We start from the raw sequence: 69,898 nt of genomic DNA on the forward strand, positions 1-69,898 counted from the left end.
CGAAGGAGAATACAGTTACGCTCTCCAAGAAATAGTTAATAGCCGATGGCAACAGGCTGGGCATTAGAAAATGTTTGTAAAGTATCGCATTGTTTGGGAGGGTTATCGTTCGGAAGACTCCTGGAAACCATACAAAATTCTGCAAGGAAGTGCCGACGAGGCCATGAAAGAATTTCATCAAAAATACCCGCAAAAACCTCGGAAAATACGGTGAAACTCTAGGGATCCTCAAAACACGGCTTAAGTAGCTCTGTATCCCAGAAGAAATCCAGGAACAAAAACCAACTCTCCTGTACCAGGTTTTCATCGGTCTGACAGAGTTCGGATACAATTTTTTCCTGAAAACAATGCAAGAAACGATAGAAAACCGAAGCGTGAGGAAACCCGCGTAAAAAAGACAAGGGAAAAAGAGAGATTCTTGCTAACATCGAAATCTCCACTAATGGAACGGAAGGTTCTACGACAAGAGTGGAGAATATGTCATTTTCTTTGTTTTTAAAAGGCATTTCATGTTAGAGTTTTCTTTCTCTGATGGAGATAGAAACACACATGTAGTTTGTACGTAATCACCAATAGAGCTACTGTTTTTCTTCTGTGCCAAATACTAATATTCCAGTAACACTACAGTGGAGTCAAAACGAGTCTACCACAGTGGGGAGCAATGTAACAGGGCCACTATGAGGCTGTTACAAAAGAAGCTATTCCATCAGTTGAGCCACCGACCTTAAGTAACAGCAGCTTGTTCTTCATCGACGTGTGAAGATAAGAGCAGTTGGGCTTGTACCTTTATTCGTATAGATGACAGGGATCTCAATAAGTAAGAAGTCTTACAAGTCAAAAATAGGGGGCTGAGCAAGCTTGGAACTGATGTACAAAGATTGCTGATAGTACAGGGAACCCAGGACGGGAGTTCCCTACCTATGCAGTCGAATCTTTGAGGTTTTATATCTCTGCAACCGACGCTCAAAGATCATGCTTTAGCACTACAGACATGATTCTGGTGGTGTCCCGGAGTTAATGGAAAATCTAATTCCAAAAACACGTTTTAATCCCCAACACTAACCTCCGCAGTGTCAAACTGCCGGAATTCTCCTGTTTTTCTCCAGAGTATCTTTGGGGAGTGGGAGTGCGACTCAACCCACTAAAGCAAAACTTCGGTTTACAAACACCCAAATCAGTTCTAATAAAGTTAGAATAAACAATTATTATCTGGTCGGCTGTTTCCAATAGTTCTTAAGATTCCGACCACAGCTTTCATCAAATTGCATGATTTGACTCGGACAGAAGTTCATCCAAGGTGTCGTAGTTACTCTCCTCTCCCCTGATAGAAAATAGTTGCTGTACCACTGACTATCAATAGGCAGACTGTCAGTCGGAAAAAGAACTTGAGCAAATGCGCCGTATTCCTATAAGGGACTCGGTGTTGCCGCAGGTTGGCCTCTCATCATCAACGGATCTTTAATAGAGAGAAGACCCCTTAAAGTTATAATTTTCTAGACTTGAGAACGTTCAAACATACAAACTCCCTTTTTTCTTTCTGAACGAGTATCATCAAAACTCGCTCTCTTTATTTACACTATTCGAAAGCAAATCACGGTTGTGCCTCATCGTAGTACCTCAGTCACATGTTTTTATCGATCGTCACTAACATGGTCGCATATGCTTCCACCATATTGGGTCTGTCTGTTCGATAGGTCATGACGTCTCTAAAGTTGTCAGACAATCTTTCCGCCAATTCGTCAATCTTGACCCCTTTATTGTAATGCAAGTGAGACATGTTTCTGATAAACTGCGAGTAGTAGGTGGCAAAGTCTCCTTTGCCTTGCCTCAGGGGGACGAGTTGGCGGTGGATGGTACTTTGGGTATTTAGGTCTCTAAATGAGCCTTTCATGTGGGCGACAAAGAAGGTGACGGAGGAAAAGAAGTCAGCAGGATTGGCGTTAACAAGTTGTATTACCTGATCAAGAGCTCTTCCCTCCAAACAGCTGACCGCATGGATAACCTTTGCTGTCCCATTGCGGAACCGATTATGGTTGACTTCGTGCTTCATTCGGAGTCGGGTAACGAATCCGGAGATTTTGGTCCGGATGCCATCAAACTTTTCGGGGAAAGTTTCAGACCCAAAGGTGGAGACAGTGGTTGGTGCAGTAGCAGCGAAAATGGGGATAGGAACATTGGGGGCGGAGGTGGTGTGGTCAACATTGAGGTCAAGGTTGACCTGTATTACTTGCTCTTCCAGGTAGCCAATGGTTTTGTGGACGGCGGAGAGCAGTGTACGAGCACTATCCCTCTCGTGTCGGATGCTTTAAAAGATAGTAGGGAGGTGGTCAAACAGGGCAGCAGTATTCTATTCGTATTGATTGTTAAACTACTCGATTTTGTTAGATGAGACCCATGTAGGTCGGTTGAGGGTGGACATGGCGTATGGTGCGGATTACGACGCAACGTAATCCTAGTGAGTTGGGTAGCGAGTATTCCGCAGGGTACGGGACATGGTCATAGGGGCTGGTAGGTTAATCAGCGAGAGGGGTTGGAGAAACTTACAGTAGTTTAGGTCTAGCGGTGGGAAGGTCGGAGAAGTGAGATGGCCTCCTTATAAAGGAAGAGAAAGTAGTACTTGAATAGCAATAGGCAGCGTAGATTACCTAAGCCTTGCGTACCAAAAGAAAGAGAAGAAAAGAGAGGGAAAAAGAATAGAATCGAGGGCAAAGCCCCTTAATATACATAAAGAAAGCTTAGCAATCATAAATCTCAAGTAACTCATACCCTTAAAATCGACGGAAACTTCTAGAAATCCATAGAAGTTTTCTGATCAATTCGACCCTTTGTAACCTACTATATTATTCAATCGATCTATGAAATCGGACAAGGTTTTAGGATCTGAATTGGGTTACACTGAGAACGTTCAAGCAATTGAGTGCTATACTGATCGCCACTCAGCTCAAATATGACATTCTCAATCAAACGCATTCATAATCCTAACACTAAAGGCTTGGGGGAATTTGGGCGCATACTGTTAATAGGTAGGTGAGGTGGAACAGATGTTATCTTGCAGACATCGTCAAATTCCTACCCTTTTACAAAATACAAAATATCAGGATACATGTTATGAAGACTGTTATCAATTAAAACAATGAGTTTTAGAGATAAGTGCTGAATATTGTTCACTCTCAAGTTCAGAATATGATCATACATTGTATATATTTCCGAATGGATTGGAAAGCCGCAACCTCGTGTTTTGGGAGAAGATATTTTGCAAACCATAGTGCAGTATTCAATCTATTCAATATTGATCCAGAACATGGTATACCAATCAAGCCATCAAATACATTGAGTATCAATTTCAGTATTTTACTGTGCCAATAAATATTCATAGCTTTCAAACCTTCATGAACGATTGTAACAAATGAGAATTTGAATTTCTGATACACTCGCTGTTCTGATACATACTCATCAAAGGATTGTAAATAATACAAAAGGTTTTGTTTGTCAATAACTGTTAAATTTGCTGTTCTGATAAGAATGTATCTAATACGTACTGGAATATAATTCTTCTGAGATTGCTACAATCTGATTGGTTGACAGCGACAGGGGTGTTTTGTAAGCACGACACATCAAATTCGTGTGTTTGGTGCAGTTACCCTGCCCGATTTTGTTCTGTTACCCTGCCTATTTTGAGATGGTTACTCTACCCGATTAGTGCGGTTGCCCTGCCTGCTCTGAGCCGTTACCCTACCTTTTTTGTGCGTAACCCTACATTTTTTGTGCGTTACCCTACCTTTTTTGGGCGTTACCCTGCCTGCTCAGGGCCGTTACCCTGCACATTTTCCTGCCAAGCCCAAACCCTAACCCTGACCTTACCTATGAGACCAGCCCAACCAACGGAACCCTTTATGATTAAATAATAAATATAGCTATTTAGTAGTCAAATATGAGCAGAATAGGCGAGAGAGACGAACAGTAGTTGGCGGGGAGTGCGAAGAGGGAGAGGGAAGACCAGTAAGAGCGGAAGAGGAGGTGCCAGTGTGGTGGAGGAATAGTGAAGGGAGCTGGAATATATCAGAGCTGGCACTGGAGCTGGCATTGGAGCTGGCACAGGTGCTGGCATCGAGGCGAACGCCGGAGTAGTCACTCGAGCGGTCACCGGAGCGGACACAAGAGCGGGAAGACGAGCAGGAACATGAGCGGGAACAGGGGTGGGCACAAGAGCGGGCACAGGAGTGAGGGTTAGAGCTGGCACCGGAGCTGGCACCAGAGCGGGTACTGGAGCGGGTACCGGAGCTGCCACCGGAGCGGCATCAGAGCTGGTACTGGAGCTGGAAGCGAAGCGGGCACTGGAGCTTGCAGAGAAGCGGGCACTGGAGCTTGCAGAGAAGCGGGCACTGGAGCTGGCATGTATCTGAGCTGGCACTGGAGCCGGCATCTAATGGAGCTGGCACTGGAGTGGGCATTAGAGATGGCATTCGGGCGGCTCCGGCTAGAGCTGGAATATATTTGAGTCGAGACCGAAGCTGACACTGGGGCTGACCTTGATTTTAGCTCGCACCGGAGTGGGCATTAGAGCTGGCACTGGACCTGGCATTGAAAATCGGAAATTGATCTCCAGAACAAGATTTAGGCATTTATGTGACATGGCCGGGAAAACAGAACATGAGACGGAAACACAAAATTAACTAATTACTGGAGGTGCCTAGATACTACACATAGGTGGGAGAGAAGGGGACCTCAGGGTCGCGAGGTGGCGTACCTTTAGTAAGTATGAACCAATTATTAATGATATCAGCCAAGTTCACTGCTAATTACTGATTCGAATATTTTCCTGACAGGTATCGACTCCTATTTAGTATTCAACCATGATACAGAAAGTTTTTCTTATCGGTATGCACTTTACTTGCCATTCCGATTTGTATGCATACGTATCAAGCGATTGCCAAAAATTCTCACAAATCTTGTTTAGTATTCCTGATTTACATTCTGTCACAACAAGTGTGCATACAAATCGAATCATAGCAAACCATACCAACAAATCTCAATTTCAAACTGTGATGCAGTTTCTGTTTCGATTGATATTATACCTCTCAAGCTATCACAAACAGTAGTAACCAATTTCACCATTAGTGTTTGCTTTACATATTGTCCTAGTAGATATGCATATCTATCCAGCGATTCAATATTGCTCAGTAGTGTCTAGAACAATAATCCTATATAACCCGAAGACTGGTAATTGCAACCTTCATGGTTACGTATCGGAATTAGAATGTAGGACAGAATACTGAAGTGACACTTTTCTATCTATTTTTCTTCAGGTCGTTGTTATTCTATTGGTACAAAATTCAATTTTTGGTCAAAATGTAACAAATCAATGTGTATTTGGTGGTGGTTAAAACCTGGATGTGGGTAGTTAGGGTTACGAGCGTTCAAATCTGAATTGGTTACATGTACAAAATACAATGTTCGGTCAAAATGAAATACAGTGTATTTGGTGGTGGTTAAAACCTGGATATGGGTAGTTAGGGTTACGAGCGTTCAAATCTGAATTGGTTACATGTACAAAATACAATGTTCGGTCAAAATGAAATACAGTGTATTTGGTGGTGGTTAAAACCTGGATATGGGTAGTTAGGGTTACGAGCGTTCAAATCTGAATTGGTTACATGTACAAAATACAATGTTCGGTCAAAATGAAATACAATGTGTATTTGGTGGTGGTTAAAACCTGGATATGGGTAGTTAGGGTTACGAGCGTTCAAATCTGAATTGGTTACGTGTACAACATACAATCCTCGGTCAAAATGAAACACTTGAATGTGTATTTGGTGGTGGTTGGAACCTGGATGTGGGTAGTTAGGGTTACGAGCGTTGAAGTGGGATTTTGGTTAGGGTTAGAGAATACAGTTTTCGGTCAAAATGAAATGCATGAATCTGTATTACGAGGTGGTTTAAACCTGGCTGTTGGTGGTTATGGTTACGAGCGTTGAAAGTTGGTTTGCTCACGTGTACAAAATACAATGTTCGGTCAAAATGAAACGAATGTGTATTTGGTGGTGGTTGGAACCTGGATGTGGGTAGTTAGGGTTACGAGCGTTGAAGTGGGATTTTGGTTAGGGTTAGATAATACGGTTTTCGGTCAAAATGAAATGCATGAATCTGTATTACGAGGTGGTTTAAACCTGGCTGTTGGTGGTTAGGGTTAGGAGCATTGAAAGTTGGTTTGGTTACGTGCACAAAATACAATCTTCGGTCAAAATGAAATACTTGAATGTGTATTTGGTGGTGGTTGGAACCTGAATATGGGTAGGTAGGTTTATGAGCGTTCAAATCTGAATTGGTTACATGTACAAAATACAATGCTCGGTCAAAATGAAATACAATGTGTATTTTGTGGTGGTTGAAACCTGGATGTGGGTAGTTAGGGTTACGAGCGTTGAAGTGGGATTTTGGTTAGGGTTAGAGAATACGGTTTTCGGTCAAAATGAAATGCATGAATCTGTATTACGAGGTGGTTTAAACCTGGCTGTTGGTGGTTATGGTTACGAGCATTGAAAGTTGGTTTGGTTACGTGCACAAAATACAATCCTCGGTCAAAATGAAATACTTGAATGTGTATTTGGTGGTGGTTGGAACCTGAATATGGGTAGTTAGGGTTATGAGCGTTCAAATCTGAATTGGTTACATGTACAAAATACAATGTTCGGTCAAAATGAAATACTATTTGTATTTTGTGGTGGTTGGAACCTGAATATGGGTAGTTAGGGTTATGAGCGTTCAAATCTGAATTGGTTACATGTACAAAATACAATGCTCGGTCAAAATGAAATACAGTGTATTTTGTGGTGGTTGAAACCTGGATGTGGGTAGTTAGGGTTACGAGCGTTGAAGTGGGATTTTGGTTAGGGTTAGAGAATACGGTTTTCGGTCAAAATGAAATGCATGAATCTGTATTACGAGGTGCTTTAAACCTGGCTGTTGGCGGTTATGGTTACGAGCGTTGAAGTGGGATTTTGGTTAGGGTTAGAGAATAAGGTTTTCGGTCAAAATGAAATGCATGAATCTGTATTACGAGGTGGTTTAAACCTGGCTGTTGGCGGTTAGGGTTACGAGCGTTGAAAGTTGGTTTGCTTACGTGTACAAAATACAATGTTCGGTCAAAATGAAACACGAATGTGTATTTGGTGGTGGTTGGAACCTGGATGTGGGTAGTTAGGGTTATGAGCGTTCAAATCTGAATTGGTTACATGTACAAAATACAATGTTCGGTCAAAATGAAATACAATGTGTATTTGGTGGTGGTCGAAACCTGGATGTGGGTAGTTAGGGTTAGGAGCATTGAAAGTTGGTTTGCTTACGTGTACAAAATACAATGTTCGGTCAAAATGAAACACGAATGTGTATTTGGTGGTGGTTGGAACCTGGATGTGGGTAGTTAGGGTTATGAGCGTTCAAATCTGAATTGGTTACATGTACAAAATACAATGTTCGGTCAAAATGAAATACAATGTGTATTTGGTGGTGGTCGAAACCTGAATGTGGGTAGTTAGGGTTAGGAGCGTTGAAAGTTGGTTTGCTTACGTGTACAAAATACAATGTTCGGTCAAAATGAAACACTTGAATGTGTACTTGGTGGTGGTTGGAACCTGGATGTGGGTAGTTAGGGTTATGAGCGTTCAAATCTGAATTGATTACATGTACAAAATACAATGTTCGGTCAAAATGAAATGCATGAATCTGTATTACGAGGTGGTGTAAACTTGGCTGTTGACGGTTAGGGTTACGAGCGTTGAAAGTTAGTTTGGTTATGTGTACAAAGTACAATCTTCGGTCAAAATGAAATACATGAATCTGTATTACGAGGTGGTTTAAACCTGGCTGTTGGCGGTTAGGGTTACGAGCGTTGAAAGTTGGTTTGCTTACATGTACAAAATACAATGTTCGGTCAAAATGAAATGCAGTGTATTTTGTGGTGGTTGAAACCTGGATGTGGGTAGTTAGGGTTACGAGCGTTGAAGTGGGATTTTGGTTAGGGTTAGATAATACGGTTTTCGGTCAAAATGAAATGCATGAATCTGTATTACGAGGTGGTGTAAACTTGGCTGTTGACGGTTAGGGTTACGAGCGTTGAAAGTTGGTTTGGTTAAGTGTACAAAGTACAATCTTCGGTTAAAATGAAATACATGAATCTGTATTACGAGGTGGTTTAAACCTGGCTGTTGGTGGTTAGGGTTACGAGCGTTGAAAGTTGGTTTGCTTACATGTACAAAATACAATGTTCGGTCAAAATGAAATACTTGAACGTGTATTTGGTGGTGGTTGGAACCTGAATATGGGTAGTTAGGGTTATGAGCGTTCAAATCTGAATTGGTTACATGTACAAAATACAATGCTCGGTCAAAATGAAATACAATGTGTATTTTGTTGTGGTTGGAACCTGAATATGGGTAGTTAGGGTTATGAGCGTTCAAATCTGAATTGGTTACATGTACAAAATACAATGCTCGGTCAAAATGAAATACAGTGTATTTTGTGGTGGTTGAAACCTGGATGTGGGTAGTTAGGGTTACGAGCGTTGAAGTGGGATTTTGGTTAGGGTTAGAGAATACGGTTTTCAGTCAAAATGAAATGCATGAATCTGTATTACGAGGTGGTTTAAACCTGCCTGTTGGCGGTTAGGGTTACGAACGCTGCCATCTGGTTCGGTTGGGTGTGCAAAATAGAATTTTCGGCAGAAATGAAATACATAAATCTGTATTTGGTGGTGGTTTGTACCTGGCTGTTGGCGGTTAGGGTTACGAGCGTCGAAGTGGTATTCGCCCAATGCGGTAACCCGGGGTTCAGAATCCGAAATTCGTGTATTTCATCGAACCACAAGATGGGAACACGGCATGATTCAGTTTTGAACGCCATCATGATTGTAGGATAGAGAATGCACGCTCGGTACGGTGCAGTTGTCGATTGTTGTGAGTGTCGGTGATGGAGTGAACCAGGACGGGTTGCCAAGACTCACAGTGAGTTACCCTACTCAACTGCCCCCAACCACCACCTCCGCCCCTGCAATCACGACCACGACCCCCTGTATGTGCATACCTGATTATGGGAATCGACTCGAGTCTTCCCATTCAACTCATAGCAACAGAGCCCAGAATTGTGGGGCGACGGTTCCCGGGCAACCTAAAAATCCTGTCCAACATTGCACTACTAGAGTTTGCCTCGTAACCCTAGTTAACCCTAGCTAACCCTAGTTTGGCTCGTAACCCTAGCTAACCCTAGCTAACCCTAGCTTAGCCCATCACCCTAGTTAACCCTAGCTTACCCTACACCTAGGTAACCCGAGCTAATACTCAACAGCCGACAACCACCACCTCCGACACGGCAATCACAATTACGATCTCCTGTACGTGCATACCTGATAATGGGAATAGTCTCGGGTCGTCCTGTTCAACCCATAACTATCGAGCTGGGAACTGTGCGGCGACGGTTCTTAGACAACCTTAAAATCCTGTCCGAGATTACTCCACCAAATTCATCTTTATTCAATACTGATTATAATCAATTATTAACAGCTCGTGCTCGCAAACTGTTATACTTATAGCAAATAAGTACTCTAAATTCTCTCCGGTCATCGTCACATATTTTGAACCTAAAAGGGTAGCTTTTAGGAGAATAACAAAGGCTTTTAAAGCAGTGAGATTAATGTTATCCCTGACTCTAAAACGTAGGACTTAGGTTAAAGCTTGACTATATAGAAAGTTTTTAGTGTATATTAGGTAGGTCTGAACCTTATGGAAATGCTTGCAGTTGGCAAGGAGCTTAAAGCCTACTTGAATAGTAAATAGCTCAGTTGATTTAGCAAATTTTCACACCAAGGTTTATGGAAGAATACTGTTACGAATCTTATGTCGATATAGTCTTACCATTGCAAAAGGGATCATTTATTCAAGGGAATAATCATCAGGAGTTTCTGGGAGGTTCTTGGGTATTAGCCATCGGTTGTCTTTCTTTTACTTATAAAGGGTCTCTTACCCCTCACTATCTATCTATAACGTGGGTCTATGGACGAGAGACTATAGTGACAAGGAATACAACCGAGGTAAGAACTTAGTAGACGATATTCGTAACTATGGACTATGGGGCAGCTCTGTTTTATCTAGTAATCAAACTGAACCCTATGACGTAGCGTAGAACAAGAATAATATTCGTGGAGTAGAATACAGAAGAAGAAGAAGAAGAAACTTATATTGCTTTGAAGTACAAGACTTATCGCACGCCAAACCAACCGCCTAAAATGAAACCGAACAGAAAAACAGAAAGCAAAAAAACAGAAAAGAAAAAGAAGGAACACGAACAAACAAGAACAAAACGAACACAAACAAAAGCAAGGAAATTCCATAACAACACGCAACCAGAAAACCCAACGGCAAGGAGAAATAACGTATCTCAGTGGACTCGGGCGCTGGATCCATCAAAAAACACAAATAAAAAGAAAACAAAAATAAAAGGTAAGAAGAAACTACTCTTCCTAATCCTGTCCCTAATCATTTTCTTCCGTCCCCTCTTCCAGGTCCGCCTCCGCCTCCACCGACTCGTACCATTTCAAGAGTTGAGATTTCTTTGCAAATTGTAGGATGAGGTCCGTTTTCAGGTTTGTAAACATCCAGTTTTCCCAGGTCATCGCTCCGGGGATTTTCTCTATCAGGGGGGCGCGGATTCGAGCCCACGCTAGGCATTCCATGAGTGTATGTTTCGCTGAGTTTTCCATACCACACTGGCATGGTTCGGGGTCTATATGTGCTGTATGTTTATCTATTTAGGTGGTTTCGCATCGGATTCGGAATACTTTCTTTGCTTCTGTAAGGGTGAGTTCCGCAATCTTGGGAGGGGGCCGGAGTTCCCCCCGATGGTGGTAGTTAGGTATTGGTTGTATATTCCATTCTTCTAACAGATGATCGTGTAACAGTTTGTTTTGGTTCCACTTCTCTCTCATGTTTCCGGGGGTTTGGTGTGGGAGTAAGAGGGAGGCGATTCAGTACAGGCCTGTCCCTTTGATATTTGCTTCTCTGTATGGGAGGAGCTCGATCAGGGATTCATTGTTGGGGTGGGTTGCGTCGGTGCAGAGTATTCTAGTTCCGTACTTTCTTGAGCGATAAGTCAGGAGGTGTTCTAGGGGGGGTAGGCCTGCTTCTCTGAGGAGTTTAGCACTCTTGGTCCATCGTGGTAGGCCGGTGATGACCCGGGCAGCTTCATTGTATAGTGGTTCGAGGGATCTTATAATGTGGTCTGCGCCAGTCCACCAAGCCTCAGATCCGTAGAGCAGACTTGGAAGGAAGCCTTGTGTTACTAGGTAGTGGATCGTCTTAACTGTTATGCCTGGCAGGCGGGCAGTGTTTCGGATTTGGTAGAGGGATTTCAGGCCTTTTGCAATCGCTGCTTCGATATGGGGCCGGAAGGAGAGGGTCGGATCTATCCAGACTCCTATATATTTCAGCCTCTCATTGGGGTATATAGTGGTGTTGTTGATTTTGACTGGAAGTCGAGGTTGTTGTACAGATGATGTGGTGGGGCGGAAGAAGATCAGGTCAGATTTATCCGGGTCGTATTTAATTTGGAGTGGCTCAGCTTTTATTAGTCTTTCTCTCATTCGTTCCTCCATTCTTTTGATTATGAAACCTGGTGTTTTGGATATTTGCACCAGCACATCATCATCGATGTATGTAGTATCCATCTCTTTCGGGCTGCTTGTTGGGTCCAGGATTACTCCGGCATAGATCATAAATAGTACCGGGGACATGGGGCTACCTTGCGACACTCCAGATTCATAGGGCTGTGGTTCTTCTAGCTCATAATTAAATTGGAACTGTAGTTTTCTGCCGGTGTTGAATTCCTTGCACCATTCTGTTAGGTAGGTGGGGAATTTTTGCTGGTGCATGATTTCTGTGAGGAGTAGGTGGTCTATACAGTTAAATGCTCCTTGGATGTCGTTGGTTAGGATCGCTGGTCTGTCCCGCCGGGCGACTCCGGTGCTGTTTTTCAGTAGTAGGTTTTGTTGTGTTGGTGTTAGGGTACTTAGGAGGGCCTTGATTGCTGAGATGGTTGGTCTTCCTCCGAATTGATTTGCTGGGAGTGTGCCTAGGATCTCTCGGGAGGTGCAGAGTCTTTGGGCCACTATTTTCTCCAGGATTTTGCTGAAGCATTGTAGAAGGGAGATGGGCCGGTAGGCTTTTGCTTCGTGATAGTTTGCTTTGCCGGGTTTGGGGATCGGGATGCATTTTGCTATTTTCCATTCCGCTGGGTGTACTCAGTGCCGAAGCATGGCGGAGAACATGTCTTGGATTAGAGTTGTGTTTGCTCTGACTATCGCTTTGATAAATGTATAGGGGATGCCATCCGGGCCGGTCGCCGAGTGCGTTGGGCAAGAGTCGATTGCTTTTTTAAGTTCCTCGGGGGTGCCTGTGTCGAAAGTGTTGCTAAGGTCAAAAGAGGGGGGTCTAATGTTTAGAGGGGGATGGTCGGGGGACGTCCGTTTTGAGGGGAAGAGTTGAGCTCTTAGAGCTTGACACTTGCCCGCAAACGTTTCTTCACCTTGTATGGTTGGTATGATTGTGTCTCTTCTCCTTCCTGCATTTAGGATTTTCCAGACCTCACTACCTTTCGCTTCGTTCATCGTCTTTTCCCGCTGGTCCGCTTTTGCTTTCCGGATCATGACTGTCCATTCTCTGCATGTCTTCCGGTGCTCCTCCAAATGGTTGGGTTTCTTTGTACTTCTCGCCTTCCTTTCCGCCGAGTTTACCTTTGCCTTCATTTGTTTCATTTCGTCTGTCCACCAGGAGTTGGCTCTTACACCCTCCTTCGAGAGTGGCGTTACTATATTGATTGTTGACTTTACCAGTTCTAGGAAGAATTCGACCGTTTGTTCCGTGTGTTCCTTGGTTTCCCATGCCTCTGCAGGGAGGGAAAGATTTGATATTTGGTTATTCAATAGCTTCCAGTCTGTTTGTCGCCACATTCGTCTTGATACAAATGGTGGTTTTTCCAAGTGTAAATGGACAGAGGTTCTACCGTGGTCTGAGGCCGCTCCGTAGGGTTCAGTGCTCCATCGTAGGTTGTGGTCAAGTGTTGGGCCTTTTACAAATGTGAGGTCGATGATTGTAGGCCTTTTCCCTCTGTCTATGGGGAAATGCGTGTAGACTCCTGGTTCATTCAGGAGGGTCAGTTTCTGTCGGGTTATCCATTGTTTTAGCCGTGCACCGTTGGCGCGGTCTGCTCGGATGTTGTTTCTGTATTCATGTGAGGTTACTCCGTACCACATTTGATGGTGGCAGTTGAAGTCCCCCATTACAAGGCAGTTGTCGAGAGTTTGGATTGTTTTTGCTATTTGGGCGAAGGGGCTACTTCGGCCTGGGGAGTATATGTTTAGGATTTGGGTTCTCTTGTTCTGGATTTCTACCGTAATCGATACTATGAAATTGGCATATGTATAGTGGTGTTTTGATTTAAGGTTGGTGTGTTTTCGGACGTATGTTGCTCATTTTGTGTTGGTGTTGCTGGCTGTAAAAAGATAGAAGAGGTTTGATTCTGGTGGGTATCCCTCTGCTGAGGTCCATGGTTCTTGTAATAATAGGAAAAATATACTAGGGTCTGTTTCCGCTTCCTCCACCGCCGCCTTGGTGGTTAGTTCGCTCCGTGCACAGTTAAGTTGGTGTGCGAGCGCGGTGGTTCGGGGCCTAGGCATTATTCGTCATGTGTTGATCCTCTTCGGGAACGGGTGTGGCTCCGACCGGGGCGGTAGCTGGTACTTGGATTATCGGAAGTAACTCTTGGGCGGGTGCGGCAGGTGGGCCTTGGGCGGGTGGGGCATTTTCCTTTCCTTTGTTGAGGAATCGGCGTTTGACTCTTTCGGGGCATGCTGGGTCGGAGGCCTTATGGATTCCTTTGCAGTTCAGACATCTGATTGGGGTGTGGGTGCATTTATATCCTCCTTGGTATTCATTGCATGGGTGGAAGCTGGTGGAGTGATCTCCGGCGCAATGGCCGTATTTTCCACTGTTCTTGCATTTTTCATGGCGGTGGACGTATTCGAGGCATTTCGCACACTGGGTGTCTGGGAAGGTTGGGAGGAAGGCCTCGATATGGCAGCTTCTGTTAAAAAGGGATAGGAATTTGATTCCTAATGTTTCCATCGTAATTTGTGCTGGGAGCGCGATGACCATTGATGAGTGGGTTTTCTCCATTCGAATCTCTGCTCTGGAGATCCAGCGGGGAACCTTGGCAAGTTGGAAGTTCTCTCCATAATTGCTTCTGATTTCGGATGCTACCAGTTGTCCTGCCTCGATGCCCTCCCCGATCGTTGTGGGGATTCCGTGGAGAAGGAACTTTGACCATTTGGAGTTTGCGCGAATGTTGGCGACCGGTACTTGTAGGGTGAGGAGGGCCTCCTCGATTTCTTTGGCATATTCCATTGCCTTTGTTGCTGGGGTAATGAATTTTGTTTCCAGGACGAAGTTATCCTTGGCTGTTCTTCTTGCTGAGATGAAGTGGCAGGATTCGTCCTGAATTCTTGCATTGACAAGGGTCCTGATCTCGGAGGGGTTGACGTCGGATGAGGCAGTGGTTTCAACAATGATCTCTCTGTTGATTTTGGTGTACTCTGGTTTGAAGAGGGGGTCCGCTTTTGGCTTTGCCGGCTTCTTTCTTCTTTCGACAACCTGGAATTTTCCTTGGGCAGGACCGGCTGCCGATGCCACGGCGGCCCAGGTACCTGCTTTCCATCCACGAGGTGGGGCTTGTGGTGGTGCTTGGGGGGGTGGGGGTGGGGGGACCTGAGGAGCTGCCTGTGGTGCTGCTGTTTGGGGAGCCGTTGGAGGGGCCGTTCTCTGTCTTTGTTGCGGTTGCGGTTGTTGTGGTTGTTGTTGCTGTTGTTGTTGTTGCTGCGGTTGGTGCTTGTTGAGGAGGAAATGGATCGCCGAGTGCATATTGGTGATCATCATTGTCTGTGCCTCGATTTGATGTTTCAGTGATTCCACTGTTCTCCGGAGTGTAATCGATTGCTCTTCTAGGACTTCAATCCTATCGGAGGGTGGGCAGATCCGGCTGGTTTCATGTCTAATGGCATAGGTGATATAGTTTAGGTCTGTCTGGGTGTAAGTAGTATGGGGGATAGTGCTGGGATAGAGATAGTCAATTCTCGGTTGGTAGGGGTCGTTGTAGTCGGATTCTGTTGCAAAGGTTGTGGAAAATTCCTGTTCCTGTGCCTCGGGTGGGGTTGGGTCGGGATTTTGGGTGTTCCTGTTCTGTGGGGGGGCTGTCCCTTGTGGGCTAGATTGGGTGAAAAAGGACTGGAGTGAAGCTTGCTGCGACATGACTGAATGTCCGGTTCTTCCAGCGGCATAGGTTGATCTTTCGGATAAGTTTCTTTTCCTTCCTTTCGGGAGGTCAAGATTGGAGAATTCTTCGCTAGAAGCCAGTTTTCTTAGGGTTTCTTTCGCTTGGAACAAACAAATGCGACCGTTCGGTCGGGGACGAGGAGGCTCAGCCTGGTATGGTATACCAGGGTAAACCAAAGTAATGAGAAATAAAAGGTAGAGCAAGTAAAGTATACGATAATAAAATGTTTTTCGAAGCGAGATTTATTGTCAGGAAGTTTTGCGAGCCAGAGGCGAGCCGGTAGAATACAGAGAGAGAGAGAGAATCTTATATTGCTTAGAAGCCGAAGCTTATCGCACACCTAACTACCCGACTACAACCTCCACCGACTAACCCAAAGACGAAACAAAGTACAAAAACTAACTCCCGCAGCTACGAGAACTACGTACATGATAAGAAAAACAGCGCACGAAGAGAGCGCGAATAACAAGTAGTACAGGTAAGCAGAATCTAAGCGACAACAAAGAAACCTCCCCGTGGTAAGAATGAACCCCAAACTTCTCCGTCAACTACATTAGCGAGCACAATCCTAAACATGGTGTTCAACCGAAACGGTATCATTACCAACGTCCCCGGTGTCATATCTGTGGACAAACCTTAATAGGACTGGGAAACCACGTGCACGAAGGCAGGAAAGGCCAACCGCAACAGCGTCAGGGGTGAAAGCGAGGGGGGGTGGGTCGAATATGGGCCCTCGAGCATCTGCTTGTCGGGCAGCGAAGGAGTAAGGAGTGGTGACTATAGTGGGGAGGGTGTACGGCGTGGAAGCAGGCCATTATGGTAACCTTCCTGAAGTCAAGTAAGTGTTTGTGGTCGCATTCGAGAGTGCCGACCGTAGTGTTGAGGGGTGGTCTCGGAGACCGGTTGAGTTTGGGGGTGAGGGGAGCGGGCCGCCTCGGTTAAGGTATGTATGGTCGCAATCGAAAGTGCCGACCGTAATAAGGGGTGGTCTCGGAGACAGGTTGGGTTGGGGTGAGGGGAGCGGGCCGCCTCGGTTAAGGATGGGTTGCCTGGTTGAGGCCGAAAGAGAGGGGTAAGGTTAAAGCTTGCAGGAGCTCGCGCTTGAAGGGAGGGGCTACTTTCATGGATCGACTAGTAGATATACGGGGTTATGAAGAGTCGGATCAGTCAGAAAGGTTCTATTGGGTTCTACCAGGTTCTGTTGATCGTTAATGTATGAGTTATGTTGTATTTATCATCGCTGAGATTTCCTTGGGTATATCAAGGGGGTTTGTTTGTATTTCTCGTTCTTTTTCTTCTTCTTCTTCCTTTACGCAACGTCTTCTGTATCTACGCTGTCTATTGCTATACAATATTATCGTCCTCTTCTTTCTTTAAGAAGACCACTGCCTCGCTTCCTCCTTGTCTCGTCGAACCTTACCAACGCTAGAGTCCCGTAGTACCCTTATTGTGAGTTCCCATACCGCCCCCTATTACACTCTTCGTACCCTGCGGAATACTCGCTACTCCCCGCCTTGAGAAAAACTAATCCCACTGCTAGTAGAATTGGACCTATGGTCTTTTGAGAAGTAGTAATCAGTCAAAATATTATAGCTTCTCTTTTAACATCTTGTGGTTGTACAAAGTACTAGTATTGCATGCTTTATCGCGTCTCAAACTGTCTCAGAATGTGCCGAATTTGTTGCTTTGGTACCAGTAACCTCTCTAGAAAATCAAGTCAGGATTGGGTATATGGCTTATAAAGGATTCAAACCTTCCTATCTTCCTGCATAAGTACTCCTTATCTTCCTATTCATATATCAACATCTTCCTCAAAACCTAATACTTTATATATGCTTCGACACCAACTACTTACTTGAATCCAAATATGAATATATTTTTACCTAGCTCTGGATTTTAACTCCTATACCGACACTACTACATACTCCTAAACAAAACCAAACAGATATCAAAATAGCAGCAAATCGATTCTAAAATTGAGATCAAATAAAAAGCTGAACTTTTGCATGAGGGTGCACCGAAGAGAATTCACATATTTTTGTTCTTTCATAAATGCAGCTCTGTAGTCACTGGAGTATGTGTAGGCAATCAGGTTTGAATAAATATTTGGGCAGGCAGTTACAGAAAAAAAAGTAGGAACCGGAGTGGATACGGAAGTATGCAGGTCGCTAACAAAGGTTTATACAAAATTGGGTAGAAGGATAAAAAATATAACAATGGTACGGAAACGTTGTCATATGTAATATATCAATTTTCAGTTAAATCTCATTCTAGAAGCAAAGGCTGCTAATGAAACCTGTCAACCGGGCTAATGATGATAGCGTAAACATCAGGAAAAAATGTGTTTCGATAGGACGAGTAGGTCAGCCTATATATACAAATTATTATTCCGCGCCTATAACCTTGTTTGTTGCTAACAAAACCTCGTCCCGCTACTGCTAAAATTTGGAAAGTCCTCCTTTAGTAACTCGTGAGCATCCGAAATATTACCTTTCATATTTTAACGAATAGTTGGCGTCCAAAATATGATATCTCATCTTTTGATACCTGATCACCTCCGAAAATATAATAAATCGTCGCGCATCTGGCAAAGTTCTAGCAATAGTCCCGACCTTGCTAGCAAACTCCCAAATTACATCATATATGAGCCGTTATCAACATTCCAAGGATTCTTGCTTACTTACACACCTGATTATCTGACTGTCTTATTCTCGACATCTACATCCACACCTACCTCGTACCTACTTCGATACCTACCTACTACCTGAATGAAACTTAACTCCTACTAGCAGTGATATCTAACTTCTAACAGCAGCGATGCCTGAATATGTATATACTTACCTTTTGATTTTGATGAGTGTACTGACACCGCTACATACTGCTAAAAATCCCAAATTCTCAATAATTTCACCAAATTGTCGCCCAAATCTACACCTAAATCGGTGTATGACGATGCAACAAGTCAACATCAAATAAGCTCCTAATCGGTAAGAGGGTTAGCAGGCAGCTGCAGAGGTATATAGGGAGTCAATGTGGTGTAGAGCCGTCCGATAGGCTTCGAGCGGTTTTACGCAAGGTGGCAGGTAAGCAGTATGGGAGTGGGTAGAGTACAACCGATTATTTATTTCGAGTTAGGTGGACAGATAGATGAAATATTGTGACAGTCAATTGAAAATCTTCTCGTGACCCATATACTGTTTGCCGAGTGATCTAATACTACCAGCAAAACACTGCTAGCGAAACCCGTTAACCGGGTACAATATAGTAGTAAGGAGACGGAATGAGGCTCCGAAAGATGACTATGCATCCTATCCTGTCGCCACGGTTATTTCTCGCAAAGAGGTGCACTGGCTCCAATTCCGTATAGCCCGGGGTCAGGATACAAGCAAGTAAAAGTCTAGGGATATATGGGGCATCTAGAGAATTTGAGGGATTTCGGGCACCCAAGTGCCCCAAAAAGATATGCAGTTTTTTCCTGATCAAAACGATACCGAACAATGATACCTACTAAAATCACGAGTTGTTTATTAAACTGCTGCAAAGTAGTCAGATGAAAAAGTTAGAGAATCATGTCAGCTGAATCTAGGTATAAATGTAACATATGCGTGGAATTTGATGCATGTCGGTTGTGTGAGAAGTAGTAGTAATGTAACGAAGTCTAAAGAGGCGGGGTTCTCGGGAGGATTTTGGGTTAGGTACCCAGGCTAGAATTGACTCGGGTAAGTTCTTGGACTTGGACGCAGGATCGGGCTGAATACCGATCGAAACAAAGTATATTACTAACAAACAGAATAAAGATTTTGCGTAAAGAAGGAAGAAAGAGAAGTACACGGAGTAAGGACGAATCCCCGAACATAACCCCCAAAGAGAAACCTGATGACTAACCCCAGTAACCATATCTAAAGAAATCTCATAAAAACATAGTAAAATCCTATAACCGAGCCCGATCTTTCTTCCCACAATACTAACCCGAAGCGTTCAGCACTTCCTGTATCTTCCGTACACCTTCCTTTCTGATCCAACATAACCAATATCATCCCGATCCTTCAACCAATGACACGATTCCGGAGACTTCCCGATGGCAAGGCAGGTGAGGGCGGTTGGGCCGTGATACGGAGCCATTTCAACTGTCTGTTGTATGAGTACAAACACAGCCCGGTTACATGCTGAGAGTAGTTGTTAGAAGCCAGTTGTATAGTAACATTCAAGTACCAGCAGTGTGGTTAGCAACCAGCTGTCAGAGTAACCAAATTCTGAGCCCTAGGAAGAGGATCTATTTCTGGGAATAACGACTGACGAGTCTATGCCTCGCCAATAATTAGAAGGCCAGTCAGAGTGAAGTTTTGAGTGCTCAGGAATCCTATGCATCCTCTGAGCATTGTAAGTCCACCTGTAGTGGCAAGGACTATGACTGAGCAGTCTACAGTATACGAAGTTTCTACAACAATGATTAAACTCACACACAAGCGGCAGCTTATTCATACAGGCCCAGTTTTGTGACAACGAAGGCTGCAGATATTACAAAGGGTTTGACTAATGGTAGTTGCCTTCGGAACCAGAAGCACTCGCTGACGCTTGTATAGAAAAGAATTAGCGATGGTATTGTTTCACTTACATCAGGAGGTATCGCCGGAGCTTAATAAGGAAGTAGGAGTAGAGAACGGAGTTCTTTGGAGTATAAGTACCCGTTGCCATTCGCGCTCAGCTATCGGATTTCCTCAGTCTTCTTCAGAGGTTTCAAGTATTTTACTCGGTAGTCAAGTCCTTAAAGATAATTAAGTTCTAGCGATAGTATCTTTGAATAATCTGTACCTGATTTCTATCTTGTACGGCTACATATATTCTATTGAATTCTAGCGATAAATAGAAAGTCTGCCCCAGTTACAACTAATATATATCATTACCAAAAGCGATCTTACCTTTATATTTTATATACGGTTATACAAGTACTTGTGAACCACACAAAAGTTTGGTTTCGAAACCAAAGCTTGTAAATACAAAACTTAGCAGTATTTGACAAAAGTTCAACTCGTTTCAATTGTGCCGGTTAATGTTCCCATATGTACAATGTATCAAGATCATTCATTGGAAATTGATTTATGTCAAAAATAGTTTGTGCTTTTAGATTCTGAAAGACGTAACAAATTCAGTTTTGTTAACTCTGACAAAATAAATTCACAAAATCAAACTTTGTCAAATATGAATCACTATTACTTTATAGAAAAACCAAAGAATATTCCGAATCAATAAAATACAAACAGGATAAATAACACATTTCGATCTGCTGAACGTATTCTATACAAAATACACTAATATCAAATCAAGTATTTTATTGATGAAATACAGCTTTCTTTGTTTGTATAAATTTGGAATTATGATAGAATGGTAGCTAAATAACACAATAAAATTTGGTTAACATAATGAAATACAGAAATATTTTATCAATCCCAAACATTTCAACTATAATTGTATTAGTCTCACACAAATCAAAATGGTTAAAGGTAAACCTACATATCCGGATTTGTGAAATATCCCAAAACTCACAAAATAGTGTAATTCTGAATTGCAGATTTCAATCCCGTAATTTGCAGTGTATCCTTGGTACCAAAATCGATAAAAACTGGGATCGGAAAATTCTGCATTGGTAGTTGTTTTGGTTCTCCTGTTTGATAATCTCCTTTCCTTCCTGACCCCTCTAAAGCTTTCCCAAAAGTCTTCCACTCAGTTACTGGTATTTGTCTGACTGAATACCAAATTCTTTGTCTTCTTTCCGGACCCGCTCTATGGTTTGAGGTGTAAATTCTTTGATAGAATCTGGTTTTAACTGGATGTGGCAAAACCCAATTATATTCTAGGAATTGGTGACAGTGTCTTGTTGCCCATGCTTTGGCTTTGGAAATCCCGAAATTTCGATCCAAAAAGGTGTAAATCTGTTTGAAAAGTAGCCTGAAAGGCTTGTTCTCCCAACTGTTTCTTTCAATACCATCATTGAAGAACCAGAGGTATTCTGCCCTCTGTAATGGTGAAAACCGAAATTTGTTGGATGACTCTGTATAATGGTATTCCAGGCCTTCCACAACTCTTTTCCTCAACCCTTCCACACTCATCCCAACCTTTCCCAATAAACAATCCTCCATATCCTCACATTCAAAATCCTCCGATGTGTTTGACCAAACCTCTTGTCTGAAATTCATAATACAATTTGTAGACAACAGTAACAAAGCTTGATAAACGTAATATTTGTTTGTTGAATGTCTCTTGATTGTATCGAGTATGGCGGTAAATTGATTGTGAATATCAGTGATGGATTTAACCTGCCCCCATCTCTTCTTGTATGATTGGTGAAGGCTGTTGTTGTTGAATAGTATTTTCTGAGAATACAAAACCGAAAAATTCCACTTCCCCCAGTCAATTTTCTGAGATGGGAGCCAAGGATATCCAAACTCTTGCATGGAATTTTTAAATCCCATTCCCTCCATGCCCTTATCACCATAAATGCCACCAATGCACTTGTCATGCCATAATCCAGCCTCTCTACTGATATCACCACCTCCATAACAAAATTTCAATATTCTCAAAAACATCACCATGAAACGAGTGTGTTCCCATGAAACTGTTGTACTTGCAGGTGTGAGGCTCATTGTATACTCAAATCCAAATGCGAATTTGTTGATATTTGATTTCAGATACTCAAATATTTCAGGAGTGGGATGAGCCCAGAATGGCCTGTCGAAAGTGGGATTGGAATTGTGAATTATCTCTGGTGTTTGATCCAAAAGGTATTGACTGATCTTGAACAATAAGGACATAGTGACGCGATGTTCCTCTCTTATCCCATAGGACTTCATGCAATCCGATTTCAATGCTTCATGACATCTCATCTTGGAAGTGTGATATGCTTTCTGTACTGAATTGGTTTCCCACTTTGAACCACCACCAGCTGCAAACCAAGAGGATTTCAAATAAGGATCAACTGCCAACCCTTCCAATGCGTCATTTTGGAATGGATATGTCTTCGCTGCATTGAATATCTCATGTGTAATAGTGTAAAATTGAGAATACACTAATCCCGCTTTTCGAAATACACTTTTTTGAGTTGGTGTGAAGGACATGCTAGCTGTGTCATTGCTTAATGCCCACTGGTAAAACACAAACTGATTGGCTTTGATAAAATCCACTTTTGAAATCAGAGTGTTATAGTTTTGAAGGCAACATTTACGCCAGAGATAGGTGATTGGGGTTGCTGGAATTGCTGGTCCCTCAATGTCGTTGGGGAATATTGAGAAAGGAGGACACTTTTCCACATATTCCTTCCCGTAATCCAACCAAGTATACTTGGGATCCAAGTATTCGTTATCACAACTGTGACTCCAGAGATCCAAAAATGAATTGAAACAATCATTTGGATTCTCCTTCTTGGTTATCAATTTCAAATCCTTTCCATCAAGCAGAATAACCATATTTTCGAAATCATGTAATCCCGCATTATTACATCTTGATATCATTTTGATCCAAATTTCATCCAAGTACTGTGGAGCAATGAGGTGGGTAATCAACTGTGTGGCGCCTGAGGTTTTCGTTTTTCTTGATCTGTTCTCTGTACCAGCCGCATATGCATTGAGTTTTGCCTTTTCTATTGAGGAGGGAAGATGTTGAAGTATGTCTGGAGGACAACATTCATGGACTGCAGGAAGAAATACAGAATCATAAAATCTTTGCAATTCTTTTTCTGTCAGGAAATTGTTGTCCTTGTCTGGGTGGTATAGGTTGGGGAAGAAAATGAAAATATTCAATTCAGTAAATTGAAATATTCTGCCCAGAATGAGATGCGGGATTTTCTGAATTGGAAGTGTATTATTTCGTTTCGTTTTTGGGTTGGTAACAGAGAGTTGTATGTGAAGGTTTTGTTGAATGTTGAGATGTCTGGGAGGAAAGAAAAAGACCCTTAATCCTCTTTTTGCAACAGCCAAAGATTTAGGTAATGCCAATACACTGTCAATGTCAAACATAGTATGGATTTGCAATTCTCGATTTTGAATTGTTGGTGGTTCCAATGCAAATGAGATTTTGGGTGGAGGAGAGCCTGTTGTTTTTGAGATACCACAAAAAACTGTTCTGAATTCATTTGGTGTAAGATTGTTTTCCGTGCCTTTATAAAATGATGCCTTGTTCAAAACGTATGGTATTTCAACTCCAAGGGATTGGGGTGTAACTCCCAATGGTGGGAGAATTTCGGTTTTTGACTGCTTGGGACTTTTGATGTCTTGTTGCGAATGTATTTCTTGACCACAGCCTTGGAAACTGTGTAGTTGTTGTACCAAAAACTCCACCACCCTCTCCACTGTACTTTCTCTCTGTTTTTCCAATTCTGAAATTTCATTCACCGTTCCAACACCAAACTGTTCCTCATACTCCTCCTCCTCCTCCTCCTCCTCATCCTCAGTTTCACTGAAAATGTAGGAGGAATCTGATTGAATTGAAACCGGGATATGTATTGTAGGAGTTGATTCTGAAATATCGTTGAAATCTGAAATGAATAATCAGTCAATCATAGAATAGAATTATTTCGAATTTGATGTAATGTATGTAAGTACCTCCTTCCTTATCCTGCTCCTCATACTCCTCCTCATCCTCATCTGAAATAGTATTACAATCAGTCTGACTGAAAGTGTAGGAGGAATCTGATTGACGTGAAACCGGGATATGTATTGTTGGTGTTGATTCTGAAATATCTTTGGGATCTGAAAGAATAATGAGTAAATCATACAACAGAATTATTTCGAATTTGATATATGTAACTACCTCCTTGAATATCTGCTACAAGGTTTGCAGAGAAAGGGATTGATATTCCATGAGATACTATTGCAGTATTGGTGGGCGAAATATCGTATTTGGGATTTGGGATTTCATATTTCAAATCTTCGGAATTCTGCAAGAATACTGGTATTGAACTTGTTGTTAATACTGGATTGGGTACTTTGTTGTTACCTGTTTATTATCAGTAAGCTGAATTTGAATTGTATTGGACCTAAAGTTACCAATCAAAGTTGAGGTGGAATTGTTTATTTTTCTCCTGGCTTTTTTTCCTGTTGGAACTTCTATTTTCAACTGGTGTTTTTTTGGGCTTTGTGGGAGAGAATCATCAGAGTCATCCAAACATAATGGCAACATCTGTTTGGTAATCCTGGCTTGTTTTTGCCGTTGTTGGAAAAGGTTAACTGATTTTTTGTTCGAAACCATTTTGTGAAATATGCAGAACTGAAATATTAGAAATTGTATTTGGTGGTTAGAATTTCTTTGAGAGGATTGAGAAGTATGTAAGGGTTTGGATGAGAATGTAGATTATATATATGTCATATTAACAGTACCATTATAGGGCAACCATTACCATTATAGGGCAACCATTACGATTATAGGGCAACCATTACGATTATAGGGCAACGATTACCAATCGCATGCATGAACTTCAAAATTAACAAAATAATCGAATACATCGTAATATTAAAATACTTTAAACAAAACACTATTTATGTATAATTGATACAGAAGTATTCATAAACAATTGGAACCATCAATTTTCATGCATTTTGTTTTTGCGAATTTCTAAATATAAATAAAATCCAAACAGGTAACTTGAAGTAAAAAAGGTTACCTAATTTGGACGGGAGTGTATTACTGACATGTTTTCAAAATACGCATTTAAAATAATATGCATTATCTCAAATACAGTATTGCAATACTTATACCAAATTCTTACTAATATAAAAAATATATTGAGTATTTGATCACATCTCTTCTACAGGGTAAAAAGCACACTTTCAACTTACGGTTATCATTGCTCTGGAATATTACAATTTCGCTAGGGTAAAATCATCACCCAACTCCGAATGAAACTTGAGGTCAACGACGATCGATTCCGCAACGAGGCAGCAAAGGTTATCTATGCCGTAAGCTGCTTGGAAGGAATGGCCCTTGATCAGGTCATTCTACTCTTCAACGCTAACTCTCCTGCCGAATTCTCCTCCGTCACCGTTTTCGTCGCCTACCTATAAGTCTTGTTTGGAGCACCAGATATCCGGCGTACTGCGAGCCGCCAACTCTTCACCCTGAAGCAAGGCAAAGGTGACTTCGTCACCTATTACTTACTGTTCCTCCGTATCGTCGCCTACCTACACTACAACGAAGGAGCCAAGATAGACGCCTTGGCCGAAGGACTATCGGAAGATCTGAAGGATGTCATGCTATACCGGATGGACAGGCCTAATACTCTAGAGGCATAAGCGACTATGTTAATGACAATCGACTACCGGATTCGGAGCCGTAAGATCCAACAACCTGCCATCTGTGTCATGATGGGACAATTCACCGCCCCCACCGCTGTCGTACACCCATCTCATACCGCCGGAGGCCTCGCCCCAATAGACCTCTCCGCCCTCCAAACCTAGCCCACTCAACGCTCTGCCACCGAACAACGATACACCTTTGTCAATGGACAATTCAAAACCTCCGCCGCGGAAAAACAATAGCGAATGGATAACAATCTCTGTATGTACTATGCCAACCCTGACCATCTCTTCGCCAACTGCCCCTCTGCCAATCGCCAATGTGGCAAGCAACCGGTCATGAGGGTTGCTCTCCTTGCACCAGCTCATACTGCCGCCGACCCTGCTGTCCTGCCGATCGCTAGTTCGGCCTGCTCCGAGTCGGGTTTGCAATAGTCCCGGACTTGATGAATGGCCTCTGACCGGGACCTCCTAATGTTTCTGCTTTGTCTGTGTTCTCTATCTGCGGCTTCTCGGTATCGTATGTGGAGGAAAAATTGCATGGGGATCATTTTGCTGCTGCTTGTAGAATTGTAAACAATAAAATATCCATTCAAACTCACACATTGATTGATACCGGTTGCTTCGGGCTTGCATTCATTGATGAAACATTCGCGTGCCATAAGAACCTCCGCTTTCTCCCCTCAAATCAACCCGCACTCTTGAAGTCATCGACGGTCGGCCCATATTCTCCAGATAGATCACCCCATATGCTACCTGCCAATGTCAATTGACTCCCACCACGAAACTATCCCCTTCTTCATTACCAAACTCGGCTCCTACCCACTCGTACTCGGGATCCTTTGTCTTCAACTACACGATGCCAAACTACAGTTTATAGACAATAGCATACTGTTCGACTCCAAATAGTGCAAGCGCAAGTGCAACTTCCCCGCGAGATTGGTTCCCATTAAAGGAATTCCACCACTGTTACGCTTCCAACTCGTCAGTTCAGCTGCCCTCTGCCGCTTTGCTGGAAGGGACAAAGTCCAAATCTTCAGCACAACTATAGAGGAAATCGAACAAGTAATGGCCAAGGCCCTCAAGGAAGACTGGAGAGACCGAGTTCCAACCCGGTACAAGATGTTCGATGAGATGATGGACTAGAGGTTCGCTAACGAGATGCCACCATGCCGCCTCTATAACTACAAGATACCGCCCAAGGAAGGACAAGAACACCCGTTCGGGCCACTCTAGGATATGTTCCGCGAGGAACCTATCGTGCTCAAGCAATGAATACAGGATAACCTGGAAAAAGGCTTCATACAGCCCAGCTTTTCCCCCACCGGTGCCTCCATCCTATTTATTAAAAAGACCGGTAGAACACGCTGTCTCTGCGTCGATTATCGTGGCCTCAATGAACTTACCGTAACAAACTGCTACCCACTGCCGCTTATCCGGGAAACTCTCGACCGCATTTCCAAAGCCACGTGATACACCAAACTCGACTTTCGCCAAGGGTAAAATAAGATCCGAATGGCTGAGGGTAAAGAATGGAAAACAGCCTTTCGTACACGTTACAGGCATTTCGAATACACAGTAATGCCTTCGGCCTTACCAATGAGCCAGCCACCTTCCAACACTTTATCAATGACAGCATCCTTGACTACCTTGACATGTTCTGTACAGCCTACCTTGACGATATTCTTTGCTATAGCGACACCCTCGAAGAATATCAGGTATACGTCGAAAAAATCTTGGAAGCGCTACAAAGAAATGGAGTACTACGGAAACGAGAGAAATGTGAGTTTCACACACAAAGTACTACCTACTATTGCTCATCATGGAACCCAATGGTATTAAAATGGATCCAAGGAAAGTGAATACAGTGAAGAATTGAACCGTTCCCAAAATAGTTAAGCATGTGCAAGCCTTCCTGGAGTTCCCCAAGTTTTACCGCTGATTCATATGTGGGTTCTCGGAACTGGCTTCTCCCTTACCAAACTGATACGCAAGGACATATCGTTCGGATGGACACCCAAAGCCCAAGCTGCCTTCAACGCCTTCAAGGGAGCCTTCACAACCGTCTCCATCTTTATCAATTTCGACCTCGAGAAGGAAATTACTGTAGACACCAATGTATCTGACTACGTCTCTGACGTGGACTCTCCCAATATGGAATGGTACTCTTTGACCCGTCTCATACTTCTCAAAAAAGTACTTTCCCGCCGAATACAACTACGAGATTTATGACAAAGTTTTACTGGCGATCATTCGATCATTTGAAAAATGGCGACTGGAGCTTAAGGGTCTGCACACCCAATCGCCGTCATATCCGATAATAAGAACCTCGAATACTTTATCAATTTTAAACAACTCAACCGGGGACAAGCACGCTGGGCGGAATACCTCTTACGGTTCAATTTTCTCATCAAGTACCGACTAGGGGAACAAGGAGGAAAACCAGATGCATTGACAAAGAGATCAGGAGATTTCCTTTGAGAGGGGGATAAAATGCAATTACACCAGAGTCAATTTATATTGAAAAAAGAGAATCTTGAAGCAAAGCTAAATTTGTTGGCGGGTTCTTTGTCAAATGAACCCGCTGAAAAGAACGCCTCACTGAGTACACTATTTGACGAAGGATATAACGCTGACCCACTCCAACAAAAGATACTGGACATGCGGAAAAAAAGTGAATGACAATCAAAGGACATATCACACGCCGAATGCACCGAGGTTGAATGCCGATTGCTCTACCGAGGTAGTATATATGTACATTATCACGACCCTCTTAAACTCCGGATTCTCAAACTATACCACGACGCTGTCTCCGCCGGACACTCTGGGCGCGAAAAAACATTTGAACTCATCAGTCGACACTACTACTGGCCCCTTATGCGGAATTATATTGCCCGCTATGTTTGGAACTGCCACACCTGTCAACGAAGTAAACCCAACACTTATGGAAAACTCCGCGTACTTCGACCTTTACCAATCCCCGAACAACGATGGCAAGAGGTATCAATGGACTTCATTAATGGCCTACCGGAGAGCGAAGGTTACGACGCAATCATGGTAATTGTTGACCGATTAACAAAGAGGCGACATTTTCAACCCTCCAACACCACCGTCAACTCGAAGGACATTGCCGAGTTATAACTGCGAAATATATGGAAACTCTACGGGCTAGCCACATATGTCGCCTCCGAGCATGACACGCAATTGACAGCCAAATTCTGGAAGGCTCTCTGTAAATATATCGGCACCGAAGCAAGAATGTCCACCACCTTCCAACCGGAGAGCGACGCCCAAACTGAAAGACTGAACGCTGTAATGGAACAATATCTACGCGGATAGGTCTCTTATCAACAGGACGATTGGGTAAAATGGCTCCCTATGGCAGAATTCTCCGCCAACAATCAGGTTTCTGCATCCACCAAAGCCATACCATTCTTTGGGAACTGTGGCTTCCACCTCCGGTTGACAGTGACGATTAAACCGCTTGACAGGACCCCAACGAGCAACAATGCTAAGAACTTCACTTCGAAGATAAAAGAGCTCCACGAATACCTACCTTCCAATATCCGCACAGTACAAGATCAAAAAGAGCAGGCCGTTCATACCAAACGAACGCCGGCTCCACGTTACGATATTGGCGACATGGTGTTTGTTTCAGCAAAAAACATCCGAACCACCCGTGACTCTCGAAAGTTAGACTGGAAGAAGCTGAGACCGTTCCCCATCAAGGAAATCATATCGTTATATGCATACTGAATCGACCTGCCTAGGTGTAACGGCAGCCATGTGGTTTGGTTATGCGAGGTGTTGCGGTACGAAGAAGAAGGGTTATGCAGTGTGGTTGAGTTTAGCGAAGCGGGTTTCTATTATGTTCTTTCTGTTTCTGTTATGTGAGGGTATGAGTCAGCATTGGGATAGGGTATGGATATATAAGGGGGGCGTTGTCTCGTGATTCTTTGTTTCTCTTTCTTTCTCTTTTCTCTTTATGCAACCTCTGTACTTTACAGTTACGAATACTATTTGGTTCGCGCTACGTCATAGGGTTTACCCGGTATACTAGACCAGGTACGACCACCCATAGTCCATAGTCCACGTTCCCGCCTTGGTAGCATACCTCGGCCCCATAGTCCATAGTCCACGAACCTCCTACGTCTACGTCTTCGCCTCGGTTGTATTCCTTGGCTTCATAGTTCCTACGCCCATAGTCCCCGTTACACTTAGGTTGCATCCTTCTACAGCCAACCGATACAACACCACCTTGCTTAGCTCTAGTCGCGACAATGTCCGACACTACCCAGGATACGCTGCTACAGCGTCTTTCAGAATTTCTGATCACCTATGGTCCCCTCCCAGCAGATATAGACTTCGGTGAAGAACTTACCGAAGCTCATGGTCTTATTGCTGAGTGTTTGGAGGCTCTCACCAAGCCTCTCGACACCCCCACGCCACCAGAACCCGTTATCGATACGGCCCAGGAAGAGGTTATTATTAGCCTCACCACAGAACTAGAAGCAGCGAACGAAAAGGCTGCCGATTTTTGGCAAACCTTGTGCGATAACCAGGAAGATTTTACTGAGATCATCCGAGGTCGCGACGAGGTTATCGTTGCTTTGAAGATTGAGTTGGAGGAATCGAAGGCCGAAGAAGAAGAGCTTCGGTTCCGTCTGGCACTACACCAGGAAAGTCTCGCCATTGCTGATGAGAATCTCGCTGATGCTGAGGATGAAATTCTTCACATCACCTCCGTTGCGAAGGCCTGGGAAGTCCAAGCCAACGCTACCATTGCCGATCTCCGCTCTCGTATCTCCGTCTCCGCTACCACAGTCAAACCCCAACGCCGCCATGCCCCCACCAAGCCTCGTTACCTGACCCCTCGTTCTCAAGATCCCCGTACCATTAACAATTGGCGAGAAAAGCCAATTGAACAAGTGTCTCAAAAGCCGGCGTTAAAAGGTCAGCCCCTTTGGTAAAAAATGGCAAACCAAAGGGGCCAGCCCCGCCACCTGTTTCAGTTCTCCCTGCTGCTGCTGTGTCTGAGGATAAGATGTCCGAAGACTCTCTTGTTGTTACCTGTTCGGTCTCTCAGAATCCTGACTCTTTCATCCCCACCTACGCTCTCATTGATACTGGAGCATCAGGATATGCTTTTATCGATGAATCTTTCGCACGCAACAACAATCTTGCAATGACCCCTCTTAAAGTACCTCGTCAGGTAGATGTTATGGATGGGAGGCCTATTGAATCAGGAAAGATCACCCATATTGTCAATGTATCGCTGGATATCCATGGTCATCGGGAAACTGCATCATGTTTTGTAACGAAGCTAGGACACTATCCAATTGTGATGGGAATACCTTGGATGCGACATCACGATGTTACGATTCGGCCGAAGGAAAATTTACTTGTTTTTGACTCTCGAAGCTGTTGTCAACACTGTTCACTCAGTGGAACGACAGTCACTGTCCATGGAATATCGATCCCTTTACCGGAACATCATACTGTTGTCGCTTCAGCAGTTGAGAAATCCACCGTCGACGTCAAGCAACTAGTACCAAAGGAGTTCCACCATCGTCTCCACATGTTCCAAGAATATGATGCTTCTGTCCTGCCGCCACATCGACCGTCCCATGATATTGAGATTGTATTAGAAGAAGGTAAACGACCTCCATATGGACCAATATACGGCCTGTCCCAGATCGAATTAAAAGCGCTACGGGAATATCTTGATGAAAATCTACCAAAGGGATTTATCAGGGCTAGTGAATCACCGGCGGGAGCACCCATACTGTTCGTAAAGAAAAATGATGGGACTCTTCGACTATGTGTGGATTACCGAGGCCTCAATGCGATCACGATCAAAAATCGGTACCCGTTACCACTGTTAAAGGAAACTTTGGCTAAACTTTCGAAGGCACAGTACTATACTAAGTTGGATCTACGTTGGGGATACAATCAGATCAGGGTAGCGGAGGGAGACGAATGGAAAACGGCATTTAGGACTCGTTATGGACATTTCGAGTATACTGTAATGCCATTTGGATTAGCTAATGCCCCTGCTACGTTCCAACACTGGATCAATGATATTTTACGACCATACCTCGACCAATTTGTGACAGCATACCTAGATGACATTCTTATCTACTCGGAAACCCTGGCAGAACACAAAGAGCACATTCGAAAGGTTTTGAAGGTACTTGATGAGAGTCATGTTCACCTTAAGCCTGAGAAATGTGAATTTATAGTCCAGGAAACGAAGTATCTCGGCCTTATTCTCACCCCGGATGGGAATAGGATGGATCCAAAGAAAGTTATCGATGTTTTGGAATGGTCCACACCAAGGAATCTCCATGACATTCAAGTATTTCTGGGATTTGCGAATTTCTATCGGCGTTTTATTTTAGGGTATTCAAAAATTGTTGCTCCGCTTACAGCTCTAACCAAGAAAAATGTTAAATTTGAATGGACGGATGAAAGGGAGGAAGCATTCCAGATATTGAAAAGGATGTTTACAACGGCACCCATATTAATGCACTTTGATCCGGATCGGAAAATTGTGGTAGAAACCGATGCGTCCGACTATGTTTCTGCTGGAATTCTGTCCCAACGTGACGACAAAGGAATTTTACATCCAGTCGCTTTCTTCTCTAAGAAACATTCCCCTGCGGAATGTAACTATGAGATCTATGACAAAGAACTCCTGGCGATCGTACGATGTTTTGAGGAATGGCGACATCATTTAGAGGGGGCACAATTCCCAATTGAAGTTCTGAGCGACCATCGGAACCTTGAATATTTTATGTCAACAAAGTTATTAAACCGTCGACAAGCCCGTTGGTCGGAATTTCTTTCACGTTTCGATTTCGTCATTCAATTTAGACCAGGGAAACAAGGGGTAAAGCCGGATGCATTGACTAGGAGGTCGGGTGACCTACCTAAGGAGGGGGATGAACGGTTGACGCATCAAAGCCAGGTGGTTTTGAAGCGAAAAAATTTGGATTTAAAGCTAAGTTTGTTCGCGGGTTCTTTTTCAAATGAATCCGCTGAAGGAATGTCCACTGTAGAAGAGTTGTTTTTAAATGCTTACCAAGTTGACAGTTTCCCGAACAAAGTACTCGCGATGCTTCGGAATGGCGTCCGTCACTCGAATAAGATCTCGCTTGCCGAATGTACGGAAGATAACAACGGTCGGCTACTTTACCGTGGCGCACTCTATGTACCAGATGTCAACGACCTTCGGCTAAGACTTCTCAAAGAACACCATGATAAACCATCAGCAGGACATCCTGGTAGAGCAAAGACCCTAGAGCTTTTGAATCGAGAATACTACTGGCCACAAATGCGAAAGTATGTCGACCAGTATGTTAGGAATTGCAATGTGTGTGCCCGTAGTAAGGCACCACGTAATGCGCCTTATGGAGTACTCCGTCCTATGCCAATACCTGAGGGACCGTGGACGGATGTGTCAATGGATTTTGTCACCGATCTCCCCGAAAGCAATGGGTATAATGCGATTCTAGTTGTGGTAGATAGACTAACTAAAATGCGACATCTAATACCAACGACTAAGGAGGCAGACTCGAGGGAAGTAGCGAGGCTATATATCGATAGTGTTTGGAAACTACATGGACTCCCTGAAACTATGGTATCTGATCGAGGAACACAATTTGTTGCGGAATTCTGGAGGTCCCTTTGCGATCGTTTGGAAATATCGCCAAAGTTCTCTACAGCGTTTCACCCCCAGACGGATGGACAAACGGAAAGAATCAATGCTGTGATGGAACAATACCTTCGAAGTTATGTTTCTTATCAACAGGACGACTGGGTTCGATGGTTGCCAATGGCCGAGTTTGCAACAAATAACCATGCTTCTGAAACGACGAGAATCTCTCCATTTTACGCCAACTCAGGGAGGAATCCAAGAATGACTTTTGGTCCTTTGGAACATGGTAGAACGACAGCGGAGGATCAGGCCAATAGTATTGCAAGGGAGATGAAGGATATATTGGATTTTTTAAAGGATGAATTATTTCGAGCGCAAAGGATTCAAGAAGAGTCCGCCAATATACGTCGGACTCCAGCACCTCACTATCGTGTGGGGGATAAAGTTTTCTTATCAACCAGCCATGTCCTCACCAAACGACCATCGAAGAAACTCGATTGGAAACGCATTGGACCGTATGTCGTGAAACGGATCGTTAGTCCTTATGCCTATGAGTTGGAACTTCCTCGTTCTATGAAAGTTCATCCCGTATTTCATGTCTCTTTATTGTCGTCTGCAGCAAACGATCCTTTACCAGGACAACAACAGTTACCACCACCGCCGGTTGAAGTTGAAGGACAGGAGGAGTGGGAAGTCGAGGATATTTTGGATTCCAGGGATCGTCGGGGAAGATTTGAATACTTGGTTAAGTATGCCGGTTATGACGAAGCTTCGTGGCAGCCATTGTCGGATGTCGAACATTCGCCCGATATTGTCAAACGATTTCACGAACAATATCCACGGAAGCCTAAGCCTACCAGGAGATAGGCCTTAGAGGGGGGAGTGGTCTGTAACGGCAGCCATTTGGTTTGGTTATGCGAGGTGTTGCGGTACGAAGAAGAAGGGTTATGCAGTGTGGTTGAGTTTAGCGAAGCGGGTTTCTATTATGTTCTTTCTGTTTCTGTTATGTGAGGGTATGAGTCAGCATTGGGATAGGGTATGGATATATAAGGGGGGCGTTGTCTCGTGATTCTTTGTTTCTCTTTCTTTCTCTTTTCTCTTTATGCAACCTCTGTACTTTACAGTTACGAATACTATTTGGTTCGCGCTACGTCATAGGGTTTACCCGGTATACTAGACCAGGTACGACCACCCATAGTCCATAGTCCACGTTCCCGCCTTGGTAGCATACCTCGGCCCCATAGTCCATAGTCCACGAACCTCCTACGTCTACGTCTTCGCCTCGGTTGTATTCCTTGGCTTCATAGTTCCTACGCCCATAGTCCCCGTTACACTAGGAGCATGAAAATGCATCCCGTCTTCCATGTATCGCTGCTAGATCCCACTGCAAATGATCCCATCCCCGGGCAAATTCAACCAACACCCTCACCTATCATCATTGAACAGGACGAGGAGTACACAGTCGAAGAAATCCTGGACTCACGGGAAACAAAAAATAACAGCCTGCAATACTTTGTTAAATAGACAGGCTACACCTACTCCACCTGGGAACCCGCACCACACTACTACAATACCGCCGCTGTTGATATTTTCCACCCACGTTACCCCGACAAACCTGGACCGTTGGGAGAAAAAGTTAGGGTTAAGGCTCGCAGGAGTTCGCGCTTGAAGGGAGGGGCTACTTTCATAGATCGATTAGTTAATACACTGGGTTACGAGTAGTTGGATTAGTCGGAAAGTTCTATTGAGCTCTATCGGGTTCTGTTGATTTCAAAGGTATGAGTTTGGATTTGTTATCGCTGGGATTTCCTTGGGTATATTGGGAGGGTTCGTCCTCGCCTCTGTCCTCTTTCTCTTCTTTCTTTTGATATGCAACGTCTTCTGTACCTACACTGTCGATTACTATATAATATCACTTCATATTCCTTTGTCATGAAGCCCACCATGCTGCTGCTTCCCTTATCCCGTTGACCCTTACTAACGCTAAAGTCCTTCAGAACCCCTATCGCAGGTTCCCAGGCCAACCTCTACTGTCTCCTTCGTACTTTATGGAATCCTCGCTATTCGTCCCCTTGAGACAATACCACAGACTACTAATTAACGCTGAAATGAAAACCCAAAGAGATGCCCAATTTGAAGTCCAGATCGATACAATTTGATGCCCAAATTGATGAACAAGTTGATGCTGAAATAGACGACCAAAACTATTCCTAATTCAATATCAAATCAATAAATAAACAGACCAAATACAGGCAGTCTGGCTGGGAATCTCTCAAGGGGGTGGGTGGCGAGTATTCCGCAGGGTACGAAGAGTGTAATAGGGGGCGGTATGGGAACTCGCAATAGGGGTACTACGGGACTCTAGCGTTGGTAAGGTTCGACGGGACACGGAGGAAGCGAGGCGGTGGTCTTCTTTAAAGAAAGAAGAGAATGGTGATATTGTATAGCAGTAAACGGCGTAGATACAGAAGACGTTGCGTAAAGAAAGAAGAAGAAAAAGAACGAGAAGTACAAACAACCCCCTTTAATATACTCAACGAAATCCCAGCGATGACAAATCCAACATGACTCATACATTAACAATCAACAGAACCCGATAGAACCCAATAGAACCTTTCTGACTAAGCCAACTCTTCGTAACCCCGTTCCTCCACTAATCGATACATGAAAGTAGCCCCTCCCTTCAAGCGCGAGCTCCTGCGAGCCTTAACCTTAATCTTGCCTTCCAACGGTCCAGGTTTGTCAGGGTAATGTGTATGGAAGATATCGACGGCGGCGGTATTGTCGTGGTATGTGACGGGTTCCCAGGTAGGGTCGGTATAGCCTGTCCATTTAACAAAATATTGCAGGCCAGTATTCCGTAATTCTTGCGAGTCCAAGACTTCCTCAACTGCATACTCCCCCTCCTGCTCAACGATAATATGTGGGGGTGGTGGTTGAATTTACCCCAGTACAGGATCGTTTGCAGCGGGGTCTAGCAATGATACATGGAAGACGGGGTGCATTTTCATACTCCTAGGCAGGTCAACTCGATACGCATATCGCGATATAATTTCTTTAATGGGGAACGGTCCCAGTTTCTTCCAGTCCAGCTTCCGGGAGTTACGCATGGTTCGGATGTTTTTTGCTGAAACAAACACCATATCGCCGATATCGTACCGTGGAGCCGGCGTTCATTTGGTGTTGACGGCCTGCTCTTACTGATCTTGCGCCGTGCGGATGTTGGAACGTAGGTACTCATGAAGTTCTTTCATCTTCGAGGTGAAGTCTTTAGCATTGAGACTCGGTGGGGTTCTGTCGAGCGATTTAATCGTCACTGTGAAACGGGGGTGGAATCCATAGTTCGCGAAGAGTGGTGTAGCTTTAGTGGATGCGGAGATCTGGTTGTTGGCGGAGAATTCTGCCATAGGAAGCCATTTTACCCAATCGTCCTGTTGGTAAGAAACATACCCACGTAGATATTGCTCCATCACAGCATTCAGCCTTCGGTTTGGCCGTCGGTCTCCGGGTGGAAGGCGGTAGACATCCTTGCTTCGATGTCGAGGTGTTTACAAAGAGCCTTCCAAAACTTGGCTGTAAATTGGGTATCACGGTGGGAGGTGACGTGTGTGGGTAGCCCGTGGAGCTTCCATATGTTTCGCAGGTATAGTTGGGCGACGTCTTCGGAGTTGATAGTTGTATTACAGGGGAGGAGATGTCGCATCTTCGTTAACCGGTCAACAACTACCATAATTGCATCGTACCCTTCACTCTCCGATAGTCCGGTAACGAAGTCCATTGATACCTCCTGCCATGGTTGTTCGGGAATCGGTAAAGGTCGAAGTACGCCGAGTTTTCCGTGGGTATTGGGCTTGCTTCGTTGACAGGTGTGGCGGTTCCGAACGTAGCGGGCAATATAATTCCGCATAAGGGGCCAGTAGTAGTCTCGACTGATGTGTTCGAATGTTTTTTCGCGTCCCGGATGTCCAGCAGAGGCAGCGTCATGATAAAGTTGGAGGATTCGGAGCTTAAGAGGGTTGTAATCGGGGACATATATGCTGCCTCGGTAAAGTAATCGGCCTTCAACCTCGGTGCATTCGGCGAGTGATATGTCCTTTGATTGTCGTTCATCTTTGTTCCACATATCCAGTATCTTTTGTGGACATGGGTCAGCGCTATATCCTTCATCGAACAGTCCATGCAGTGAGGCGTTCTTTTCAGCAGGCTCGTTTGAGAAAGAACCCGCCAACAAACTTAGCTTTACATCAAGGTTCTCCTTCTTTAATACCACTTGACTCTGATGCAATTGTCTTTCATCCCCCTCTCCAGGGAGATCTCCTGATCTTCTTGTCAACGCGTCCGGTTTCCCTCCTTGTTACCCTGGTCAGTACTTAATGACAAAATTAAACTGTGACAGATATTCTGCCCACCGTGCTTGTCTCCGGTTGAGTTGTTTGGTACTCATAAAGTATTCGAGATTTTTATGATCGGATATGACGGCGATTGGGTGTGCAGCTCCTTCAAGTTCCGGTCGCCATTCCTCAAAAGACCGAATAATTGCCAGTAGTTCCTTGTCGTAAATCTCGTAGTTGCATTCGGCGGGGGAGTGTTTTTTTGAGAAGTATGCGACAGGTCGAAGGGTAGAAGTGTCATTGTATTGGGAGAGTACGCCGGCAGAGACATAGTCAGATGCGTCAGTTTCCACGGTGATTTCTTTCTCGGGGTCAAAATGAGTAAGAATGGGAGCCGTGGTGAAGGCTTCTTTCAGGGCGTTGAAGGCGGTTTGGGCTTCGGGTGTCCATCCAAATGATATATCCTTACACGTCAGTCTGGTAAGGGGAGAAACCACTTCCGAGAATCCACGTATAAATCGGCGGTAAAAGTTAGCAAAACTTAGAAATGCTTGCACATCCTTAACTGTTTTGGTGACGGTCCAATTCTTCACTGTCTCCACTTTTCTCGGGTCCATTTTAATACCATTGGGTTCGATAATAAGGCCGAGATAAGTGGTGCTTTGTGTATGAAATTCGCATTTCTCCGTTTTCAACAGTACTCCATTTCTTCATAGGGCTTCCAGGACCTTTTCGACGTGTATTTGATGTTCCTCGAAGGTGTCGCTGTAAATAAGAATATCGTCGAGGTAGGCTGTGCAGAACATATCGAGGTAGTCGTGGACGCAATCATTAATGAAATGTTGAAAGGTGGCTGGTGCATTGGTAAGGCCGAAGGGCATCACCGTATATTCGAAATGCCCGTAACGCGTTCGGAAGGCTGTTTTCCATTCTTCACCCTCAGCCATTCGGATCTGGTTGTACCCTTGGCGAAGGTGAAGTTTGGTGTACCACTTGGCTTTGGAAAGGCGGTCGAGAGTTTCCCGGATGAGTGGCAGCGGGTAGCGGTTTTTGACAGTGAGTTCGTTGAGGCCACGATAATCGACACAGAGGCGGAGTGTTCCATCGCCCTTTTTAACAAATAGGACAGAGGCACCGGCAGGCGAAGAGCTGGCCTGAATGAAGCCCTTCTGGGGGTTGTCCTGTATGTATCGTTTAAGCACAATGAGTTCCTCACGGGACATACCATAAAGTGGTCCAAAAGGGGGCTCTTTCCCTTCCTTAAGCGGTATCTTATGATCGTAGGGGCGGGGAGGCGGCATCTCATTAGCGAATTTATCATCCATCATTTCATAAAACCTCTTATATTGGGTTGGGACTCGGATTCTCCAGTCTTCCTTAGGGGCCTCGCCCATAGTTTGATCTATTTCCTCAATAGTTGTACTAAAGATTTGGAGTTTGTCCATTCGAGCAAAGCGACAAAGAGCAGCTGAACTGATGAAGTGGAAACGGGGCGGTGGTGCAACCCCTCTAATGGGAACGGGTATCGCGGAAGAGTTGCACTTGCGTCTGCAGTGTTCGGAGTCGAACAGTATACTGTTGTCCTTAAACCGTAATGTGACGTCATGCAATTGGAGCCAGGGGATTCCGAAGACGAGTGGGTATGAGCCGAGCTTGGTGACAAAGAAGGGGATAGTTTCATGGTGGGAGTCAATTGATAGCGGTAGGTAGCAGAGGTGGGTAATTTGTCCGGAAGATATGGGCCGTCCGTCGATGACTTCAAGAGTGCGGGGTGATTTAAGGGGGAGAAATGGGAAGTTGTTATGGCGCGTGAATGTTTCATCAATGAATGCGAATCCGGACCAACCGGTATCAATCAATGCGTGAGTTTGAATGGGTATTTTATTGTGTATAATTTTACAAGAAGCAACAAAACGATCCCCATTCAATTAATCCTCCACAGACGATACCGAGAAGCCAGAGATAGAAAACGCAGACAAAGGAGAAACATTGGAAGGTCCCGGGCAGGGGCCATTAATCGAGCCCGGGACTACTGAAAACCCGACCCAGAGGAGGCGGGACTAGCGACCGGTGGAGCAGCGGGGTCGACGGCCGTATGGCTGGGTGCGAGGAGGGCGCCTCTCATAACCGGTTGGTTACCGCGCGGGCGATTGGCAGAGGGGCAGTTGGCAAAGACATGACCGGAGTTGGCGCAGTACATACAGAGATTGTTGTACCTTCGCCATTGTTTTTCGGCGGCAGAGGTTTTGCGTTGTCCATTGATAAAAGTGTATCGTTGTTCGATGGCAGGACGTTGAGTGGGGTGGCTTTGGAGAGCGGAGAGGTCCATTGGGGCGAGGCCTCCAGCGGTATGAGATGGGTGTGCGACAGCAGCGGGGGCGGTGAATTGTCCCATTGTATTCCGAATGGCCCGTTGTTCAGCTTTATGCCCCTGAACCTGGTTGTCAATTGTCATTAACATGGTGGCATATGCCTCTATGGTGTTAGGCCTATCTGCCTGGTATGTTATGGCGTCCTTCAGGTCTTCCGACGGTCCTTCGGTCAGGGCACCGATCTTGGCTCCTTCATTGTAGTCTAGGTAGGCCACAATATGGAGGAACTGCGAGTAATAGTTGGCGAAGTCCCCTTTCCCTTGCTTCAGGGCGACGAGTTGGGGACGGGCGGTATTCTGGGGATCTGGGTCTCCAAACGAGGCTTCCAGGTGGGCAACGAAGGCAGTGATGGACGAAAAGGGGGCAGCAGGGTTAGCATTAATGAGTGGAATGACCTGGTCAAGGGCCCTTCCTTCCAAGTGACTGACGGCATAAATAACCTTTGCTGCCTCGTTTCGGAACCGATCGTGGTTGACTTCAAGTTTCATCCGAAGTTGGGTGATGAATCTGGGGAGCTTGGTGCGGGTGCCATCGAATTTTTCAGGGTCTGGAAACTTTTCAGACCTGAAGGTGGGGACAGGAGCAGGTGGGGGAGCAGCGGCAACGGGGACAGCGACGGTAGGGGCGGAGGAAGCACGGGCGATATTGAGGTCGAGGTTGAGCCGGTTTATCTGCCCCTCGAGGTTGTCAATAGTTTCATTGGCGGCGGTAAGTTGTGTATGAAGGGTGTCCCTTTGGAAGCCGACGTGCTGGACGAGGGTGGCGATGTTGTTGAATAATTCAGTAGAGTCAGCCTCATACATCTGCCTGAATCCTTCTACATCATTGGGTGCAGCCCATACAGTTGGGTCGGGGGTGGACATGTCGTATAATCTAAATGGTAACCATAATAGATACATAAAAAATAGGGTATAACGATTCAGATGATACCGGGGGAGTGTTTGGGCAAGGACGATGAAGCTCTGGCTGCGGATCCCGTCAAATTCCGAATTTCCCGGAGAAAACTCAACAGTGTTACAGGAGTTCTTGCTGGTTCCGAGAGCAATCAGTACGAAATGATTAGTGCAAAGTTTTGCGGGATTGATACAGAAGAGGAGAAAGAGGAAGAAGAATTGGAGTTGGAATTGTCTATAGTGAATAATTACGAAGAGGGGGGAGAGGAGGATTTGTGGAACTATCGCAAGTCCTAAAGGATATCGTGGGGAATTTGATATCATACCTATATTGTATTTTCGTTACTTTAGGTATTAAATCAATTATTGTATTTAGGATTAAGTATAGGAAAATGGAGTTGGATAAACCAGTTCTGAAAATGTAGTTCCCTGTACTGTGAATGCAGTAGAGAACGTCACTTGAGTTACGTCTTTGTAGTCTCGTTAGGATATTGTGAATACTATAGGACGGTATGGCGGGAATGTTTATGGTTGGGGAGAAACAGGCCTCGATATATTAGAATCAGTAAGTCAGGCATGAAGCAGGCTTCAAAGTTCCCAATTCAAAAATATCCGGAGGCGTGAGAACAATCATTTTATTTTTATGAATCGCTTGAGCAGTCGGGAGGGCCCCAAAACCATTATAAATATACAATCAAACAATTGGCATTTCCTCTCGAGTGTACTAATATCGGGGTTGCATCGGACAGTAGTGCTTCATATCGGCCCGAATTGATTGGAGTAGTTTGGCCTGTTGGAAACTATTGTACGACAGTTACGATTGCGACTGTTATTATTAATATGTATTCAGAGTAATACTGAATGCAATATTTCGTATTTCAAATATACGGAAATGAGTAAATGAAATCATGAAATATTCGAAATACATTATTCGAATTAGTTATGTTTAGCAACTATAAAAAGGTATCGTAGGATACCCCGAATTAATATTACTATTTTTATTGATAGGGATTTGAAATTAATAAAATAGAAACCATTCAGACATGAGTATTACAAATACTAGATTGCGGTTAAAAATAAATCAAAATAATATTCAAATATATGAATACGTAATAATGCGATTATTGCAGCAAATATATAAGTATGAATATGATTTTATTTAGAAATTTGAATACAAATAATATATACAGCCTTTATTTCAATGGTAATAAAATGGAGGGAATTTCCGAAATAATTAAAAGTGAAATTGAAATACGAATTTATTATACTCAAATACAAATATAATAACCAAGAAAAATTTAAACCTTAATACAATATGACATAAAAACACCCAAAATGAAATCCCTGTAACCACTGACTGCATAGTCATCAGAACCCCACCCCTTCAATTCCTCTCCCAATGCAATCATTTTGGCCAAAATGCATACATGAACCCCACAGCTTGCTGAACTCCTTTGTTGATAATCCTAACTGTTTTAGTAATGGGGATTATTTGGAAAATTTAGGAAGTGTATGACTTGAGGGTGTTTCTTAGTACTGGTGAAATATATGCTGAAGTGAGCAAGGTAATACGTATTTCAAATCCCGTATTTCAAATTCAAATTTGCTAACTCTAACTCTAGTGGAACAAGAACCAATACAAATCCAGCACATCTGGTTCAGATAGTGAGGGTGTTGTTGTTACCAAAACACCTCCACCCAATCTGCAAAAAAGCTCTTTCAATCCCATAAATGGCAAAACACCAAAAGCCAACAGCAGAACCCCTAAGCCAAACCCAACAGTTGAGTTGAAAAAACCCAAGCCACTGAATCAGTTGGGTGCTGGTGAGCACAATGTCCACCCTAAATAAATATGTTCACCAAATCCATCAAAGACATCACTTGGGTTGGGTAAAAGACAGAGAGTTGATGAAAAGGAGGGTGATGGTGAAATTGGTGTTGCTGTAGGTATTACACTTTACTGCTCTTTTAATAATTTGACTCACATTAAATAGAATAAACAGGTCAAACTCCAAACACCCAAACCCATACCCAAAACAGTGGGACCTACGTCAGTTGTTAAAAGACAAAATCAAGTGAGTAGTAGCACCATTGATGATAAGGTTCTGATGGAAGCTATGTTTAGTGGTGGTATGTATTTCACTTCCAATTGAGATTTATTGTAGACTGATAATATTCCAGCATCAGGTGTTAGAGACTTGATTAATTCCACTTTGAGGTCAAAGGTTCAGGAGTTTGACCTGGAGAAAAAAAGGCTGGTGTTGGAGAAGATTGAGTTGCAGGAGAAATTGGATACTATGAGTGAGCAGGTGCAGAGATTACAGGAGCAAGTTAATACTTTGGAGGAGATTTCTTTTCCACCGGAATTCATGGAGAGACTTGGGACCTTGTAAATTGGTTTTAATATTCTATTTCATATTTCGTATTTCGTATTTCAATCTTGGGTATTTTGTATTAGTTAGCTATTTTTTGTATTTACGTAGGTTTTGTTTTTTCTTATTGGGTTTTTATATTGTTTCTAAATAAAATTTCATTTTATACTTGACTGATTGATTCAAATATGTGTCTATATTGAATTTGATTGAATTAAATGAATCAATTCGTGAAATAATACATATTAAGTAGTTTTATAAATTTGAAATAATACATATTACGTAGGATTATTTCCCTGACTCTTTAAATTAATTCAACTTCTCTTACTTATAGATTGTGATTTATTTATGTAAATAATACGTATTTCTTTATTTCCGATTCACTACTATGCATAATACATATTCCATATTTGAAATTTGCGTATTTAGTATTATAATACATATTCAGGTTCATTAAATCACTTTTGGTTTCTGTTGTTAATATATATTTGCGGCTTCAATCTGCTGAAATGTTTACGGAATATACACTCTTGTTTTTTTTTTTTATTGAATCATACGTCGGGGAATAATTGAATTAATAAAAACATTCGTGGCCAAATTTTTCAGTAGAGGGTAAACTCTGTTTGAGTTTTGCGAACTATAAGGGGGTGAAGATTTGAATGGGAATAACGGCTAATGAAATTGGCAATACTACAAAAGCTTTCGGATTCAATTGGGAACCTTTTCTTACTTTGGATTTATTGATATTACTCCGGTATTTATAAGAATGTTTTTAACAAGTAATATTTACTCAATCAGCAAACGGTACCAACTTGACCGAAGGTACGGGAGATATGGAAGATCTCCAGAGATACCCGCTAAACTTTAATTCTCTGTAATGGTTTGAGCACCCGACTAGTGATCCGAAGGCTTGTCAATGGTTCGGGAGGTTCTCCCGAACGCTTTGGGGGTTATCGGGATGCTATACGAGATTTGTACTAGTGTCTGATGATAGCAGATACAGATTTTTGAAAGCCTCAGCAAACCACCCCGAGAACGAGTGACATCTCTGATGCTCTCTGGAGGACGATTCTTATCCCCTGTCCCTATGCCATACCGGCAGTGATCCTATAGTAAGATAATCACATATACGTATTCACAGAAACACACTCCTCACAATCTCCTGAGCTAGTAGGAAAACTGTTTACCCTTTCCTAAACCCTCCCTAGGGATCAGAAAGGTGTATTAAACTGTCCTGGGCCAATAAAAAAACTATTCACCCCTTCCCATTCAATGCCGAGGTCGTGTCAAGCCCTCCTATACTCTACTGAGCTATTAAGAAAATTATTCAACCCAACTCATACGCTCCCGAAAGATAAGCGAGCGGTCCAATGCTCTCCTGAGCCATTAAAAAAAAATTCAACCCCTCTCACACCCTCCTGACATATAGGGAGCCCTCTCATTCTCTCCTGAGCACCCAGCTGCTCTCCTGACATCCCAGGAGAACCTCGGAAAAGACTCTAACAAGGCGCAGTGGGATTTAGTAACCCAAACCCAAACACATAGTAATATATTAGCATACAAAATTTCTGATGGAGCGTAGAGACAATGTATTTATTTATCCATATCCACGAAAGGAATTCCTACCATTTATTCCTCCTATGCCCTTGGTTAGGCTTCAGAAGGCATTGGTATAATATCTACTGCCTCACTTAGCCCCTCTACCCTATCACCTAGTGTTACGAACCATACGGCTATATTCAACGTATGAGTTATTAGGAAGTCTGGAAGGTTCCGTGGGATTAGTAATTGGTTGTCATCTTCTTACTATATAGAGTTGCTTGTGTCTTCTGTTGTCTTCTTTTCTCTTTCCTTACGCAACATCTTGTATTCTACTGTGGGTTATTACTTTGGGGATTTTCCTCGCTTCAATACATTACTTTTACTCTCAGTCCCCGTTACGTCTGCTGTCCCTTATGCCCGGCGCGCCCGCTGTTATGATCTTCGCCGCCGCTCTATTCCTCACCTCGTTCTGTCCGGTTAACATGCCGACCGCCGTTATCTCCGTCCTCGTACGGACACTTACCTCTGTCCTCGTACGGACACTTACCTCTGTCCTCGTACAGACCTTCGTCGCTGTCCTCTCCTCTGTCCGCGTACAGACCTCTGTCCCTACCCTTGGGTACATCACTGCATCATCCCTCGCCCTCGCGCGAGGCCTGGCCCTTCCCTCGGGGAACCTAACCATGTCCCTCGACCCCTCAGCTTATGCCTCGCCCATGGTTCCTTACACCTAGCCATAGTGACACACCAATGTTGTCCACGTTGCTATGCTCGACCGTAGCTCTGTCTCCCTGAGCTTTGCGATGGGCTTTTGCAGCCCTCCACGCCATGATATCTACTGCCAATGCCTCATCATCTTCCTTCTGCCCCAGCTTCGATATCAACTCCCTGGGCCCTCGTACTTCCTCAAAATATATAGTAATGTTATTAGTACGTTCAGCACCATGTGTAGTTACATAGCGATGTTGACCTTCTCTTCAATCGTTTCTCGTATCACTTCTAGAGTGCCCACTTAGTTTTGTACACTTCTCTTCTTCCATATATTCATCATCCTAGAATACGTTCCTTGACATTGACAAGTCAGCAGGAGCCTTTCACAGGGTTGGAGACGCTTTAAACATGATATCCATATTCTGCCTTGGGTTGAAGTGCACACCTTCTACGTAATCTCCAGTCGTCCAACATCAGAGAACAAACTAGATTCCGATACAGACCAGGCATATGAATGCCGGAGAAATACCATCGAAGAAATCAGGATTCTTTGCATCACGCATCTTGTCGCCTTTGTAATACTTCAGAAATATCACGTCCAGGATTTCTGGAGCCCAGAAGTATCAACGGCCTCCCTGAAGGCTGTTAGAGCCTTCTAAAATGCTAATCAAAGACAAGAAATGTTTACCGAATAGTTGTCAGGGTCATTGATGAGACGGTCCTTTTCGAGTAGATAATTGACTTTGGTGGCCCATTTCTCAGCTGTAAGAAGCTCATTCATCCCATACAGGATGAACTTCGCTATATAGTCTTTGACAGCATAAATAAGGTGTGATCTCACTCGTGAAGATACGATTTGAACCTAGTCGTATAAGCAAGGGCTCCCTGAGCCTTATGGAAGGCTTTAAACCTATTCACACCTGTTCTATTACTTTTAGTCAGATTTAAAGTGGTATTAAAATGATCGCTTGCTTCTGCCTAAAATTTTCGAATATTAACCATAAGAGAGTCAGGTTGTGGCCAAGGTTCCTCAAGCAGTGTATAACACCGGAGAAGCTCTCCGATGTGTTTAATTATTAGCTTGTATTCTGGCAACTTGCTATACGACCTGCCAACTAACTCCGGCCCAGGTGTTCCATGCACGGATGGGAAACCATGATATTGGGTAGCAGGAGGGGTACGATATGACTGTGAAGCAGCTGGTGTACGATAAAGCTCATGCTCATGTCGTAAGGTGCTTAACGAACCAACCGAGGAATTTGGAGATGTAAAGATTGCTCTCTCGAAAGCTTGCCCGGCGCTCAGGGGGTGCTGTTGCATCGTCGGTTTGGGTGGATTAACTGCATCACGATTGCCATGCTTGTACGATAAGTATAGACAAATCAAAGAGTATAGTGGGCACATACCTGCGTTATTTTCACCGGGACAGAGAAAGAAGCAATTGCTTCTTCTACTGGCCTACTTGATCTCTTACGGGAGGCCACAAGATCCCTAACGGAGGCTACAGGAGCCTCCACTGCTCTTTTTCTGAGCCGTGATCCCTATTTTGGGGGAGCCTGAAAATGTCTTCATTCTGGGGGAGTCTGAAATAGTATTCATCCTGAGGGGGGCATTTGTAATGACCGGTTAGATGGTGGTGGTAGTGGGGAGGGCCTACATTCAGAGAGGGGACTTGGTGTTAGTCGGGGTGGAGCTAGGATTGGTGGTGGAGGTGGGAGAATCTCATCTCCAGGTTCATCCTCATCATAGTCAACCACATAGTCATAGTCATCTTCATATATCTACAGGGCAGCGTCGTCCTCCTCTGAATGATCGTCAAGTCTGATCCACCCACGTGAGGAGTATTCCACCACTGCTTGGCCCTCAGGATAGCTATCAAAACTCTCTACAAAGCTCGATGGGCCGTTATCAAAATCTGTGTCCACGTCTGTTGTCGATCCAGAAACTATAGAGTTTATAGAATCTAAAGAGCTGGCCGCACTGGAAACACTCATTGCACCCCGTAAGTGTTTATTAACAGAGGACGAAATTGAAGCACGCTGACTGGGCCTATGGGGAACTGAACGTTTCTGTTATTTTGGTCTGGGAGGCATGCTTGCCGTGCTGGTAGTGGAGCAGAATATGCATCCCGAAAATCTTGACAATGGCCCTCGGGGCCTCTACTATATAATACCCGAAAAGCACCGGTAACTGCCTCGAGGAATCAACTCCGCTGTCAATAAAGGGTACTTTGAGTTTATTGCCGGCGGCTTCGATTTCTATTTTGTATTTGAGGACTTTGGTAGCTGCGGTTGTGAATATTGATTCTAGGATATAGTTATCTTTGTTCGTTTTCTGGTTGGTGATGAGTTGGCAGTCAGGATCTTGGATTTTGCAGTTGATTTTGGTTCTGACATCGGGGGGGGTGTGATTAGCGGATCCCTGCTTGTCTCGATAACGAGTTCCCCATTGATTTTTGTGATTTGTGGTTAAACAGTGGGTCATCTTTAGGTTTTTGTTTCTGCTTGTTGGTGACTGTTGTGAATTCAGTCCCTGTATCTTGGGCGGCGGCGACAGCTTATGATTCGTGTTCGCTGCTGAATTAGGTTGGGCAGGGGGCACAGATATTTCAATTTCTTGCCTTTGTGTAATGGGGTGAGTCGGCTTGCAGCTGGGGCTGGGGGGGCTATGATCGGTCTGTGTTGGTTGGAATCATTCTGTTGGGTCTGCTTCATTGAGGAGGTTTGGTGTTGTAGCCAGTGGAGTTTCTCGTTTATTATGTCAAGGTTCTTAGTTATTTCGAACATTTGTTTTACTGGGATGTTGAGGGTGTGTTTCAGAGCCCCATTTTGCTGGAAAATGAGTTGCTTGCTGGCAGTGTTATCGTGGTTGATTTGGTTGATGTTTTGTTTGATCCGTTCAATAGCGATGGTGACGGCGTTACTAACTACCCATAACATATAGTTCAGGTCTATTCTGGCGTTTGATTCCTGCAGGACAATCCTTGAGTAGATGTAGTAATATCGGGGTGTGTATTGTTCATTGTATGGGGCGTGTTCTGCGAAGATGAAGAATGGTTCATTGTTGAGTTGGATTTGTTCAATGATAGTAGATTGAGTTGATTGAACTTGTTGGGTTTGGTGAAACGTGGTGGTGCGAAAATCCCTGTGGGTAGGGTTGTCACGAAAGAGAAGTTCAGGAAGCCTTGCTGGGACGTGACAGATATCCTGGATTGGTTGAGGACAGGGGAGACTTGTGAAAGTCTTCTTTTCCTGCCTGCAGTGCTCGGTGGGGTAGAGGGGCGTAAGGGGGTTGGGTATACCAGGTTATAAGTTTTTGCTAGGGTCACAAAGATTGTTTTCCTTTGTTAAGCAAGGGGTTTGGGACGGATAAGAGATCACAATTCAGGGACCAGAGTGTCAATAACTTAGCATACAAACAGATTTGCGATAACATTTTAGTATTTTGTGCGGTCTATTGACATACAGGATCCTGTTTGCAAAATGTTTTTATTGGTTTTGTTAGGATTGTAAGTTGTCGATGTTATATATTAGAAGTTAGTTTATGAGTATATTTAAAAATTTTCTTTAGGTTTCGTGGTTAGCGGCTCTCACATAAAACTGACATGTTTCAAAAGAATTAAGTTTGTGGGTCGGAAAAATATAATCCAGTGAGTTACCAGAAGTAATCCATTTGCTTAGTAATTTTGACCAACCCTAACAAGGGGATATGCAAAACCAGACTGCTACAATACACAATATGGAATGTCGGTCATGGATCGTCACTCACATATTGGGTTGCAGGTATTGCACATAGCGTTGTTTGAGATTGAAATCCGATTTAGTGTTAGAAAACACACCGGGCGGTAACCTGGAGGTCAGAATCCGAGTTGGCGTAAGAAGACACAGCGGAGACAAGAAGTGGGATTCGCCCGATGCGGTAACCCGCAGTTCGGAATCCGAAATTTATGTATTCCATCGAAGCAGAGGATGGGGAAACGCGGCATCATTGAATTTCGTGCGCCGTCATGATCGTGGGCTCGAGACGGTGCGTTCGGTGCCATGCAGTCATCGATCGTTGTACCCGCCCGGTGAGTGGCGGCGCCGGGAGTGAACCAGGATGGGTTGCCAAGACTCACAGTGAGTTACCCTACTCAACAGACCCCAACCACCACCTCCGCCCCGGCAATCACGACCACGACCCCCTGTACGCGTATATCTGATGATGGGAATGGACTCGGATCGTCCTGTTCAACCCATAGCCATGGAGCCCGGAATTGTGGGGCGACGGTTCCCAGGCAACCTCAAAATCCTGTCCGACATTGGCCTACTAGATACAAATTTCACAAATTTGCCAGTGTACCAATCTGTAGAAAGGTTTCGTTCAACAGCCATTTACCCTCGACGCTTTGCGGGCCTGCAGTGGCGCCTCAAGTGGCTGGCAGTGAACTGTGGTTTCGAACGATACAATAAAAATGCAACACTCAACAGAAGTTTGACCCAACTCATGTTTGCAATATGAATAGGAATGGTATAGAAGTGTATGCTGGTCCACCAGCAGGCACTGACAGACAAATATTTCTGTAGGTATGCTGCCTAGCAGTCCAAATATTAGATTTTCTGAGATCTTAAAAAGCTATTCTTCAGAGCGATAAAGACTCATCAAAGTGAGATGATTGAGTGCTATCATTCGGAGTGGTTAGTCATATTTCAAAACAACCTGCAGTTGAAAGAAAGTCATGGATTACCACTCATTCTAGATTTCTGCCTGACTGTCTACCCAGGCCACCATCTTACTACCTACCTGCATCACTCACCACCTGCATACGTGCCTACATGCACAACGCAGGGTGTCCAATATGCCGGATACTGCTGAAGCGGTCTCCCAAAGCCCTCTTCCATTGTCACCTCTGTGTTCAAAGATATCCTACTGTCATTGCATAGCGACAAGGGCAGTGCTCGATTTCAACAATGCATTAATCTGAACATGATTCTGTCCGCCTAATAGACGTCTAAAAGGCATGATTCTATACAATGATTTGTCATCAACAGATTATGATTCTGAGTGTTGACTAGGTGGAGCTGGAGGTGGTTCCATCATTATGGATTATAACTCTTTCTATATCACTGTCTATTGCCCTCTCTGCCTTCCACTCTCTCTACCTACCTTCCGATGTATCAGTCTGCATCCCTAGTGGCCTGTACACTATCAGATATGGAGACTTTGTAAGGAAAGGTTAAGTGCCGTCGTCATATGTGGTCATATATATGGGGAAGGGCACTGGGGTGCTAGAGTTATTGACCAGTTTAACTGGAGGACTTCCCGTAGGCTATAGAAGCTGTTCTATTCCTATTTTTCTTCTATTCGATAGGATAGAAACAACCAAAAACAAAAGTGGTTTCCCGTGGATAAACAAAGATCTCTCTGTTCTATTCGATCACTAGTCCAGTTGTGCAGGGATTGGATTCGTTGTAACGAGCAATAGAAATCATATAGAAGGAGCAAACCAGATAGAACCCACCCCCTCGAGGGGGGGTCCTAACGATAGACAACTGGCTGTGATAGAAACCCCATGTTCTATCCGTTGCAACCTCGAATAGAACCTAAATAGCGATAGAACAGCTTCTATCGCCTACGGGAAGTCCTCCACTGTCATAGTGTCATCATAGTAGGTAGTTCCTCTCACGTGATTAACCTGTTATCAACGCCAATGTGCTATTGGTAGGACTCTGAATGTAACCAGGCTGCTAGAATAAATCGCCCAGTTTTATAGGAATAAAGAACTCACGCTGCTATTGTTAGTTTATCAGGATTGAACACAGGGTGATAGAGTCTCTCACTAGTAATATTCTTACGTTTGTCATTGTAGGCGTGTAATCTATGCTATAGATTTCCAATGAGGTGTTCCTATATCTGCCATAGAGCCAAATGTTTCAATTAAATATAGTTCAGACCAATTTGTATGCTGGTTAAAATTTCTTAGAACTAGGACAGGCTGTCTGTGGATGGGTTGCAGACGGGACATACCTGTATGAGGAGCTGAAGAAACAATCTCCAAATCTCGAGTAGCCTTGTCAGAGAGGTGGCCGAATCTAAAATGCCCTGCCAAATTATCAACTCTCACAAACAGAATCTCCAGGTCAACTTCCAACAAAAGGTGGACTCAGAACCGCCACAGGCTGTGAGCTCAGAAATACTGACCTCAGAAATACTGACCTAACTCTCGTTAACAATAAATAAATGGTTAGTAACAGGATATCACTCACATCCACCTGGTCATGCGATATCACCCACATCCACCTGGTCATGCAATATCACCCCCTTCTACCTGGGTTTTACCATGTCAGTTAGTTTCTCCTACCGGTTGCGGGATGGCTGGTGCGCGTTGTAAATACCTACAATTGCGTGCCAATTCAGTGCTTGATTACCTGCAGGTGTTGGCAGTTCTGTAGGATGTGCTGTATTGATTTGGTGAGAGAGGCTGGTAATTATCAGCAGGTTTCATGCCCTATTATTTGCAGACTCCCTGAAGATTGGGTGCTTAATTTGATGGTGGCGGACTTGTCGAATTGCTGCCTGAATTGCTGCAGAATCGCTGCAGATTTGATGCAGATTTGGTGCAGATTTGGTGGTGGTGCAGGCACTCAATTCACTGCAGAGGGAGGTGCTTGATGTGGTGGTGAAGATGTGGTGGCGGAGATTCGTGGTGGAGAGCCGATGGTGGAGGTGGTGTTCAGGTGGGCTTGCGCTCGGTTGCGGATTTGCGCTCGGTTGCGGATTTGCATGGTCGAGAATTTGTACGGGGGGGTTGGGGAAGTGTATGGAGAATCGGATTTGTATATGGAGTAGGTGAATTTCAATGGTTTGCACACCCAAGCTTGTGTGCAGTTCGAATCTAATTCATACATGCAGATAGGTGTTATATGGTCATTCTAGCACCGGTGGTATTATCAAACTTGAATCAGGTATTGTACGCTCAGTGCACCACCTGGAGCAATGCCAAATTAGATACTGTACCATGGTTTCAGCACTAGTAGCATTGTCTAGATCGCAACCATACGGTCGTTACAGAACTTGAACATACACAATTTGTGTCACTGCTAACCTCAACGCTGAGCTCACTTCCCCAAGTTTGCAGAGACACACTTGTCAAATGAGTCCCGTGCGGGGCGATTTTGCAGAGGCAGAGTTGTCAAATACCTCCCGTATGGGAGCATTTTGCAGAGTCAACTGCGTGCACCTGGCTCTCGTACGGGGCGATTTTGCAAAGGCAGAGTTGTCAAATACCTCCCGTACGAGAGGATTATGTAGAGGTAGAGTTGTCAAATACCTCCTGTACGAGAGGACTTTGTAGAGGTAGAGTTGTAAAATACCTCCCGTACGGGGTGATTTTGCAGAGTCAACTGCCTGCACCTACATCCCATACGGGGTGATTTTTCTGGGAATTTTCTGCGCACACCTCCCGTACGGGAGTATTTTGCAGAGTCAACTGCGTGTACCTGGCTCTCGTACTGCCTGCACCTACATCCCGTACGGGGTGATTTTTCAGGGAATTTTCTGCGCACACCTCCCGTACGGTAGGATTTTGCAGAGTCAACTGCGTGCACCTGGCTCTCGTACGGGGCATGCACCTGGCGCTCGTACGGGGCATGCACCTAGCTCTCGTACGGGGCGATTTTGCAGAGGCAGAGTTGTGAAATACCTCCCTCACGGGGCGACTGACTGGTCAATTGGTTGACACCACCTGTCCTACGCCACTTTTGCTAAACTAATCATCATCGGTGTCCTCCACACGCTACAATTTGCAGAAAGCTCGCTGACAGTTTCTACCGTATGGGGCCTCTGGAACAAGCGCCGTCCTGAGCCAATCACCATACGGTGCCGTTGGCAGAGCAAAGCTCTGACAACCTCTACCGTACGCCATCTTTAGCACGGTCGGTTTCATTGAGTACCTCCCGTATACCGCCTTCAGCAGAGGCGGTGCCCTGGAAACTTCACCGTACGGTACTTTGTAGAGATGTAGTGGAATTGAGTGCCTTCCGTACGCCGCCCTCAGCAGAGGTTGTGCCTTGGGAATCTCTCCGTACGGGATCTTTTGGGAGAGTTAGTGCCTTGAGAATGTTCCTGTACGTGACCTTTTAGCACAGTCAGCGCTATCAGATACCTCCCGTACGGAGATTTTCAGCACAGCCAGTGCCTTCGGATACCTCCCATACGGGACCTTTTAGCAGAAACAGTGCCATCGTATACCTCATGTACGGGACTTATTAGCAGGACCAGTGCCATCGGATACCCCCCGTACGACATGCCTTTTACGACTTTGCGAGATTTGACCATTTTAGGCCTAAAATCTAACCTTAAGCCGAACTCCACACCACCCAGAATGGGTATAATGAGAATGACTTCAAATTCGATGTTGAATTGAAGGAAGATGACCGTGAGGTTATCTTTCTTGTCCTATTCGCTGATTTCTTCGGCGTTGCCTGTGGCTTCTTCTTCGTCCCCTTCTCCTAGTGCCGTTGTTGCACCTTCTGCTGGTTGTTCTGCAGGTGGTGCCACTGTAACAGTAGTATTGGTTGTTTTGAATACAGGGCGCTTACTCGTACCATTGACTAGATTCCACATATCATGAACTTTTAATATGCGATAAGGGAGGTCTCTCCAAACAGTGTAATGGCCTTGGCTAGACAGCTTGCATGGTAAAGCGGGAATTTTTACGATGTCTTCGACATGTTTGAAGTGAAACGATAGAGTGTACTTTGATAGTAAAAATGGTTTGGAGTGTATAAGCGTAAATAGTCTGTGGGCTCATAACCTAGAGAAAATCTATGTAGAGAAGTGTAGCAATTGAGCGTTTTGATTCAACTAGCTAGAGGGGAGAATGCCCCGTATTTATACTAAAGAAAGATAATACAAAATATAAAGAATCATAGCCGTATGAGTAATAGAAAAACATGACTAATAAATACCATAGAAAGAATGAGTCAGAAGCCGTGACTCATGATGACAAATGAGAATCCTCCAATACTATGAAACGTGCCGAGCATACTATTTCAAGAGGGGCCACATGTGCAACTGGTGCTGAGTTACTGGCCAATAGTGAGGCTGCTACTGTATGAGTGGCTCCAAACATGGCGACTCTTTGCGGGTTCCTGGCTAGTGAGCTAGGAGGTTTTTGGCCTCCACCTGAGTAGAACTCACCCTCATAGTCAAACGGCCGATGGATTCCTCCAAAGAGTGGGTGCACTCCACTAGAACGGTTGAGTGATAAGGGAGAGTCTTCCACCACTGGCTGCACAATAGGGATGACTCTCCTAGTGGATAGGACCGGAAATGCTGCGAATTGACTCTTCGGTTGCTGTATTTCAGCAATAAAGTCTGGTGGAATGGCCAGGTTTGTCCAGTCAATATCTATAGCATCATTGTCCAGTTCATTCCTCTCCAAATACCTCCGGAGTTCTTCCTGGACAGAGTTGACCTCCATCTTCATATACTCGAGTTCTTCTCTTATGAGGGCATTCTATGCTTCCTGCCACTCTGGTACGATGAGGAGGGCCTGACTGCCCTGGGTCAACTGATTTTGCAGGCTGTGCTGCAAGTAGCTCTGGAGCTCTGTAAAGAACTGTTGGAGGGTAACCTCACCAGTGTCTTGCCAGGCAGGCTCACAACTGGGGATGTAGGTCTATAGAGTGGTTCTGGGCTTCTTGACAAGCTGTGTCTGCCCACTGACATCAAGCTGGAGGGGCACCGGCTGCCATTCAATCTGGAGGGGCAGATCTGGAGCCGGGAAGGCGGACATTTTGTATAAGGGAAGTATAATATGAAGGTGACTTGAGCCTCAAAGATTCTCTGTAATGGGGATCTCTTCGAAGAGAAATAGAATAGGATAGAATAGAGACGGCCATGCAAGATAGACAATCAGGTTGCAGATTATTCAAAGATACTATCGCTAGAACTCAATAATCTTTAAGGGCTCTGCTACGATAAGAACTTTGTTTTTCTTTCTGATGAAGACTGGAGAGAACAGGACTGAAGAGCGAGAATGAACCTGAGTACTTATATTCCGAAGACTTCTGTTCTCTGCTCCTAACTCCTTACTAAGTTCTGGTGACGCCTTTCATCGGTCGGGGAAACAATACCACCGCTACCCCGCTTTTCTCTAAGCGCGAGCAGGTGTTTCCGATACCCAAGGCAACTACTCTTTGTCAAAGCCATTGGAACACCTGCAGCCTTGGTTGCCACACAACCGGGACCTGCATGAATGAACTAACGCTCAGGTGTAAGCTTAATCATTGCTGTAGAACTTCTGCTTATTATAGACTTCCCAGGCATAGTCCCTGCCATTAGTGGTGGAACTGCATACTCAGAGGATGGAGAGGATCACCGGGCAATCAGAGCTTCACTCTGGCTGGCCTTCTAGTCACCGGCGAGGCATAAAATCGTCAGTCATTGCTCCCATCCATAGATCCTCTTCCTAGCGCCCAGAATGTAGTTACTCTAACAGCTGGTAGCTAACCACACTGCCGGTACTTGTATATCACTGTGCAACTGGCTTCTAACAATAACTCTCAGCATGTAACCGGGCCCTGTATGTACTCATACACCAGACAGTTGAAATGGCTCCGTTACAGTCCAGTCTGACGGCCCTGCCAAGGTATCTGTAGATATCTATAATCCAGACCCACCAGTTGCGAACACTGGGCCCTAGCCCATGGTAAAATAGCCCGGGCCACCTGTCTCAACCCACGGCCCATTGATGCCCCTGTTTTATATACGAATTGAACCTATGCGGTGTGTAATACTATTAACTTCTTTTTTATAAACCAACTTTAGGGATCTATTTCATTATGCTATCCCGTTTTTTAATTGTTATGATTTTAAAATCAAAACAGCACTAAAGCTCGTTCCCAACACTAATCCAGCTCTTGGCCAACATGAGTTGTTTGTGTATTCTAACAGGTAATCATTAGCCCAATAGATTTGAGAGGGAGTCGGGGGTCAAACCAATGTGCGAATGAGTGGATGTCTCAATAGGGTTTTGGGCAGTCTCCTGATTCCATCATTTGGGCCGGCAGTACCCAATTGGTGTTCATTAGATTATTGAAAGTTAGACAGAGTTAGAGAGCTTACCATCAGGCTAGCGACTGGCTCTCTGGAGGTGGCTCAAGCAACGGGTAGGCTCATCCTTCATGAACCCAACGAACTCAATCATGCTGCAGGCCCGCGCGCCCCCGTTCTTTCCAATCTCATTGCCCTATTGAGATCATGAACCTACTGTGAATAGATTTCAGTGGTCTTTGTCTCATAATATCCGCCAAGGAGCAGCTTGTATGTCACGATTTCAATGTTGCGATTGTGCTCTCCTATATTGAGAGTGAAGATCATGATGCGGAGGTTAAATGTGTGGATGCGATGCTCATATTGGGCGATGGCTTGTAGGTCATTGGGAGTCATGGTTGTGAAGGTTGATGTTGAGTGGAGTTCGTGTTTGGAGGGTGACATTGAATGAGTGTGGTGGGATTGATATTCACCGTCGAAGGTCTTGGCGTGAGTGCGATGGCTTACATTTTGCTGAGCGATGGTGAGCAATGCCGGCAGCGTTGTGATGGGTGGGCAAAGCCGTCGGCGTTGTGCTAGGCTACGCCGTGGTGCTGGGCTACGCCTTCCATTTAGGAGGAGCAACGCCGTGGTGCTGAGGAACGGCGGTGCCCCTGGTTTTTGCTGGGCTACGTCTTTGGCTTTTGTAGGAGCCACGCCGCCGTGCGGGTCAACGCCGTAGACCGAGTGCTACGCCTTGCTTTTTGGCGGGCAACGCCGGCGGACCGGTGCTGGGTCCGCCTTCCTTTTGCAGGAGCAATGCCGTGGTGCTGGGCTAAGGGTGGCTTTGGCGCGAGTGATCTCGTATGTTTGACGCTAGAAAATTACGGATGGACAGGAAATGATTGTTGTTGCGGATCATTCTGATCTTATGGAGTAGTGAATTTCATTTGGGGAGGAAAGTTGAGCGCGAAAAAGTGCAAGTCTTAGCCCGGGTGAGATTCTATGATGAAGTATACGGGTCTTTCTTGGCGGTCACAAAGATCGACGATTCGGTCTTCTTGGCGCTAGTTGAGGGGGTGGGGATGACAGGGTGGACTGATCGGGGTATCGTGCTGACGATTACAACTTTCCAGCACCTCTACCATGGCGATTGATGCATCAATGGATGCATTGCCCACATAAGCACGGGAAGTAAATGCATCAATTGATGAATAAGCTGTCGGGAGGTGTGGAAAGTGGTATGGTCGATGCATTATTGACACCTTTACTGCCAAGTTTTCTCTGGAACGGTGTCCGGAAAGTCGTATAAAAGGTGGTTTGGGAAAGCGTAGGAGGTAATCAGCAGTAGGAAAGTCATCTGAAATATCCTTGACAGTTAAGATCTGCACGATGGCTATGAAGTGATATGTAGAGTTGTCGATTGATGTGTTCGTTGTGTGAGCAGGTTGTAAATGTGCTAGCAAATGTGCTAGTAAATGTGTAGTAAATATGGTAGTATATGAGACGACTTTCTCACTGCTGATTAACAGTGCACTTCTATCGCTTTTCCAAACCACTTTTCATACGACTTTCTGGACACCATTCCGGACAAAACTCGTCAGTAAAGTCGTTGTAGGGGCACGTGTTTAGATCTGCTGTCCGACAAGGTATTTGACATCATTCCCAATTTTGGACTTGGTAAAAGGTTTATCCATTGCTTAGGTGTATGCGCCTCTATCCTGTGGTTGATATAGCACCGATTTATAGTCTGAATATATCAACTGATAGCTTAGGTGGTAAAGCGTAGGGCGGTTAAGCAGAATAGTACAAGTTCGATCCCCCCATTGTATTTTATTTTTATGCATATAAATGTAGAACACATTTACTTATTCATCTACTGACGAATTAACTGATTACTTGACTCATTCATAAAGATTCACGAACATTTCTATGCCTCGAGTAAGGTTCGTAATCAGTAAAATCGTAAAGTGGGACTGGCGATGCATTCGCCGATGCATTATAGAGACGCATTGTTCTGGCACACGCAAGTCACGGCATGCAAAGATGGGATACATTTACCGATGCATTATCATGATACATTTCCCACCGTAGTAGAGCATTGTGGGCGGCTGCTAGCGGCCTGTGAGCTATGATTTCGGGAATGTGCTGGCCGTGGTGATGACCGTGCTGCTGGCTGCGGTGCTGGAGCAACGCCGTAGATTCGGCGGTGGTGTTGCGAGCAACGGGGTGGTACCGGGGACGTTGTGCAGGTGTAGACTGAGTGCTACGTATTGCCTTTTACTGGCAACGCAGCCGGCGTGGTGCTACGTGTTCCTTTTGCTGCATCAATGCCATAGAACTTCTTACGCCTTAGCAGGAGCAATGCCGTGGTGTGATCTCATGTTTCGGACTAGAGGATTGATGGATGGGGTTCAATTATTCATTCAAGGGCGCTATCATTATTGCAGTGGCGAGTGTGGGAATTTGTGAATTGATTGGGTTGGTGCGGGTTCACTCAGTCGGTAAGGTTCACTCAGTCGGTCAGGTTCACTCGGTCGGGGTGGGCTTGGCTTGAGTGATATTGTGTGATTGGCTGTAGCAAGACCGTTGAGTATGTTATCGTGTGCCTGATCAGCTCAGTGGGACGTGATAATATGGTGGGGGCTGTGGGTTATTTGGGTTCTTCTGGTCTCGTATTGGGAAATAATCGTGGGTGTGGGTGGGATTGATTTGCTAAGTTCACGGTCGGAGGTCTTGGCGCGAGTGATATTTTATGAGTATCGGTACGCATTTCACGGGCGGGCACAAAGAGCGACGGTGTCGAGTTCTATCCACTAGTTGGAGGTGTGGAGATGACAGGGTGGACTGATGTACCGTGCTGAGGATTGCGGCGTTGGGGCGTTGTGGGCAGCCACTGGCGGTCCTTTGTGGGCCTGTAGTTTCGGGAGTGCGCTGGCTGGACAACGGCATAGACTGTGCTACACCTTGCTTTTTGCTGGAGCGTCGACGCGGTAGATTGGGCGGTGGTGCTACGGGCAGGGGGGGGGTGATGTGGGGGACGTGGTGCAAGGATAATATCTTGGCGTCGATCATCATTACTTCCGAGTGATATTACGTGCACCAGTGACCACTTTAACAGGCGCTTCAGTGCCAAGAACCACTAAATTTAGAACATTTTGGATCATTTACTGTCGGATTTTAGGTGACCGTGACAGCTGTTGTCGATTTGCAATTACTCCTTAAAGGACACTATAGGAAGTAGCGGGGTTGATGTCAGAGGAGAGGTACAAGTAGCGGGGTTGATGGCAGCGGTACTGGTAGTGGGGTTGATGGCAAGCTTGACACAGAAGTATCAGAGTTATAGTGGGGTGGTGGTGGTGATAGCTGGGTGGTACTGAAGGTTGACGGACGGGGTATACTGAAAGCCGTGGAGGAACCTGTTGAACGTCGAGGTCTGTATGTGACTGTCGGGGTCTGTATTAGGACCGTCGGTGTCATGGTAGGGCCGGCGGAGGATGGTTGCGCCGGGTCGGGCGAATTGGGAATTGGACCACGTACTGGAACTATAGGGCGGAGGAGTCAGTCTTTTATATATATATTTGTCTCAAGTAGTCATGTACCTACTATCAATCAATTCAATCACTTCTCGATACGTTCAAAGGTGAGGATTCTCAATTATCTGTGTCGCCGCCCCAAAGCTACCAGCCACCGTACCATCAATGGGAATGATCGCTTGAGCATTTTGCCATTTTCAGAACCCTAGTTCATCTTCACCCAGTGCCCGTCACCACCCGCCACTGTGACCATCGTCTCATTCTTCTTGTTTCCCAAAACCGAAGCATCTAACCCTGTAATCACCAAAGCTCCGTGCATGCCTGTAGTCCGTCAACTCTCGTTGCGGGTGGACAACCTCTTCGCCTGTCGCTGCATTCGAGACAGGCGTTGTAAATATGGTTGTGATGGCGGCCATGGTAATGCTCTTTAGGCTGGACCGCCACTGGGTCAATTCAAGGCCGCTGATTCATGTGCTGGGTCCCGGCACCATGATTCAAACGAGTCACGTACGCAAACAGCTGGTCAAACACTGTAAGGAGCAATTGCATAGCGACAACATCTGTCATGGCCACCCAGAATACGACAGAAAATCGAAAATGTGCTTAATATAGTAATTCTTGCCGGTTCAGCGCCTGTCAAAATGATTGTCACAGTCGCACCAAGTATCACTCGCACATTATATTGTGATCGACACCAAAACTTTCTGTTTTTATTCAGTTGTCGCTTGCTCGGTTCGAAGTACCGGGTGTCGCGATAAATTTACTGTCGCTTTGAATTTGCTCCTTCTAGTAAATGTCTAATACCTGTCGAGAAAATGGTACTGGAAAGGATGGTGACCCCGGGCCTTAGTCGGCCCGTATCCCTAGGGTACAATTTCGAAATGGTAAATTATCAATAATACGAGGTGACCTACGCTACCCGCATTTGGGGATGAAATTGGCAAAGAATTGTAGGTCTAATTGGATGAACAATGGTAATATGGTGATTAATTATCCTATGGTATTAGTTGTATAAACATACTAACCCTCTATCTAAAAAAGAATACTCTACGAATTAGCGGGGGTTGAACCTATATCATTGTGGATGTATAATAGAAACTGCACCATCTAGGCCATGAGGGAAGATATTAGATATGTGTTCTATCAGTATATCAGGTAGGGTGCTGGCAGGGAAAGGGTAGTTTACCTTCCCCCTCGATAACCCTCCAAAGGATAGCCGGACACTTTGACAAGAAAATTCGCCAAGTCCCAAAACACCAGGCTGAACCTTATTTACCCCCTCAATAGGGAAAGATCCACCCTACAACTTATATTTCCGATAATTTACCACTAAAGAACAAAAGACTACCCCCCATATCTTATATTTCCGGTATATTATCACTAAAGAGCGAAAGATCACCCCCTACACCTTATACTTCCTGTAAATTACCACTAAAGAGCAAAAGACCACCCCCTACATCTTATATTTCCGGTAAACTACCGAAAACGTGCAAAGGAGTACGACTTTGCCTTACCGGGCCCATTACCACACTCCCAAATCGGATGAATTTGGCGCTTCACACTATAAAAACTGTACCGTAGGGGTATGATAAGGTCGAGCCTGAAACAATCCATCAACCAATCAATAAGAGCAAGCCTAACTCAATATTTGGCCCGGTCCGGTCCATTATTTTTCCCAGATTCCTCAAATTAAGTAAGTTACTAGGATAATCATATGACCTGAGATGCATGGTGGGTAGGTGTGTGAACTGCGAAATCGACAGTCGTTCACGGAGCGTGGACGAAAGCTGGGTGACGACGAATCAGGATTCTGAATAGACGCCTTCCCTGGCTACTCGGACACCCCCCTTCCTCGGAAGGTTAACGTAAAAAACCGTCCGAGGGAGGGGGGTGTCCGAGTAGCCAGGGAATACGTCTATTGCAGAAACATCCAAGCTGCCAAAGCAACCCCCTCCATTGATTCCTATTTATGCAATAATATATCCTTATTAGTCTTGACACGGTTTCCATCCTAACCCGTCAAGAACTGTACCCAATCATACTACAAAAGCTTTGTTATCGAAACGGTTTTAGAACCATGAATAACTGCAATATTTCCTTCGAGTTCAATCCAAAACCTACACTCGTTCACCGTCACTCGACAAATACCTTCTGTTGACGAACAGGGGAGCTTGAGCCAATATAAATGGGTAGAAACCAATAGTAACTAGTGGATTTTGGGGCTTTGCTGTTTCTTGCCATACTTTAAACCCCTTTTTGTCAACTGGCAGTATTCTTCGAGTGACGGTGAACTACTGTAATCCTCCGACTGACACACCCACCTCGTATCAGCCCATGGGCCATATTTTCTGTGAAGCCTCGTGTAAATCCCAAATAGTTTCGGCAAATAATCCAACGGCTTTTGACGACATAACGTCGGATTATTTACCGAAACCGTCCGGGAAATACAGGAAAAAACGTTCTCCCGAAGTGCAGTTCCATCTGCCTCGTATCCGTATGCATTTGGCCAATTTAAAGCCTACAGTCTACCTTTACCCCGCACCACATTAAGAGAATCCCAAATACAGAATGGTTTCTAACGAGAGCTAGGAATTGATGGCATTGTTTTCCTTTAATTCTTGTGCCACTCAAGAAACCATGTGGGCTCCGCAGAACGTTCTCGCATGTGTCTGCAGGCATACGCTCGTATCGAACATTTCCGATGGCTTTAGAAAACGCCTTGCAGATATTAGCTGCAATATACTTCCGTTCTCTAGAGCTGCTGGCCTTGGTTTCAAAGTAGAGTAGACGGTTCTTACATTATAGCTACCTAGAGTTCACAGAGGTCATTACCAGGAGGTTTATAAAAGGCCCCAACGCTCACACAGCTTAGCTAGGCACCGAACCCTCTACTCATCATCTCAATACATTCTTCGCATTACTTGAAAACCGACGCTACAAGTTTTCCCCCCTCACCATCGTTCCAGCTCTATTCATCTTTCTTCTAGAAAGAACCTGATCTTCACTTCAACTATGCATCCTTCCAGTCTTCTATTCGCCATTGCACTGGCGTGCACCGCCGTGCTCACCCAAGCATCTGCGCTACCCGCCGAAGACATTGCCCTCACACCTCGCGATGCTTCACCCTTGGCAGACGAGCTCGACAAGCGTCAATGCACCCCGGGTTGTAATTGTTACGTGGGGACCCCACAGGGTCAGTATTGCGGCTCCTGCGGCACCGTCATCGGCTGCACCAGTAGCTCAAATCGGTGCTGGACGGACGTTTACGAGTGCAATCCGCGAGGGGGATGTTGTCGTTATGGTCATAGGAATAGTTGTCCGGGGGGCCCTTGTGGTCCGTGAGCCTTCATTTAACGGCTAGGGTGGATCTGTGAAACTGGGAGTGGTATGCTTTTCTTATGTTTCATGAGTCTGGGATTGATTGATTGATTATTTCATTAAGTACGCGCATCATGAGGTTGTTGAACCTCAGAGTCTTGATTCTCTCTTACCAATTGTGGGGTGGAGCTGTCGGGGAAAATGTCTTTCTTTATCACAATTTGCTTATTCTATTGCTCAATCGGTGTACCTTACTCCCGAATGAATCGGAACTTGAAGTAAATGTCGAGCAATTGTGTGGTAAATATGTTTTCACGAGTCCAGAGATCATGATCATGACGTCCAACATTTCGCCAGGTTTATGCCTTGCACGGTCAGGCGGAGTGTATAACAATGCCAGCTACTAGCTACATATAGCAGTTGTGCTTCTTTGAACCCATATATGCTCACACGGGGTTTGCTCATCACTTGCGAGGGAGGTTGGGATGAGCTGTACCAGCAACCTGATCTCGTACTACGGTATCCAGAGTAACAGAGTCGCACGTGGCTGTGTACCATGAGCTGCTATTTTCCTGTTTTGCTGGTTGATGCGCATCGCCGTGCAGGTGTTCCACACACTGACCCTGGATACCGTACTCACCAAACGTTTTAAGTTTAGGACGGAGGTGGGTGGCGACCACGAGCCACGCCAAATATCCGTCCTATACTTAAAGCTTTGGTAAGTAGTACAGCTCAGAACACTATTGTACCTACTCTGCGGCTAGTAGCTGTCATTTCGATTGGGCCTGACCATACAAGAGATATCAAAGAGATAATTGAATCTAATTACCCTTCGTCTGTTCCCAATTCACGGCTTATTAGCGTGGAGATATTCAACAGCTGTTATTGGGGCTGTAGTGCTGCCAAAAGAAGTACAATAGAATTTGTCCCAAAAGATATCGAACAAATCTACTGAAGGACGGGTGACAGACGTGACTTTCGCCACCAATAACATAGGGTTAGGGATATTTGAGCACGATTTGCAAGAAGGGATGGAGGGTCGTATTCCCATACAAATTTGGGTGCGTTATTTTCGTAGTCCAACAATAGCGTCGCATGTGATGTGGGGCTAAGCGCCCCAACCACATGCCATCCGAATCCACGATCATTATAATCCTAGCTTCACCTATATAATATATCATTCTCTAGCATAGAGATGAAAATAACTGAAACCTTCCGCACTCCCGCTTGATGAACTCCTCGCAACCATTGAGCTTCGCCCCCATGAACTATGAACTAGTGAAGAATAGTGGCTAGTGCTAACAATTTAGACTTTACTTTTGCGTAGCCGATAAGGCCCGGCTAAGATTAATTCGGTGTAAGGGAGAAGGTGTTTCCTAGGAGATTAGTACCGGTGGGGGGTGGGTGTATACTTGCAGATCTGTGGGATGGGGTTAAGCAATGAGCGTTTGAAGGGAAGGAAGGGAGGTAAAGGCATGATGTGAGTAGAGAACCCAGCAGCGTGTGATATTATCAATGAAGGAGTGTCTCTGGATTCGCAGAAGTCACTACATCATACCAAGATGGCTGTTTCGTCGGAACATATATCAAGTGATTACGTTGACGGGTCCAGCGCGTGTGTGTGACAAAGTGTTCAGCCATCCCCACCGGCCGTACGATCATTCTCTGGCTTTTGTCTCTATGGTACATCAGATGTTGAAGTTTGGGATTTTAGGTGCTAGCCTAGGAGAAACTCCATATCTCTGTTGCTTTCCAAATCGGGCATAGATATAGTAGTATAGACCAGTGGATTCGTATGCTCCTATATAGAATGCTTCATCCGGGGTGGCTATAAAGTAAACGCAAATGCTTTGCTGAGATTGTCATTTAATATCACTAGTTTTAGGCAGAAGCCTTTCCGTCGAGTGAAACCGCTATTCTGGTGAACTCATCCAAAAATAAGGTGGGTAATCACCATTTTCGGCACTAATTAGCCAGGTTGTATACTATGCGTTCATGAAGTCCTCGGACATGGTTGCAAAAATATAGTTGCAACGATATCCGACAACTTAATAGACTTTTTAAGCCAACAGAAAAGAAAGATCGGCAAATACAAAGATCAGAAGCCACTGTAATAGTATCAAAAGTACAACCGTTTACCTAATCACACCAACTTTGTATGGCTACAGTGGAGGATTGTTTTGTTGCAACGACGGTTAATTAAAATGTTGGAGTAACACACGCTTTCGTAATTACGTAATTAGGTGCAGTTGTACAGGCAATAGATTAAAATTTAGGCCCCCAACTTAGTTGAATTTTTGTATAATAGCCCTCCGTCCAGCCGAGCTTCTTATTACTTTCATCATCATAGTTCAGAATGTGCGAGATTTGTGGAACGTATGAAGTACAGTAAGATATCCACTCTTCCCAGATGATAAGCTAAACTGACATCTAAAGATATGACCAGAGCAGTACTGGCTCCAAGACGCAGGACTGCAAGTTCTGTGATCGGTTCTTGATTGAATCCCCGGGAACATTGTCTCGTTCACGGGATATTAGAGGTGTAGCTGAACATTTTGCTCAGTTAATCAATTTCGGTTTATCCAGTCCTAATACAAGTGATTAGACCTTCGCAACCGCGTTGCAATTGTTCTTATCCATCGCAAACGCCCCCTTGAAGCCTTGAATTTTTGCCTTAGCTCTCTGGACCGTGCCAGCCCAGCGTGTTCCTCTCATCCTAACTACAACCCCGACCTTGCCTTTCGAGGTTTACCTCTCCCGGCATCCCCAGTCCACCCAATACATAATTGCTAACGGTTTCCAGATCTCACTCATTACAAGAAATCCGACATCGATCCCAGTTCAGCACCGCCGCTCAACCTCCAGCCCTACAAGCACCCAGAGATCCTTTACACCCTCACTCTCGCCTCCTTCATTCTCTACGGCCCAAACAAATTCAGCCTCTTCTGTCTTCGGCGCGCTTACCACTCAAACCCATACATCTACCAGTCATTATCCACCGGGACACTCAATGTCCAGCGTCCCACGAACAAGGTGTATCAGGAGCTAACTTCCTACCTCGTTTACAGGCGAGTTTGGGATGTCCCGGGAGTAAAGGAGTGGCTAGTTGGGAGTGAGGAGGAGGCGAAGAGGAAGATGTGTGATGCCATGGAATGTGGAAAGGTTGAGGAGACAGTGGGCGCGCTGAGACTTTGTAACGGGTGCCGGGAGTGGTTATATTGCGGGACTGAGTGTCAGAAGAGGGATTGGAAGGAGGGTGGGCATAGGCAAGTGTGCAAAGAGGCTAAGATAGTGGCGATGAAGGAGAAGGAGATTGAAGATTTGTTGTGGGGCGCCACAGTGTAATCCGGTTTTGTGAATGGATGTAGCGAAACAAGGGGGGACAAATCATTAAAAGTTGTATATTCTGTTTTCTCTTAAACAATTCCGTCTAGTTGGTAATGCGTTTGTTCCGGATTACCAGTTTAGATTGCTAAGTCTAGTATGTGAGTGAATGGTTTCGGAATTTAGTAATCCGTCATGGGAGAGTTCAAAGAACCAGATATTTACAGTTATTCACGGGTACTCTCAATAAGCAGATAGAGTTTGGCAATGCAAAATACTGGGCCGTAGCTACGAAGAATTGCATAGATGGAAGTAAGAATATGCCTGCCATCGGCTGAGAGAGGACTAGCTAGGATGGAGAGGCTACTGAGGTAAAGATGATTATCTCATTGGGTGCACGTGTGCTGGATGTTAATTATGTAATTGTGAAGACGCCAAAGATATGGTGCACGGAGTCTAAAACCCACACCTCGGTCTCATACACGGTGCGAATCCCTAAGGCTTTTCACAATAACCCGAAGAATCAAAACAAAAGCTTTTTGATGGTGCTATAGCAAATTCTAGAGGACAATAGTTTTTCTTTTCAATAAAAGATGTGTCGCCCTGGAGGAGTAGGCTCGCCAAGAGTGATATTTTGAGTGGGAGGGAAATATGCAGAGATACACCTCACCACGACCCACTGAGACCTCGGCAAGATCAAATTTGGGGACTACGTCGACTTGCCGGAGTGTGTGTGGGAGCGAGACGCCACACCCGACGCCAACCGTTGCCTTGTGGCTTGGCGTACCGTTCCACACTCGCTTATCGGTACCTGAGGATGTCCCCTGATCGTTGGAGATCTCCTGTGTAGCCACATTATCTTGACAGCAGTGGCTGGAGACTGTGCAAGCCACTACTCTTAGCTGCTTTCGAAGATATCGCTAAAGACGTGATGTCCAAAGACTCTACCACGCGGGAAATGCATCAGTATTTGTATCATACGTACCGAATAATGCATCACAGTCTCTTTTTACAAAAAATACAGAAAAAGTCAGGTTTCACTAAGGTTCGAACCCAGAACTTAGGTTAATCCTGCATCTAACCACTATACCATGAATTCAACGTAATATCGCTTGTTTCGATGTATATCAAAACCCCATAAAATTACTATGTATACTACATAGTACATGAATTAGTAAATGTGTTTCTAGGGCTATTACGCTAGTCAAAGCGTCAGTTAATGTGTTCATCGTACAAATGGAGTATTAGAGTAGCAGTAAAATCATAGATTTAGAGCCCGTTCGGTTGTACCTAAATGTCGTGATATTTGGCCAAATAGGGAGAGGATCTTAACATATCTGGTAACGAATATTCCTTTTTGGGTCAAATATCACCATATTTGGGTGCAACCGAACGGGCCCTTATGCCTTTACACAGGCCTCGACAGTTACAGCAGTTTTCGTATTGCCTGTCCGCACTGAAGCAACACACATAAGGTGATTTCCGAGTTAGGAAGCCGTAATACTCTCTTAGGTACATGTATGGTTGAATGTAATCTAACTATTACTAGCAATAAGCATTGCCCAAAGGGGCCGTCACTTAATGTGTATGCGGTTCGGAGTCTGCAGACAATATGAAAACTGCTGAAATACATCAATTGATGCACTAACAAATAAGGTTCATATGTGCAGCCCTAACCCTGTCAAGCCCACTTACCAATTCCTACGGAGAATAGGGCAACGTAACCAGTTTTTGAATCCGGCGCGGAAGCGCATTATGGGTCATATTCTGCCGGAGACATCTTGATATTGATAGTTGTCTCTTAATGTCCTAGCGTATATTTATGACATCCCAAATACGTCGGTTTTGCGGTTGTTCGACCGTGTGGTTTTGTTTGTGAACTAAATAAAGACGACTCGCCTGATCACCGACACTAGGTATAAAGAGCACGTTCTGAGGAAGGGGTAAGTAACTCGGTGGGTGACTTCCGGATCCTCTTACTTGCTCTCCAGTTCCGTGTCCTGCTTACCTCTCGCTGAAGGTGAATCTACGACTACTTGGTGGCCACGAAGTAAAGCAGCAATCCCCTCCGCCTCTTGTACCACACCGTAAGGGAGATGTATCATGTTTAGAGGTTTGTGAACGCGAGATACAGCAATAAGCGCGGTGCTTCCGGGGCCTGCCCGTTTCAAAAGCTTCATGGATCTGCCCGACCCATTAAAGTACTGTAAGGAGTGAGCACATATCGCAGCCACTTGGCAATAAGCTCTCCAGACCATTCCAAATATTTTAGCCCTTGGCACTACCACTTCCTAAGGTTGTATTGTTCTCAGCTGGAGAGAATATCACTCGCAAATGATGGTGATCAATACCGAGACTTTCTGTCCTGATAAGATTATCACTTATTCGATTTCTTCTGTTACCCCACAATACATTTGCTCCTTAAAGCATCTCACGTTTAATCAATCACTATACCAAGAGTCCCAGCACTGAAAATTAGTGGGTGAAACATTAGTTGCGTTGCGTATAGAACCGTTCCTCCTGAGCGAGGTCTCTCTACAGTCTATAGAAATGAATCAGTTTATGCATCAATTTTACACACAAGCTTTTTGGTGTGATATGAATCGTAGGAAATGTGCTATCTCTCGGAAATGAATCAAATTTTGGTGTAGAAATGAATCATTAAACGAATCATAAGGTGCACTTCTTACTTTTATTTTCTATTTACCAATACCGGCCTCACGGGGTGCTTACCCGGTCAATCCTTTTTTCAACACTTTTTCTCATACTCTATTGCATACTATTGCGCTTGTGGCACTCTCTACCAGATATGTAAATGAATCAGGAAATGAATCAAAGCTTTGCTGTTTCAAATGCATCGGAAAGGTGCTAGTAAAGTCCTCGGGATTTTCCATCGAAATGAATCCAGTTTATATAGAGAAATGAATCAGGAAATAGGCTTTAGATGCAGATTCATACCTCGGAATATACATTATTTGATATCATACCCACTACCAACTATGAAAATAAACCAAAAATAGTTCGGGGTTGAACCTGGGGAACTGCGATTAGACAGTCCACATCTTATAACCTTCACTATCAATTGATATCCTGAGTCTTTTGGTTTATAAATTTGACGGCGTTGGAAAAGGTATAAGAAAGGCATGAAAGCTACGATTAGCAGAG

General features: G+C 44.6%; 15 protein-coding genes across 15 annotated transcripts; 8 read left to right on the forward strand and 7 right to left on the reverse strand.

Moving 5' to 3' along the window:
* Positions 1-1,621: 1,621 nt before the first annotated feature.
* Positions 1,622-2,419, reverse strand: H6S33_001452 (uncharacterized protein; the record flags this gene model as incomplete). The annotated part of the gene is made up of 2 exons (XM_044832890.1): positions 1,622-2,303; positions 2,373-2,419. 2 exons carry the CDS (start codon positions 2,417-2,419, stop codon positions 1,622-1,624), a joined length of 729 nt encoding a protein of 242 aa, XP_044693513.1.
* A 1,506-nt stretch (positions 2,420-3,925) lies between these two features.
* Positions 3,926-4,423, reverse strand: H6S33_001453 (uncharacterized protein; the record flags this gene model as incomplete). The annotated part of the gene is made up of 1 exon (XM_044833001.1): positions 3,926-4,423. One exon carries the CDS (start codon positions 4,421-4,423, stop codon positions 3,926-3,928), a length of 498 nt encoding a protein of 165 aa, XP_044693514.1.
* A 9,292-nt stretch (positions 4,424-13,715) lies between these two features.
* Positions 13,716-15,350, reverse strand: H6S33_001454 (uncharacterized protein; the record flags this gene model as incomplete). Its single annotated transcript, XM_044833112.1, has 1 exon — positions 13,716-15,350. One exon carries the CDS (start codon positions 15,348-15,350, stop codon positions 13,716-13,718), a length of 1,635 nt encoding a protein of 544 aa, XP_044693515.1.
* A 7,970-nt stretch (positions 15,351-23,320) lies between these two features.
* Positions 23,321-24,615, reverse strand: H6S33_001455 (uncharacterized protein; the record flags this gene model as incomplete). Its single annotated transcript, XM_044833223.1, has 5 exons — positions 23,321-23,490; positions 23,630-23,902; positions 23,970-24,116; positions 24,178-24,363; positions 24,414-24,615. 5 exons carry the CDS (start codon positions 24,613-24,615, stop codon positions 23,321-23,323), a joined length of 978 nt encoding a protein of 325 aa, XP_044693516.1.
* A 647-nt stretch (positions 24,616-25,262) lies between these two features.
* H6S33_001456 (uncharacterized protein) lies at positions 25,263-25,427 on the forward strand (the record flags this gene model as incomplete). Its single annotated transcript, XM_044833286.1, has 1 exon — positions 25,263-25,427. One exon carries the CDS (start codon positions 25,263-25,265, stop codon positions 25,425-25,427), a length of 165 nt encoding a protein of 54 aa, XP_044693517.1.
* Positions 25,428-25,661: 234 nt separating this feature from the next.
* H6S33_001457 (uncharacterized protein) lies at positions 25,662-25,820 on the forward strand (the record flags this gene model as incomplete). The annotated part of the gene is made up of 1 exon (XM_044833297.1): positions 25,662-25,820. The coding sequence occupies one exon, from the start codon at positions 25,662-25,664 to the stop codon at positions 25,818-25,820; it is 159 nt and encodes a 52-aa protein (XP_044693518.1).
* A 1,370-nt stretch (positions 25,821-27,190) lies between these two features.
* On the forward strand, positions 27,191-28,799 carry H6S33_001458 (uncharacterized protein; the record flags this gene model as incomplete). Its single annotated transcript, XM_044833308.1, has 3 exons — positions 27,191-27,376; positions 27,654-27,854; positions 28,350-28,799. 3 exons carry the CDS (start codon positions 27,191-27,193, stop codon positions 28,797-28,799), a joined length of 837 nt encoding a protein of 278 aa, XP_044693519.1.
* Positions 28,800-36,515: 7,716 nt separating this feature from the next.
* On the reverse strand, positions 36,516-36,725 carry H6S33_001459 (uncharacterized protein; the record flags this gene model as incomplete). The annotated part of the gene is made up of 1 exon (XM_044833319.1): positions 36,516-36,725. One exon carries the CDS (start codon positions 36,723-36,725, stop codon positions 36,516-36,518), a length of 210 nt encoding a protein of 69 aa, XP_044693520.1.
* Positions 36,726-38,359: 1,634 nt separating this feature from the next.
* H6S33_001460 (uncharacterized protein) lies at positions 38,360-39,094 on the reverse strand (the record flags this gene model as incomplete). Its single annotated transcript, XM_044833330.1, has 1 exon — positions 38,360-39,094. The coding sequence occupies one exon, from the start codon at positions 39,092-39,094 to the stop codon at positions 38,360-38,362; it is 735 nt and encodes a 244-aa protein (XP_044693521.1).
* A 584-nt stretch (positions 39,095-39,678) lies between these two features.
* Positions 39,679-40,884, reverse strand: H6S33_001461 (uncharacterized protein; the record flags this gene model as incomplete). Its single annotated transcript, XM_044832891.1, has 1 exon — positions 39,679-40,884. The coding sequence occupies one exon, from the start codon at positions 40,882-40,884 to the stop codon at positions 39,679-39,681; it is 1,206 nt and encodes a 401-aa protein (XP_044693522.1).
* Positions 40,885-40,944: 60 nt separating this feature from the next.
* H6S33_001462 (uncharacterized protein) lies at positions 40,945-41,211 on the forward strand (the record flags this gene model as incomplete). Its single annotated transcript, XM_044832902.1, has 1 exon — positions 40,945-41,211. The coding sequence occupies one exon, from the start codon at positions 40,945-40,947 to the stop codon at positions 41,209-41,211; it is 267 nt and encodes an 88-aa protein (XP_044693523.1).
* A 1,536-nt stretch (positions 41,212-42,747) lies between these two features.
* H6S33_001463 (uncharacterized protein) lies at positions 42,748-43,307 on the forward strand (the record flags this gene model as incomplete). Its single annotated transcript, XM_044832913.1, has 3 exons — positions 42,748-42,840; positions 42,909-43,044; positions 43,096-43,307. The coding sequence occupies 3 exons, from the start codon at positions 42,748-42,750 to the stop codon at positions 43,305-43,307; spliced, it is 441 nt and encodes a 146-aa protein (XP_044693524.1).
* A 1,934-nt stretch (positions 43,308-45,241) lies between these two features.
* Positions 45,242-45,562, forward strand: H6S33_001464 (uncharacterized protein; the record flags this gene model as incomplete). Its single annotated transcript, XM_044832924.1, has 1 exon — positions 45,242-45,562. One exon carries the CDS (start codon positions 45,242-45,244, stop codon positions 45,560-45,562), a length of 321 nt encoding a protein of 106 aa, XP_044693525.1.
* A 17,541-nt stretch (positions 45,563-63,103) lies between these two features.
* Positions 63,104-63,452, forward strand: H6S33_001465 (uncharacterized protein; the record flags this gene model as incomplete). Its single annotated transcript, XM_044832935.1, has 2 exons — positions 63,104-63,257; positions 63,328-63,452. The coding sequence occupies 2 exons, from the start codon at positions 63,104-63,106 to the stop codon at positions 63,450-63,452; spliced, it is 279 nt and encodes a 92-aa protein (XP_044693526.1).
* A 2,313-nt stretch (positions 63,453-65,765) lies between these two features.
* On the forward strand, positions 65,766-66,754 carry H6S33_001466 (uncharacterized protein; the record flags this gene model as incomplete). The annotated part of the gene is made up of 4 exons (XM_044832946.1): positions 65,766-65,797; positions 65,846-65,949; positions 66,015-66,155; positions 66,213-66,754. 4 exons carry the CDS (start codon positions 65,766-65,768, stop codon positions 66,752-66,754), a joined length of 819 nt encoding a protein of 272 aa, XP_044693527.1.
* Positions 66,755-69,898: the final 3,144 nt, after the last annotated feature.

Source organism: Morchella sextelata (assembly GCF_020137385.1).
Source record: "Morchella sextelata strain SCLS chromosome Unknown scls_11, whole genome shotgun sequence".
NCBI lineage: Eukaryota > Fungi > Ascomycota > Pezizomycetes > Pezizales > Morchellaceae > Morchella > Morchella sextelata.